General features: G+C 49.7%; 2 protein-coding genes across 2 annotated transcripts; both read right to left on the minus strand.

Annotated features, from left to right (window-relative positions):
• Nucleotides 1–38,048: 38,048 nt before the first annotated feature.
• Nucleotides 38,049–40,111, minus strand: LOC109780963 (chlorophyll a-b binding protein CP26, chloroplastic). Its single transcript, XM_020339540.4, has 6 exons — nt 39,497–40,111; nt 39,301–39,385; nt 39,046–39,096; nt 38,802–38,922; nt 38,575–38,709; nt 38,049–38,486 (listed from the first exon to the last, which is right to left on the minus strand). The coding sequence occupies exons 1-6, from the start codon at nt 39,702–39,704 to the stop codon at nt 38,226–38,228; spliced, it is 861 nt and encodes a 286-aa protein (XP_020195129.1). The 5' UTR covers nt 39,705–40,111; the 3' UTR covers nt 38,049–38,225.
• Nucleotides 40,105–52,712, minus strand: LOC109780964 (uncharacterized). The gene is made up of 3 exons (XM_020339542.2): nt 52,431–52,712; nt 42,303–42,474; nt 40,105–40,490 (listed from the first exon to the last, which is right to left on the minus strand). Exons 1-3 carry the CDS (start codon nt 52,573–52,575, stop codon nt 40,400–40,402), a joined length of 408 nt encoding a protein of 135 aa, XP_020195131.1. The 5' UTR covers nt 52,576–52,712; the 3' UTR covers nt 40,105–40,399.
• Nucleotides 52,713–58,524: the final 5,812 nt, after the last annotated feature.

Genomic DNA, 58,524 nt, shown 5'->3' on the forward strand with positions numbered 1-58,524 from the left:
TAGTTGCTTCGCATCCATTTTCAATACTAGCAGATCCCTTTTGCTTGTAACAAGACCTCATTAGAGCTCACGAACTCATCTGTACTAGTTTTTAGGTCTAGAATATTTTCTTTTCTGAACCACAGTTTGATCCAAAATAGCAGCGGCAACCTGTGAAACCTGTTTGTGCGATACTTAGGCAAAAAACTGTATCCGTTAGCCATGGCGACTCTTATCACCGTCTTAAAGAGGCAATGCTCAATGAATAATCCTGACGCCCATGGTAGATTTAAATAATTTAATTGCTACTGTTTGCCATGGCGGCTTAAACAATTTGACACAATTAGCCATATATCATTAGGCCCCTTCGTAAGCCGCCATCTTGAATATGAATTGAAATATTTTCTCCGTCTTAAATTTGAACCGGAAATTTTTATTTTGTCATAGGCTTCCATCCTTCATAATGCCGCCCAAGGCTCCCAAAGCACCCATCACATGCAACTGGGTTAAATCCACCGTCACTGATAGCATCTTAGACGATTTTGTGAAGAGTGGTCATCTGTTGAAGAAAGAGATCTTGTCTTATCGTGCTCCTGACCCGTCAGAAGAAAAACCTCAACCCAAGGATGGGGAAGTTGTCATTTTTACTGATCACATGAGCCGGGGCTTTGCTCCACCTGGCTCAAAAATTTTCAGAGACGTCTTGCACTTTTTTGACCTGCGGCCTCAAGACATCGGACCCAATTCCGTGTCAACATCTGCAATTTCCAAGTATTCTGTGAGGTGTACCTTGGAGAAGAACCCAACATACTACTCTTTAGAGAGTTATTTTATCTGAACCATCAAAACGAATGTGCCCACGGGCCCAGCTTGGAGCTTGGCGGAATCTCAATCCAGCGACGTAGAGATTGTCTCTTCCCTTATGCCAAGCCGCCGAGTCACCCTAAAGATTGGAACCAGACGTGGTTCTACTGTCAAGACACTTCTCCGGCTAATGAGAACCCTTTGCCCAGCTTTCACGCCCTGCGCCTGGAGTCACCTCATCCCTTACCAGATAAATTATCTCCGGCTGAACGTCAAACACTTGCCCCCACCATAAACAAGATCAAAGCTCTTCTGGGGAATGGCCTAAACGGCATTGAATTTTTCCGGGTTTGGATTGCCTGGCGGGTGATTCCTTTAAGCCGCCGCCCCGGCTTGATGTGCGATTATACAGGCCAGAAAAATGATCCTCTACGGCACAGTCCTGACGACTTACCTGAAGATGTCGTTGATGACATGACCAAGTCTCTTCTGAACGAGAGCCTGGCAGATTGCGGGAAAGCGGGCTTAAGTCCTTTCTGCAAGGCTAACCCGGCTCCAGCCGTAAACCATTAACTTGAGCATCTTACTTTCCACTTCGATAATTTCATCTTTACTCAAAAACTCTTGCTATATTTTATAGGCTGGTGATAAATTCGGGAAGGTCAAGTATGACCATGAGGCTGCAAAGAAGGCCAGAAAAGCCAAGAAAGCCGCCAGGAAAGCCACTGCCCGTAAGAAGGGAAACAAACCTAGCGCCTCAGATATGTTTTATCTGGACGATACCTCCGAGTCAGAGGTAACTCTTGACTCTTTAGGCTCCTTCCTTAACCATCTTATTGACACTGATTATCAGCAGGAGGATACGGGAGCAAGTCATGCAGTAACTGAAGAGGTAACTATAATTTCCTCCGACTCCGAGCCTTTGCCGAGACAGAAAGTCCGAAGGGTAAACCGGAAAGTAAGATTTTCACATCGTTTAGCTTATCAAGATCCTGAATTTCTTTGGAAGCAATAGATTCACGAGAGTCGGAGGCAGACCCGGACCAGTAAAGATGCGGACCTCTCCTCCGGCTTACCCGATGCAACAAGAAAACGCTGGCCCGAGGTTATCTCTGATTTATATTCTTTGTATCCTTTGGCGGGTTTCACTCGTCAACCACTCAATTCCTCTGACTCAAACTATCAGGGAACTTCACCTTCCTCCGGCGAATCAATGCAGTCCAGCATGCCGTCTTTCAAAACCGTTCCAGGGTAATGATAATCTGTTTATCTTGTGCTTATCTTACTCATGTTTTTGTGCTAACCCTTTAATTTTCAGTGTACAAGTAAAGCCCAGCAAGAGGACGAAGAGAAGTAAGCCGGCCGAAGAGCCAATCCTTGCTGAACCGGAGCTCAGAACGACTGCTCCTGATACTTCCGCTCATGAGCCGCCGCCTGAACCAGGCCATGATACTCCAACTTTCACCACTGATCCGTCCGTTGAACAAGCGATGGAAGGTTCTGAGAACCCGGAGAACCCTAGCCCAGCCAAGATGAATGACCCGGACGTTGAAATCATCCGGACTGACTTCGTTGAACCGGGGAGACCCACTGCACTGGCCAGGTGCTCCGCCAAAGAAGAACTTCTGGAACGCCGCAAAACCCGGCTGGATGTCACTGATTATGCTCATCTGAGTATTGGAGAAATCATCTCTGGTTATGTAAACCAAGTGCACAACAGCCGGGATCTGGAAATTGATATGGTGAAATAAATACACCAAAAATCTGAGGTATAACTCTTGTTGCTTGTTCCTTAGTTATCCTTACTATGCCAGCCCCCAAGTCTATTACTTATGATGAAATATGTTGTAGACTTGACACCAGCTTGGTAATCACTGCAAGAAAACCGGCTTATCCGGTAGCACCCAAGGGCCGGCTTAAACAGCATATTTGAACCGGTCTTCACCGTATTTTAACCAAGTACTTGAACAGCAATATGCATTAGCCCCCAAGTGCCAAGTATCTTTGCTTGCTAAATGCTTGGGACTTTATTTCCATGAACCGCCACTGTAATTAGAGCTCTTTAGCATACATTAGCCCCAAGTGCCAAGTATCTTTGCTTGCAAAGTGCTTGGGACTTAATATTGCATTATGATAATCCTAACTGTAACTCGGAATTTATACAGGCCGCCATTAAGCAATTTGAATCAGAGATCTCCGACTTGAAGAATCGCCTGAAAACTCAAGAAAGTGAAACCCAAAAGGCGAATTCCAAGTTTGAATTCAATGTATCCACACAAGAGAAATTGAAAAAGAAGTTTGAGGCAGAGAGAAAGGCCAGGGCGGATGAAAAGACCGCCTTGCTCAACCGGGCTGAACAAGCGGAGGCCACTCTTGCAGAAACAACCGCCGAGCTATCCGACTTAAAACGCCATATATCTCAGATGGTCTCAGCAATCTTTGGTAAGTTACTCTGTAAGTGTTAGCTAGCTTGAATCTTTTTCAATTGTTCGCAGCTCACCTGACCTTGTAATGCAGGCTCCAGGAGTGCCAATCTCAACCAGAACATGCTGACAAAACTGAAGGACGTTTATACCCTGGTGGAACAACTCTACACCGGGTCACAACGTGCCTTAGCCGTCGTGGCTCTGTCAAATGAAGTTCCCACTCATCTGGTGGATGTGCTAAGGCGGCTTGCCGTGCTACCTCAACGATTCCAGGAACTGAGACGAGCTTCTGCAAGAGCCGGAGCCATAGCTGCTTTAAGCCGGGCCAAGGCGTGGCTACCGGAGCTAGACCCGGCCGATATCGCCCTTGGGTATCCCAGTTTGAAGGAGGACGGCACTCCCTTTGACCAGAAGGATTTCGCCGCTTGCGTGAAGGACATACGCCCTGTGGCCACTCTGATCGGTAATGACACGGATCTTACCAAATACCAACCGGGTTATGACGCCGAGAATCAGAGAATTCCAACACCACATTATGAAGCAATCAGCCTGATCCCTCCGACTCGTAAGCATACCTTCGCCCCTGAAGTTGATCCGGCCGGGTTAATTGATGATGAAGCTGAATTTGAAGCCTTGAGTGGCATTGACTGGAAATCATCAACTTTCCAGGACAGGGAAATAGCCGGCGGAGTGGAAAGGGATGAACCGGAAGCGTCGGCCCAACAACACCTTTGATCCCTCAGGCGACTCATATTTATGTCTTGATAAAAAACAATGCTTCACTATTTGGACTCGGGGAGTCATGTAATAGAGTAGGAGAACACTTATTTTTGTCGTGCCATCGCGCACTTGTGTGGCGCTCAACACTGTTTAAGCCGCCCTCTTATATTCCCCCGGGTTATGCTTGATCCTCTGCTTTCCTTACATTTAAAGAGCTGCTTGAAGTTGTCCTGCATATAAAACAAATCACAAGTCCCTTGGCGGCTGTGACCCTTCAATTACACTTCCAGTTTATGTGACCCGAACAATGAGGGTGAGAACCCAACTCTGTAATACGATGTTTATTATATGCGATCATCTTTATTGATCAAGGTTAAGCCGGTGGAATGGGAACCACCCTTGAACACCTTAGACATGATCAAAAAGAACTTCAAATAAAATCCAAAAGATTGTTTTGCAAAAAGAGACTTCAAAAATTTGGAGGCTTCTGATTCGAATACGACCAGAAAACCGTCCCAAAGGGGTTAAGCTAAGATTCGAATACGATCATATAGCCCCAGTGGTTTTGGCATTGCCGATCAAGAGGGTACCGACAGCTATGTTCTCTTTGGTTCGAATACGACCTATGTTTGAACAGGAAGCCCCCAAATTACCTTGAGAATTGTTTAACGATGCTGATTTGAATACGATCCACGTCGGTTCCCAAAGGGGGTTGAGCTATGGTTCAAATATGACCAAGAAACTCCCCAGTGAGCTCGGCAGTGTGCCGATCAAAAGGGTATCGACAGCTATGTTCTCTTTGGTTCGAATACGACCTATGTTTGAACAGGAAGCCCCCTAGTGATCATAATTTTTAACGGCTAGATTCGAATACGATCGTAAGCCGGATCCGCCCCCAAGTGATCATGTGATATCATAATGAAAATAACAATGACACATTTACCTTTGAGGGGAAAAAGGACAGAGGTCCTGCTTTATTATTTATCATAATATATACATTGTCACGGAAGTATGTACATTATGAGAGCCGGTGGCTCAAGTGTAATAAGGCCGAACCTGAGCTATATTCCACGGCCGGCGGGTCTCCTCCTCCGACTTACAGTGAATCTTTGTGTTCTCGAACATCGATGAGGTAGTATGACCCGTTGTGCAAGTTCTTGTTGACCACAAAGGGCCCTTCCCAAGGTGGGGATAACTTGTGTGCATCTGTTTGATCCTGGATGAGCCGGAGCACCAAGTCACCTTCCTGAAAGGTTCTGGACTTAACCCGGCGGCTGTGATAGCGGCGCAGGTCTTGTTGGTAAATCGCCGAGCGAGCTGCTGCTACGTCACGATGTTCGTCCAACAAGTCAAGAGCATCCTGACGCGCTTGTTCATTGTCCGCCTCAACATAAGCCGCCACACGAGGTGAGTCATGACGGATGTCGCTAGGGAGAACCGCCTCGGCTCCATAAACCATGAAGAAAGGCGTATAACCCGTAGACCTATTAGGAGTAGTATTGATGCTCCATATCACAGAGGGTAACTCCTCCACCCAACAACCCGGCGTCCGCTGCAAAGGGACCAAAAGCCGGGGCTTGATGCCTTTCAAGATTTCCTGATCAGCTTGACCATTGGATTGGGGGTGAGCCACTGATGAAACATCAAGTTGAATATGGTCTCGTTGACAAAATTCTTCCATGGCGCCTTTAGACAGATTGGTACCATTGTCAGTTATAATGCTGTGTGGAAAACCAAAGCGAAATATCACCTTTTTCGTGAACTGAACCGCCGTGGCTGCATCACACTTACTAACTGGCTCTGCCTCAACCCACTTTGTGAACTTGTCAACCGCCACGAAGAGGTGGGTCTTCTTATCCTTGGACCTTTTGAAAGGTCCAACCATATCAAGCCCCCAGACTGCAAACGGCCAAGTGATTGGAATCATCCTCAACTCTTGAGCCGGCACGTGAGCACGTCTTGAGAACTTCTGACAACCGTCGCATTTACTGACTAAGTCCTCTGCATCAGCATGAGCCGTCAGCCAATAAAAACCGTGACGAAAAGCTTTGGCCACAAGGGATTTTGAGCCGGCATGATAGCCACAATCCCCCTCGTGAATCTCTCGTAAAATTTCTTGACCTTCCTCAGGGGAAACACAACGCTGAAAAGCCCCGGTGACACTGTGATGATGCAACTCGCCATTGGCAATTATCGTTGACTTAGACCGCCGGGTTATTTGTCTGGCGAAAATTTCATCCTCAGGCAATTCTCCCCGGGTCATGTAAGCCAAGTATGGCACTGTCCAATCTGGGATAACATGAAGAGCCGCCACCAACTGTGCTTCTGGGTCTGGAACAGCCAAGTCTTCCTCTGTGGGTAACTTGACAGAAGGGTTATGCAGAATATCCAAAAGGTATTAGGCAGCACCGGCTTTCGCTGAGAGCCCAGCCGGCTTAAGGCATCAACCGCCTCGTTCTTTCTGCGGTCAATGTGCTCTACTTGGTAACCCTGAAAATGTTCGGCAATGGCATCAACTTCACGGCGATAAGCCGCCATGAGGGGGTCCTTTGAATCCCACTTGCCTGATACTTGTTGAGCCACCAAATCTGAGTCGCCAAAGCACCTTACCCGGCTTAAGCTCATCTCCTTAGCCATCCGAAGACCATGGAGGAAGGCCTCGTACTCAGCTGCATTGTTAGTACAGGGAAACATCAACCGTAGCACATAACGAAATTTGTCACCTCGAGGGGAAGCTAACACGACTCCAGCCCCCGAGCCCTCCAATTGCCTAGACCTGTCGAAGTGAATAGTCCAGTACGTGTTATCTGGTTTCTCTTCAGGCATCTGCAGCTCTGTCCAATCGTTAATGAAATCTACCAATGCTTGTGATTTGATAGCCGTGCGTGGCACATACTTTAGACCATGAGGCCCAAGTTCAATAGCCCACTTAGCGACTCTTCCTGTGGCTTCTTTGTTTTGGATGATATCTCCTAAAGGAGCAGAACTAACCACAGTGATAGGGTGGCCCTGGAAATATTGCTTAAGCTTCCGGCTTGCCATGAATACCCCATAAACAAGCTTCTGCCAATGTGGATACCGTTGCTTGGACTCAATGAGTACTTCGCTGATGTAGTAAACCGACCGCTGAACCGGATGTTCCTTACCCGCCTCCTTGTGCTCCACCACTATGGCCACACTAACGGCTCGTGCGTTAGCGGCTACATACAATAATAAGGGTTCCTTATCAACAGGAGCAGCAAGAATTGGCGGTTCAGCTAACTGTCTTTTCAAATCCTTAAAGGCGGCGTTGGCAGCATCACTCCAGACAAAGTCATCTATTTTCTTCATCATCTGATATAGCGGTATGGCCTTTTCAGCCAACCGGCTTATAAATCGACTTAAAGCAGCGATCCGACCCGCCAGCCGCTGCACGTCATTTATACACGCCGGCTTAGCCAGAGAGGTGATTGCCTTGATCTTCTCCGGGTTAGCTTCAATGCCTCTCTGAGAAACCAGAAAACCCAAGAGCTTGCCTGCAGGAACACCAAAAACACACTTGGCCGGGTTAAGCATCATCTTGTAGACCCGGAGATTACTAAATGTCTCCCTCAGATCGTCTATCAAGGTCTCCTTCTCTCTGGTTTTTACCACAATATCATCCACATAGGCATGAACGTTGCGCCCAATCTGATTATGAAGACAATTCTGTACGCACCGCTGGTAAGTCGCCTGGGCGCTCTTGAGCCCAAAAGGCATAGACACATAACAGAAGGCTCCAAAAGGGGTAATGAATGCCGTCTTCTCTTGGTCCTTAACTGCCATTTTGATCTGATGGTATCCAGAGTAAGCATCCAAAAAACTCAAATGCTCACAACCTGCCGTAGCATCAATAATTTGATCAATACGGGGGAGAGCAAAAGGATCGGCCGGACAAGCCTTGTTTAAATCCATATAATCCACACACCTACGCCAGGTGCCGTTCTTCTTGAGCACGAGCACTGGGTTAGCTAGCCATTCTGGATGAAAGACTTCAACGATGAACCCGGCTGCCAAGAGCCGGGCTACTTCCTCACCAATGGCTTTCCGCCTCTCCTCATTAAACCGCCGGAGAAATTGCTTGATTGGCTTAAATTTTGGATCAATATTAAGAGTGTGCTCAGCGAGTTCTCTCGGTACACCCGGCATGTCAGAAGGTTTCCATGCAAAGATGTCCCGGTTCTCACGGATGAACTCGATGAGCGCGCTTTCCTATTTAGGATCCAGATTGGCACTGATGCTAAACTGCTTAGATGAGTCGCCTGGCACAAAGTCAATAAGCTTAGTCTCATCGGCCGACTTAAATTTCATTACCGGCTCATGCTCCGTGGTCGGCTTTTTCAAAGACGTCATATCTGCCGGGTTAACATTATCCTTGTAAAACTTTAATTCCTCTGTCGCACAAACAGATTCAGCGTAAGCAGCGTCACCTTCCTCGCACTCCAAAGCTATCTTTCGGCTGCCATGAACCGTAATGGTCCCATTGTGACCCGGCATCTTGAGCTGCAAATATACGTAACACGGCCGTGCCATGAACTTGGCGTAAGCCGGCCGCCCAAATAAAGCATGGTACGGGCTTCTGATTTTGACCACCTCAAAAGTCAGTTTTTCCGCCCTGTAGTTGTACTCATCTCCAAAGGCTACTTCCAGCTCGATCTTACCAACTGGATACGCTGAATTACCGGGCACCACACCATGGAAAACAGTATTGGACTGGTTGAGGCTTTTATAAGTTAATCCCATACGACGGAAGGTCTCATAATAGAGGATGTTGATGCTACTACCTCCGTCCATGAGTACCTTAGTGAATTTATACCCACCAACCTGAGGAGCCACCACCAAGGCCAGGTGAGCCGGATTATCAACCCCGGGAGGGTGATCTTCGCTACTCCATACAATCGGCTGCTCAGACCATCGCAAGTAACGTGGAACTGCCGGCTCAACAGCGTTCACAGCCCTCTTATGAAGCTTCTGGTCTCGCTTGCACAAACTGGTAGTGAACACATGATACTGTACACTGTTGAGCTGCTGCTGCTGATTACCCTGGCCAGATTGCTGGTTAAAACCACCTTGATTACCTTGAGAATTCTGAAAATTGGAATTTGAACCGCCGCCCGGGCCATGAAAGCCGCCGCCACCTGAGCCGCCGCCCTGCCCATTGTTACCGTTGAACGTGTTGGAATTCTTGAAAGCTTTCATGATCGCACAGTCTTTCCATAGATGAGTGGCCAGCTTCTCCCTAGAGCCGTGCCTTGGATAGGGCTCATTTAACAATTGCTCAAGCGTCGGGCCTGACCCGCCAGACCGGGGAGGTGGTCTCCCCTTACGTCGGTGATTGTTACCCTGCGCGTTGGTGTTAGCCACAAACTCCATACCATCATCAGCCTTACGTTTATTACCTCCTTGACTCACCGGGTTATGCTGAGGGCCCTTGCCGTTGCCATTCTTCTTTCCCTTCCCTGTCTTTTCATCATCAGACGCGGGATCCTTGGTACTATCAGAGTCGGCGTACTTGACCAGAGCCGCCATCAGCGTACCCATCTCGTTGCAATCGCGCTTGAGCCGCCCAAGTTTCATCTTCAGGGGCGCAAAACGACAATTTTGCTCCAACATTAAGACCTCAGAGCCGACATCCATCTTATCAAACGAGTGTATTATTTCCTTGACCCGGCGTACCCAATGGGTTGTAGACTCGCCTTCTTGCTGCTTGCGGTTAGTCAAATCCACAATTGACATAGATTGCCTACATGTATCTTTGAAGTTTTGGATGAACCGGGCTTTCAGCTCTGCCCATGACCCAATGGAATTAGGTGGCAGTCCCTTCAACCAAGTGCGGGCAGTCCCATCCAACATCATGGTGAAGTATTTGGCCATCGCCGCTTCGCTGACCTCCAGCAACTCCATAGCCATCTCGTAGCTTTTAATCCATGCTCCGGGCTGTAAATCAGCCGTGTAATTAGGTACCTTCCTAGGTCCTTTGAAATCTTTGGGCAGACGTTCGTTACGGAGAGCCGGCACCAGACAAGGGACACCTCCGGTCCTCGTAGCTATTCCTGCCTCGATAGAAACGTCGGATAAACCGGAAAGGGCTGGTAAGCTGTCAGCTGAGCCGCCTGCTCCGCCTCTTGACGTGCTCTGTCTTGGTCTACCGCGTTAAAGGCTCCATTACGCGCCGGGCCATGCCCACCTGGCAAGTCACGGCACCGGACGTTGCTTGAGCCGGCCGCTAAAACCATGTGTCTGCTATAACTTGGGCTCCGGCTTGGACGAGGGGTTGAATGAATCCTGTCCCGGCTATATGAATATGCCTCCTGTTGTGCCAAAGCCGTCTCAAGAAGTGCTCTGACCCTGCGGGTTTCGACCGCCGTTGGAGAATCACCCTCGACTGGGAGAGCCGCCAGTCGCGCCGCTGCAGCGATCATGTTTTCCAATGGATTAGAATAATGTGTCACATCCCTAGCCTTGCTATGCACTTGGACTAGCTTGGTTATTGCATCATGTCTAAATCTATTTGAAAGTTGAAATGGGGATTGCTCAAACCCCTAGCACCAAAACAATGCAATAGGTTCAACTTAAAAATATTTTCAATGAACCCAAAATGCCCTTCAAAAATGTTCATCATTTATGGAACAAGGTGAAAACCTAAACCAAAAATGGTGGACACTTTTCCAGGACATAAATGGGGTTTGAATTAATCCAATATGTATTTGAATTGGAGCTTTAAAATTCTATAAATATTTTTACAGCTCCAAATATTTTGAAACTTTCTGAGGGTCTCTGAAATAATTCAGTTAGTGCCCATAAGAAGTTTCGGAATTTTACAAATGGTTTAGTGTCAAAACTAAATCAAAAACAATTACAGAAATAGAAAACAGAATAAAATAGGAAAAGGGGCAGAGAGAGAGAGAGAGAGTTACCTGGGCCAACCTACCTGGTCTGGCACTGTAGCGGCCCAGCCCACTGGCCAGCGCCAGTCACCCTCAACCTCCCGCCAGGAGGATGAGAGGCGCGTGGCCACCGCACGCAAGCACGCGCCCCGGCCACCTCCTGCTTGCCGCCTCCCTCTGGACCCCCCGGACGACGCCACGCATGCCCCATGCACAACCGTCTCGCTCTCACCCATTCCCCCCCTCTCTCCCGCAAGAACACGAGCTCGGCCGAGCGAGCTCGCCGACGCCGATCGCCGTACCCGTGGCCACCGGCCACCCCTCGCCCTGCCGATGAGACCTTGAGCTCCGCATCGTCGTCTTCTTCATCCACGCCGAGCCAAGCAACCAGGGAAGCACCCCAACGCTGTCCCCGACGTCTTCTTCAACCTCGGTGCCCGGAGATCCTCGGCGTCGATTCGCTGCCCACCGGCCGTCCCCGCGCCTGCCAACCCCTCTGTTAGCCTCGCTGTGAGCCCCCGCACTGAACCCCTCTCTCACCGTTGCCAATTTCTTCCACTAACCGCGGGCTCCGTTGAGCCCGAGAGCTCGTCACCGTCGCGTTCGTCGCCGCCGCAGCTGGCAACCTCGCCTGACCCAACCAAGCACGTAGTTGTGCTCAGCGTGCTCACAGGAAGCCATAGCGCTGCTCACCTCTCTCTCCCGTACACCGTAGCGTCACGCCGGTCGAGCCCGTGCTCCGGCCGCCGCTGACCTTGACGCCGTCGTCGCCTCTGGCCACCCCACGGTCTCCTGCTTGTTCCACTGGACGCGCGAGAGCCTGGGCTTCGCACTGGTGGTGCCCGCCGTCCGTTTGGTCTTCGGAGGGCAAGTTCCGACGCCCTCCACCTCGTCTGGCCGTCGCCGGCGGCCTAACCCCGGCCGGCTGACGTGTCCAATTAGGCTAAGCTAATTAGGCCACTAATTACCCTCCCCTGGGCCACTGACACGTGGGCCCCGCTAACAGTTTTAGTTTAGGTTAATTAACTCTGTTAGTTAGCTGAGTCAATGACAGGTAGGCCCCACAGGTCAGGTTTGACCTGGACCGGGTCAGTTGACCACTGACGTCACCCTGACGCACTGCTGACGCAATAAAGCATTACTGGAATTATTTTTATCCAGGGAATTCCAGAAAATACCACAAACTTCAAAAAAATCATAGAAAATAACCTATAGCTCAGAATGAAAAGATTTATATATGAAAAATGATCAGAAAAATACAATCTATCCATCTGTACCATTTTCATGCATGTTAGAACAACCTATGGCTGTTGTTTAAACCAAATCATATAAAGGCATTTAAACCCTCACATATGAAGTTTGAATTTGAACCTAAGGTTCAAACCAACTCCATTTAATATGTTGCTAGTTGCATTAGCTCAAAACACATTCATATTGCCATGTCATAGCATGCATCATATTGTGCATTGCATTGATCGTGTTTCTTCTCTGTTTGCCGGTGTTGTCCCCTCTCAGTAGACGTTGCTTCGACGCTGCGATCGATGACACCGATGAAGAGCTATACTATCTTCGGAAGTGTCAGGCAAGCAAAACCCCCTTGTTCATTCCGATACAATCCCACTCTCTCGCGCCTGCTCTCTTTTACTGCATTAGGACAACAGCGTTTCAACTGTTACATGCTGCGGTAGTTGAACCCCTTTCCTCTGCATGACCTGTCATTGCCACAGTAAATAGATGAAACCCACTAGCATGAGTAGGAGTTGTCTGAGCCCTGATGTGCCTACTCTACTCGTTCATGCTTGTTTGTCATGCCTGCTATTGCTTAGAGTTGTGTCAGGTCTGATTCATCGGGGATGAATTGAAAGTGGTGAGCATGTCCTACTGTGTGAGAGCTAAGGGTGTGAACACGATTTGGTAAAGGTAGCGGTGAGAGGCCATGTAGGAGTACATGGTGGGTTGTCTCATTGAAACCGTCCTCAGGAACTGATTTCTGTGTTTGTGATCCATGAACAGTTACTACCACACTATCATATACGTGAGCCAAAAGACGCAAACGGTCCCGGGCCACGGTAAGGCGACACCCGTGGGAATACCGTGCGTGAGGCCGCAAAGTGATATGAGGTGTTACCGGCTAGATCGATGTGACTTGGAATCGGGGTCCTGACAGCTTTGGTATCAGAGCCTGACTGCCTGTAGGATTACCAAGCCAAACTGGTCGAAGTTGAGTCTAGAAATGCTTTAGTTATATAAGGGAATTGATTGTGGAAGGGAACGTAAGGCTCTTTTTACTCCTTTACCTTATAGCCTTCTGATCTGAGTCAACCTCTTCTCTTCTACGGGGATTAAGAACTAGGCTTCTCATCTTTCTATCAGGATCACGTGTTACTACTCTGTAGACTTATAGGATTGATCGATTCAAGCCTCAGTTCAGTTTCTACTACTTCCATGTGTTGACAGTTGATCCCGGAACCTTGATATTGTGATTCTGAGTGGTTATGCCACTATTTTGCAGGATGTCTCAAATCCTTTGAGCATTTACAGCCGTTATGTTGTCCGAGTCATCCCAGGCTTCTAAATAATCTGACGCATTTGCAAATCCCTTCTTTCCGTTCTCGATGTTCCTTTGGGCCAGATTAACCACACTAATCGTTGAGTTGAGGTACTCTGTTGCCTTGACATATATGTTGGAGTTATTATTATGACCCTAGGTGTCTTAGAGGACCACTTAGTAATCTAGCAATGCTTTGCATTCCCAGTGTGCGGATTCTGGCCATTATTCTCGAAAGCATCCCGTGATGCCATTTAGTTAGTAGGCATTCTATTTCTGGGTTCTTGAACCCAAGATTCCCTCTACTTAATTCGTGTAGCTAGTGTTTGCTTGTTCCTTTAGGATATTAGTAAGCTTTGTGATAGTCTTCGAGGTCCGTGGTATATCATTCTTCCAAATACCATGAACCATTCTTGGCAGGAGTTCTTTTGATCCAAAAGATCACAACCAGGGCGCTCTTGAGGAGTTCTCCATTCTGCATTGTGAATCTGCCAGTTCTACCTTTCTGCATGGATCATCTGGAAGAAATATGTGGAACTTGTTGACATACTAAATCTATGCATCCGCAACTCAGAAAACCATATGTCTCTTTGAGTTGTCTCTCTTTAGTTGTATTCTGACCTCTGTCTATCAATTGATAGTCAGGACTAGTTGTACATCCGTGTTATCGATGCATACTATCCTTGTGGTCCGTCAAGCCGTTGTATTTCAGAATGACTAGGAGAAACAAACTCCAGAACCTCGTCCATATCTAGGATTGGGTCAAAGCAATTGTATTCCGCAGACCAAAATGCCAATCCAGCTTTTGCTCTGCTCTACCTTGGAGCGTTACCATCTTTATGTCAAGAGTGTCATGAGAATTCCACCACCTCTTATGAATTCTTGACGCAGTGATACTTCTCGCCACCATTATTCATTCCTCGGTCCCGTGTTGTCACAACCGGAATGCCGACAAGTGTACTGTGATGTGTGAAATCAATACTCCTAGCAACTCCGTTGCTTGGTAGTTAATGGACAACACTCTCATTCTTAGTGTGCTGGTTATTAAATCATCATCCTAAGATTGATCGTACTACCTAGTCCTTATTTCTGGTGCACTCTTCGATCAATGAGTTAGGATTTTGTCAAACCCTTACTCTCTTGATCACATCGTCTTGCCCTGAAAAGCAAGATTGATCTCGAGCTTAGTAACGTACTGGTGGTTCGTGATTTTCCGAATATCTTCTCGGAAGTGTTACTAGGTTATCCCCTGACTGTTATGTTGAGCTCGTGATCAAGTTGGTTTTCTTATAAACCACCCCTTCTCCAAGAATTTGTGTTGGATACCCCTGAGCTAGTTGGTTAAGCCAAACAACAACTTGGAGAGTTGGAAGATAGAAGCTTGCCAGGCTTAGTTCATTTTAAGGGATATCTTTTTGTGAGTGTGTTGAAGAAAGATGATATCTTCATTGATTGATCCTTGTGATCAATTGTTGGATCTATTGTCTTGTCCAAACTTTGATTTGGGTATGGGCTATCCTTAAATCAAATCAGAGCCAACGATATTCGTAATGTTGTCTTACTCGTGGTGGTTTCCTCGAGCATACACCATTATATTCTTTGGGTCTGACCAATGCTATAACCTTGTCCACATAGTTGTGGAATTCCATCTCCATTGGAATTTTGATAAATTGTTTTTTGAGCCCATCGGCAACATTCTTATCTTCTCCATGACTCGTGTTGAACATTAAGTTAGTGTTGGAAACTTGTGCTAGCAATTTCTTCGTGCTACCTCATGAAGGATATGTTTGGATGGAAGAAGTGACTTCCTCTGGTCTATGTGCAATCGATGCAAGTTGCCGCCGTGAACTCGAGAAAGCTTGTTTTTGCTTCCTTTGGAATCATCCCAAGTCAGTCATGCATATGTGCGAAGTATTATGTGCTCTGGAGACCTGCAACCTTCATGCTATATGTGTTCCTAGCACACCAAGCCACTGATTGATTTGTTCGAGGAGAAGAAGTTCCTTCTTAAGAAGCATGCCTTATGTAAGGACTTCGATATCCTCGTTGATGGCTCCCAATCAGAACCCGGTATGTTTTGTTGTAAGACTACTACGTGGTCATGCTTGTCTTGGACAGCGTGTTCTCATGTATGTAGCAGAACCAGCTCGTGTTTTAGAGCTTGCTATCGTAGTTCATTCCCGAGAATCTCGCAACATCATCTCGTCGATTTGTGTTGCAAACTTTCTTTTCCAGACGTGCTGTCTGAAATATTCCGTTACCAACCGGATCTGAATCTCAGGCAGATATGATGGTTGGAACTTTCCAAGATCTATGATGTAGGTCCTGACAAGGTTGATGTTGGCCGACACACCTAGCCGGAAGATCTATTATAGTAGCTTCTTGATTAAGCAATTTGACCATTTTCTCCATGAGGTTTTTGTATGATCTATACTAACAGTTGATCCTTATGGATGTTTGCACCCCCGAAGTCAGACCTTTATTTGATGTTCCAGATACCGAACGATATTGAGTTAAGCTGGTACATCAAGGACAACATTAGAAGCGGAGTGCTAAATGTCTCTCGGTCGATCATCCAGATTTTGTTTCCTTGGCCTCGCTAAGGTGAAATCTGAGAAAGCGTTGTCTTCCTTTGCATCTGCATCCTGCATCACCGTTCATCATGGTCGTATGATGTGTTGCCAGGATCCTCGGCACGGATGTTGGTAAAACCTTGATGAATATGGAAATACTCAAGTTCTTGAAAGCACGCTCAGTCACTAGGTTATATCCTTGGTATCAACTGGAATGTGCCTTCCATTTGCCAAGTTGTTCTATAACCATAGTTTCCTTTCCAAATTGAGTGTGCCATTCTTTTGAATTCTTTCAAACGATCATTTGTAAATTGCCTTACGCTGGTATGAAGAGTTTCAATGATCTCTGAATCAAAAGTAATTCTTTTGCCACTTAAGGGATATTCCTACGAGCCACCTTCCCTAAGGTGCCCCGTTATGGAATCGTGGCAACTATCTCCTTGCTACTTTCAAACCATGCACCATCCTACCCAAGCGTGGAGTTGTTGCCTACCAAATTGAACCTTCGTCATTGCTACCTTTCCTCGTTCCAGATGTGTGTTTTGTGTGTCAGCTCAAGAGATGTTTCAATGTCTCACTCCATTAGTTGATCGTGAGTTGCCAACCTTTGTGAAGATCGAATCCTGTAGAGTTTCCCTCTCTTCCGTCGTCATAGTTGGATGAAGATCTCGAAAGCAAAGACGACAAGATCAATTTGAAGCAATGAGTCAACATCTTCGAGAAGAGGAATTAGATCATGAACATTGTGTTAGTTTGTGTCCCCCTTTGTCCTTTTACCTCATGTCTTGAATCTCGGGACGAGATTCTTGTTTAGTGGGGGTGAGTTGTCACATCCCTAGCCTTGCTATGCACTTGGACTAGCTTGGTTATTGCATCATGTCTAAATCTATTTGAAAGTTGAAATGGGGATTGCTCAAACCCCTAGCACCAAAACAATGCAATAGGTTCAACTTAAAAATATTTTCAATGAACCCAAAATGCCCTTAAAAAATGTTCATAATTTATGGAACAAGGTGAAAACCTAAACCAAAAATGGTGGACACTTTTCCAGGACATAAATGGGGTTTGAATTAATCCAATATGTATTTGAATTGGAGCTTTAAAATTCTATAAATATTTTTACAGCTCCAAATATTTTGAAACTTTCTGAGGGTCTCTGAAATAATTCAGTTAGTGCCCATAAGAAGTTTCAGAATTTTACAAATGGTTTAGTGTCAAAACTAAATAGAAAACAGAATAAAATAGGAAAAGGGGCAGAGAGAGAGAGAGAGTTACCTGGGCCAGCCTACCTGATCTGGCACTGTAGCGGCCCAGCCCACTGGCCAGCGCCAGTCACCCTCAACCTCACGCCAGGAGGAAGAGAGGCGCGTGGCCACCGCACGCAAGCACGCGCCCCGGCGACCTCCTGCTTGCCGCCTCCCTCTGGACCCCCGGACGATGCCACGCATGCCCCGTGCACAACCGTCTCGCTCTCACCCATTTCCCCCCCCCCTCTCTCCCGCAAGAACATGAGCTCGACCGAGCGAGCTCGCCAACGCCGATCGCCGTACCCGTGGCCACCGGCCACCCCTCGCCCTGCCGATGAGACCTTGAGCTCCGCATCGTCGTCTTCTTCATCCACGCCGAGCCAAGCAACCGGGGAAGCACCCCAACGCTGTCCCCGACGTCTTCTTCAACCTCGGTGCCCGGAGATCCTCGGCGTCGATTCGCTGCCCACCGGCCGTCCCCGCGCCTGCCAACCCCTCCGTTAGCCTCGCTGTGAGCCCCTGCCCCGAACCCCTCTCTCCCTGTTGCCGATTTCTTCCACTAACCGCGGGCTCCGTTGAGCCCGAGAGCTCGTCACCGTCGCGTTCGTCGCCGCCGCAGCTGGCAACCTCGCCTGACCCAACCAAGCACGTAGTTGTGCTCAGCGTGCTCACAGGAAGCCATAGCGCTGCTCACCTCTCTCTCCCGTACACCGTAGCGTCACGCCGGTCGAGCCCGTGCTCCGGCCGCCGCTGACCTTGACGCCGTCGTCGCCTCCGGCCACCCCACGGTCTCCTTCTTGTTCCACTGGACGCGCGAGAGCCTGGGCTTCGCACTGGTGGTGCCCGCCGTCCGTTTGGTCGTCGGAGGGCAAGTTCCGACGCCCTCCACCTCGTCTGGCCGTCGCCGGCGGCCTAACCCCGGCCGGCTGACGTGTCCAATTAGGCTAAGCTAATTAGGCCACTAATTACCCTCCCCTGGGCCACTGACACGTGGGCCCCGCTAACAGTTTTAGTTTAGGTTAATTAACTCTGTTAGTTAGCTGAGTCAATGACAGGTAGGCCCCACAGGTCAGGTTTGACCTGGACCGGGTCAGTTGACCACTGACGTCACCCTGACGCACTGCTGACGCAATAAAGCATTACTGGAATTATTTTTATCCAGGGAATTCCAGAAAATACCACAAACTTCAAAAAAATCATAGAAAATAACCTATAGCTCAGAATGAAAAGATTTATATATGAAAAATGATCAGAAAAATACAATCTATCCATCTGTACCATTTTCATGCATGTTAGAACAACCTATGGCTGTTGTTTAAACCAAATCATATAAAGGCATTTAAACCCTCACATATGAAGTTTGAATTTGAACCTAAGGTTCAAACCAACTCCATTTAATATGTTGCTAGTTGCATTAGCTCAAAACACATTCATATTGCCATGTCATAGCATGCATCATATTGTGCATTGCATTGATCGTGTTTCTTCTCTGTTTGCCGGTGTTGTCCCCTCTCAGTAGACGTTGCTTCGACGCTGCGATCGATGACACCGATGAAGAGCTATACTATCTTCGGAAGTGTCAGGCAAGCAAAACCCCCTTGTTCATTCCGATACAATCCCACTCTCTCGCTCCTGCTCTTGTTTACTGCATTAGGACAACAGCGTTTCAACTGTTACATGCTGCGGTAGTTGAACCCCTTTCCTCTGCATGACCTGTCATTGCCACAGTAAATAGATGAAACCCACTAGCATGAGTAGGAGTTGTCTGAGCCCTGATGTGCCTACTCTACTCGTTCATGCTTGTTTGTCATGCCTGCTATTGCTTAGAGTTGTGTCAGGTCTGATTCATCAGGGATGAATTGAAAGTGGTGAACATGTCCTACTGTGTGAGAGCTAAGGGTGTGAACACGATTTGGTAAAGGTAGAGGTGAGAGGCCATGTAGGAGTACATGGTGGGTTGTCTCATTGAAACCGTCCTCAGGAACTGAGTTCTGTGTTTGTGATCCATGAACAGTTACTACCACACATTGGGTTCCGGTAACTCGACCCCTCTCGAGTTATTAATCAACTTGATCTCTGTCCAGGAGTTGCAACTAGTTTCTGGTGTTTCTAGGTAGTGTTAGTAGTCTACCAAGTGGCACCCGGTACAGGTGGGCTTGGGACAGACTAGGCACACGTGGCCTGGTGCACCGAGTGGCACCCGGGTGGTGGGCTCGGGAACCCTGCACACATCGTTTGGGGCCGTGAGCGACACCCCGGCCGGATCTCCTTGCGGATGGAACCCGAATAGGCGATAAACCTGGACGAGAGACTTGTGTGGTTAGTCAGGTCGTGGCCGACTCCCTCGCCGGGCTTCCGCTTGAAGGTTGCCGAGGTACACGACGTGTACATGGTGGTAAGTGGCAAGAGCGTGTGTGACGAAGTACACCCCTGCAGGCCCAGCACTACTGCTCCGGAACACTTGACTGGCCGGCATGTGATTCACTTCGTTCCTGTGTCTGTCCCTTCGGGGAAATGTCACGCGGTGACATCCGGAGTCCTGCCTAGCCTGCTACAGCCCGGTTCACCGGAGTCCTGTTAGCCCAGTGCTACAGCCCGGATTCGCACGCTGCTGACCGACATGCTCGATGTTGATTCATGTATTGCCTGTCCCCGTAAGTTAGTGCCACTTTGGGTTCACGACTAGTCATGTCGGCTCGGGTTCTCTGTCATATGGATGCTAGCGACACTATCATATACGTGAGCCAAAAGACGCAAACGGTCCCGGGCCATGGTAAGGCGACACCCGTGGGAATACCGTGCGTGAGGCTGCAAAGTGATATGAGGTGTTACCGGCTAGATCGATGTGACTTGGAATCGGGGTCCTGACATAATGACCTGGTGGTATTGGCACGTATTGAGGTGGGGCAGTATTCACACGGGGAGGCCCCATCACTTGCGGCTGAACCAGCGTTCCAGCCCCGGGTGCCGTGACTTCTGGCGGGTTACTAGGCCCTGCACCGGGCGTGTTGAAGAGGTTTCGAGGATCATAAACCGGAGGGAGCCGAGATTGAGCCTTTTGATGCCTCCTTCTCATGACCTCATTGGATGCGTTCTGATCCATCGTGAGCCGGAAAGACTGCGCCTGAATCAGTTGAGTCTGGGCGTCCAGAGCCGCCCGTTCTGCAGCCATCCTGATTCCTTCCGCTGCCAGATCTTCCTTGGCTCGTGCTATATCCAGCTTTAACTGTGCCACCTCTGCATCATGTTGAGCTTGATCCGCTGGGATGACCGTGGTGGTTAACAGGGCAGTCATCTTATCCGTGAGATCCATCAGCACCTGAGCCGGCAAGTGCACAGGGCCTCCTGCCCCAGCGGCGGAGTTTTGAACAGGTTGCGTGCCGGCCATGAAGATTCCAACCCGGCTTGGCGGCTCAAAAGGGTCCGGAATACTGTCGCCATCGGAACAACCCCCGAGCCTGCCGTCTCGAAGTTGATACAACGAGTCCGTCTCACCTGTGGATGATTCACCATCAGAGCAGATGGCCGTCTCATCGCTAGATCTAGATCCTTTAGAGAGTCCTCCGTGGATGCATCCCACGAAAGCATGCTTCAAGGCAGGCAGAGTCCGGGCGGGTCTCGCATGCTGAGCCGTCTCGATGAGGTCGGTGCAGATGTCCGGCTCAGGGCTCGGCTCGCCGATCTTGCCAATGAAAACGTGGATTCCGCCGAAGGGGACCCGGTACCCGTACTCGATTGAGCCGGCATCGGGGCCCCAGCCTGCGTCGTCAATGTAGAGCTTGCCGCGACGACTCTTGGTCATCCGGCCCTCAGTGTATCCCTTGAGCCCTTCGAAGCTGCCCTTCAAGAACTCAAATCCACCGTGCGCTGGCCCCACGGTGGGCGCCAACTGTCATGGAATAGTCACGGCAGATGTCCTCGTGAAAGGACTTAGTCGTGGAGCCATCGCAACTAGGAAACTTAAAGGGGTTAAAGCGGGACAAAGGACACGAGGGTTATACTGGTTCGGCCCCTTACGGTGAAGGTAAAAGCCTACTCTAGTTGAGGTGGAATTACTAGGGTTTCGATGACCAGGGAGCGAATCCCCTATGCCTGGCTACCGATTTGATGTTACTTGCCTTAAGCCGCCGGCGGGTCATCCCCTTATATACACGGGTTGACGCCCCGCGGCCTACAGAGTCCCGGCCGGCTTATAAACAGTATCCGGCTCGGTGACTAGTTAATCTTGCCTTACAACACAAGTCATGCCATTACGGCGGTTTATCACTACGGGCCTTAAGTCGCCTACGGGCTTTAAGCCCTTTATTGAACCGCCATCTTCAAGCTTGATATTGGGCTTCATATAATGAATTGCTATAGCGTAACCCGGCCCCTCCTGGGCGGGTTACACCAGTAGTTATATCCCCAACAGCGGGCCTCGGCGGCGGGGAAGGCCCGAGGTGCTGACGTGGCACTCCGCGATTGGCTGCGGGCGGCGGCGCGGGTTTGTCCGGCGCGGACCGGACTTGTCCGGCGCGCGGAGGGAGCAGAGCTAGGGTTTTTGGACTGCGGGATTTCGGGGAGGCTCACATATTTATAGCTAGAGGGAGCTAGGAGACTCCAAATGGAGTGCGGTTTTCGCCCACACGATCGTGATCGAACGACCGAAAGCATGGAGGGAGCTTAGATGGGTTAATGGGCTGTTTGGAGGGGTGTTTGGCTGCAACACACAAAAGGCCTTTGCGGTTACCCGGTTAACCGTTGGAGCATCAAACGATCTCCAAATGGAACGAAACTTGACAGGTGTTCTACCGGTGGTGTACCAAGGCCACTTGGCAAGACTCGGTCCATTCCGAGAATGTTTAACACCCGCTCACGAAAAGAGACAAGAGGGGTGCGCCGGTGCATGTGGGAGTGTCGGATTGCAAAACGGACAACGGGGAAAATGCTCGGATGCATGAGACGAACACGTATGCAAATGAGGTGCACATGATGACATGATATGCAAAGCATGACATGAACAAAATGCAAAACGAAAAACGAAAACCCAACCACGGAGGGAATATCATAACACATAGCCGAAAATGGCAAGAGTTGGAGTTACAAATATGGAAAGTTACATCCGGGGTGTCACGACACTCCACCACTACAAGAGGATCTTGTCCCGAGATCTAGGACTGAAAGAACTCCAGATATTCGGAACGGAGGTGGTCCTCGCGCTCCCAGGTGGCTTCTCGGTCGGAATGGTGCGACCACTTCACTTTTAGGAATTTGATAGACTTGTTGCGAGTCTTGCGCTCAGTTTCTTCAAGAATAGCAACGGGGTGCTCATGATAAGACAGATCTTCTTGGAGGTCAATCTCTTCGAAGTTGATGGTGCGCTCAGGAGTCTTGAAGCACTTGCGAAGCTGTGACACGTGGAACACATCGTGCACGTTCGCGAAGTTGAAGGGAAGCTCTAGTTGATAGGCGAGGTCGCCTCTTTTGCCAAAGATCTTGAAAGGACCCACGTATCTAGGGGCAAGCTTCCCTTTGATACCGAAGCGACGAGTGCCTTTCATTGGAGAGACGCGGAGGTAGACATGGTCTCCGATCTCGAAAGCCAAATCACGGTGCTTGCTATCATAGTAACTCTTCTGGCGCGATTGCGCGGCTTTGAGATTCTCACGGATGACTTTACACATTTCTTCAGCCTCTGTGATTAAGTCATTGCCAAGAAGTTGGAGTTCACCAGTCTCTGACCAATTGAGAGGAGTACGGCACTTTCTGCCATAGAGAATCTCGAATGGGGCCTTGCCCGAACTCGCTTGGAAGCTGTTGTTGTACGAGAACTCGGCATATGGAAGACAATCTTCCCACTTCATGCCAAAGGAAATGACACAAGCCCTGAGCACATCTTCAAGGATTTGATTGACTCGCTCGACTTGGCCACTAGTTTGAGGATGGAAAGCTGTGCTGAAGCGAATGTTGGTGCCCATGGCCTTCTGGAAGGAGTCCCAGAACTTAGACGTGAAAATGCTTCCACGATCTGAAGAAATCAATTGTGGAATGCCGTGCAAGGAGACAATCCTGGAGGTGTATAGCTCTGCCAACTGAGCTGCTGTGATAGATTCTTTGATTGGAAGGAAATGATCCACTTTAGTAAGCTTGTCGATGACAACGAAGATAGCATCATTTCCGCGTTTGGACTTGGGAAATCCAGTCACGAAGTCCATTTCGATATGATCAAACTTCCATTCTGGAATAGCAAGAGGTTGGAGGAGACCAGCTGGCCGTTGGTGTTCTGCTTTCACCCTTCGACAGACATCACATTCATTCACGAATTGAGCGATTTCTCGCTTCATTCGAGTCCACCAATACGGCTGCTTGAGGTCATGGTACATCTTCGTACTTCCAGGTTGAATGGAAAGAAGAGAATTGTGCGCCTCATTCATTATGACTTTCCTTAGATCACCTTTAGGAACCACAATCCGGTCCTCGAAGAATAAAGTGTCTCGGTCATCAATGCGATAGCACTTATATTTGGAAATGCCCTTGTCGATACCACGTTTCACCTTCTTCACCATGGTATCCAGGAGTTGTGCCTCACGAATTTGATCTTCCAAAGTAGGAGAGACTAGGAGGTTGGTAAGAAAGCCTTGAGGAACAACTTGGAGATTCAGTTTGCGGAAAGCTTCACAAAGATCCGGTTGGAAGGGCTTGAGAATTAAGCTGTTGCAATAAGCCTTCCTGCTCAAAGCATCTGCAATGACATTGGCCTTGCCTGGAGTATATTCAATACTCGGATTGTACTCTTGAATCATTTCGGCCCATCGAGTTTGTCTGAGGTTGAGGTTGGGCTGAGTGAAGATGTACTTGAGACTCTTGTGATCGGTGAATATGTCCACTTTCCTTCCCAACAAGAGATGTCTCCATGTTATTAATGCATGAACAACTGCCGCCAACTCAAGATCGTGAGTGGGGTAGTTCTTTTCGTTGGGCTTCAACTGACGAGAGGTATAGGCCACAACTTTCTTCTCTTGCATTAACACAGCACCGAGACCTTGAAGAGAAGCATCACAGAAAACTTCGAATGGCTTGGATTCGTCAGGAGGAGTTAAGACAGGAGTTGTGACGAGTTTCTCTTTGAGAGTGTTGAAAGCAACGTCACACTCAAGAGTCCAGACATACTTCACATGCTTCTGGAGGAGGTTGGAAAGAGGCTTTGCAATCTTAGAGAAATTCTGAACGAATCTTCGGCAATAGCTTGCAAGACCAAGGAAACTGCGGAGCTGCTTGACATTCTGAGGAGGTTCCCAATTCACAATTGTAGACACCTTCTCGGGATTAACAGCGATGCCCTTGGCAGAGATGATATGACCAAGGTAAAGAACTTCATCAAGCCAAAACTCACATTTGGAAAAATTCGCATATAATTGATACTCTCTGAGTTTGTCGAGCACCAATCGCAAATGTTTGGCATGATCCTTCTTATTCTTGGAGAAGACCAAGATATCATCGAGATACACCAGGACGAATTCATTGGTATAGGGGTTGAAGATAAAATTCATCATTCGAGAGAATGTTGGAGGAGCATTGACAAGGCCGAAAGACATGACAATATATTCATAAGAACCAAAGCTTGTTCTGAATGTCGTCTTGGGAATATCTTCTTCACGAATGCGAATCTGATGATAACCCATTTGAAGGTCAAGCTTGGAGAATACTTTAGCACCTTTAAGTTGCTCGAATAGCTCATTGATGTTGGGAAGTGGATACTTGTTCTTGATTGTCTTCTTGTTCAATGGACGGTAGTCGACACAAAGTCGGTCCGTGCCATCCTTCTTCTCGACAAAAAGAACACCACAACCCCATGGAGATGAACTCGGTCTGATCAGACCCAGACGCTCTTGTTCATCGAGCTGTTTCTTCAATTCTTTCAGCTCCTTGGGTCCAAGCTTGTAAGGACGCTTGCAAAAGGGTTCGATACCAGGCTCAAGATCGATAACGAATTCGACTGGCCGGTGAGGAGGCATACCCAGAAGCTCTTCTGGAAAGACATCTTGGTACTCACAAATGACTAGAATTTGAGAAATTGCGTCTAGCTCGCCCTTCTCATTGAGAGAGAATAACCAAATGGTCTCATCACGAGCGGCATAGATGATCACATCCTCAGAGGAGTGTGTCAATTGAATTTCGCTGGCAGCACAATCAAGTTGAGCCTTGTGCTTAGAAAGCCAGTCCATCCCGAGAATTAGATCAATATCAGAGTCGCCAAGAACAAAAGGTTTAGACAGAAATTTATAGTTGCCCATCTTGATAGAAACATCCGGAATCATTGTGGTAGCCCTCATGGAAGAGCCCGGAGAAACAACTCCCATGGGTTTTTCCAACATTTCTGAAATGAAATCATGCTTTGCAACAAATGATCTTGACATGAAACAATGCGATGCACGAGTGTCAAAAAGAACTTTTGCAGGAAAGTCATTAACAGGAAGATTACCCATTATCACATCAGTAGATTGCTCCGCTTGAGCTGCATTCATCATGTTCACCTTTGCAGACTTGGGATTATGCTTGACCATTGCATTGCTGGAAGATCTCACGGGAGGAGGAGGCGGAAGGCGCCTTTGGTTGAAGCACTTATTAGCATAGTGACCTTTCTGCTGACACTTGTTGCAAGTCACCTCTGAGAGTGGACGATGATAAGGAGCATTCGACTTTGGAGCTTGATTCTGAGACTTGTTCTGATAGCCAGGGTTGGGTGGGTGGGAAGATCCATGGCCACCTTTGTTCTTCTGCTGGAAAGGCTGACGAAACGGAGGAGGAGGAGGCAACCAGAACTTCTGTTGCTTAGCAGCCACTAGTGAGGAAGAAGAAGACTGAACTGCGTCCCTGACTCTCTTCTTAGAAGCCTCACACTTGAGCTGAGCAACCTCTTGCTGCAGTGCCATATTGTAGAAATCATCATACTTGGTCGGCTCAAAAAGCATAAGAGGTAATTGCAGATCTTCTCTGAGGCCACCTCTGAATTGATAGATCATGCTCTTTTCATCAGGAACGTCTTGCTTAGCGAAGCGACTGAGTTTCTGAAACTGGGTATTGTATTGATACACGGACATGCTGCCTTGCTTGAGATTGCGGAACTCCTCACGCTTGCTCTCAACAACACTTTGTGGAATGTGGTGAGCTTTGAAGTCTCGGCGGAAATCATCCCAGGTAATCACACGACCTCCTCTCGAATCTTTGTATTGTCGATACCACTCGGCAGCTTGATCCTTGAGTTGAAAAGAAGCGAACTTGACAAAGTCCTCAGGCCTGACATTGCTACATTCAAAATGCTTGTTGATGTCCACGAGCCAATCATCGGCGTGTGTGGCCTCGGCACAGTAGCTGAAAGACTTTGGCTGATTTGCGAGGAACTGGTTGAGGGTAGCGAAGTGAGGCTGATTGTTGCCTTGGCCTTGATTTCCTTGGTTTCCTTGCCCTTGGGTGCGTTCTTGCAAGAGTTGCAAAATCATCTGAGCATTGGCGTTGGTGGCTGCCATGATAGCTTGCCATGCCTCCGGAGGCGGAGGTGGTGGCGGAGGGTTCGCCTGACTCCCATCATTGCGTTCCGGATTCTGACGCGTTGGCGGAGCCATCCTGAAGAGGGTGACATCCATTAGCATCTTGATAGACAGATAGACAAGTTGAATCAACGGATAGAAATTGCAACATATAGTCTTCACAATAAACATTCGAACGAGGATGAACGAATGAATTCCATAGTAAATCATCACACTTCCATTAAGGTGAGAAGCCACTTGATAAAGGGTTGATGAATAAAATAACAAGGTATGAGTGGAACAAATAAGTGGTAAGGATTACCCAATCACAAACCAAATATCTGCGGGAAGAAATGCTAAGAGCTACTTGAATCCCACCTATAAACTCCCGAAACTTTCTGGTTATGCAATCTGGTGTTGGGGATACAGGGGACACAAAATATATCACCCAAACTAGCAATCCCTAGATCCAGTTGTATCCATCCGTCAACACATAACCGAGAAACCTTCGGAAATCGTGTACCTCGACCTTCGAAAAGCATCCGTTATATGAGTTATGGCAATACTCCCGAACTCCCGCCCCAGTACTGGGTGGCATCGAGGTGATCTCACCAACAACTGCATAAAAGAGATTTTCGATGTCGGCGAAACTCAGGTATTCCAGAACTACAACGATAAAATTGTGACGACAACACCTCGGAGCTCAACTCCCCGGGACACTGCCACAACCCCTAAATGTCAGGAGGCACCAAGAACAATGTTCTCGTCACAAAACCATCGGAACGATTCCAAGATACCCGCGTGATCCTAAAAAACAATTTATTGAAATTTGAGGAGAGAAGAGTCAAAACTTCTACGTCAGGAGGCCTCACCAGAGCGACGAAGGGACTGAGGAGTAAAAAGAATGCTACTCTCCGATATATATAATCCTAAGACTCAAAACATTTTTGTTCTAGACTCAACAACGCCAGCGATTCGATCAAGCAGGGGGCTCCTAAGTCGGGGATGGCTCTGATTACCAACTTGTAACGCCCACGATGCGGCTATATCTCCCGCGTGTCGAGGCACGACTTAGAGGCATAACCGCATTGTAGGTATTGTCGCAAGAAGGGTCATCTTCACACAATCCCATGTAATGAACAAGAATGGGATAACGAGAGTTGGCTTACAATCGCCACTTCACACAATACATAAATTAATTCATACATCATCCAAAATCCACACATAGACCGACTACGGTCAAAACCAAATGAAAATAAGATAACCCCAAATGCTAGATCCCCGATCGTCCCAACTGGGCTCCACTACTGATCATCAGGAAACGAAACATAGTAACGACCACGTTCCTCGTCGAACTCCCACTTGAGCTCGGTTGCGTCATCTGCACTGGTATCGTCGGCACCTGCAACTGTTGTGGTAGAATCTGTGAGTCACGAGGACTCAGCAATCTCACACCCGCGAGATTAAGACTATTTAAGCTTATAGGAAAAGGATGGGGTAATGAGGTGGAGCTGCGGCAAGCACTAAGCATATGGTGGCTAACATACGCAAATGAGCGAGAAGAGAAGCAACGCAACGGTCGCGAAGCTAGAGATGATCAAGAAGTGATCCTGAAACTACTTACGTGCATATATAACCCAGACCGTGTTCACTTCCCGGACTCCGCCGAAAAGAGACCATCATGGCTACACACACAGTTGATGTATTTTAAATTAAGTCAAGTGTCAAGTTCTCTACAACCGGACATTAACAAATTCCCATCTGCCTCATAACCGCGGGCACGGCTTTCGAAAGATAATACCCTACAGGGGTGTCCCAACTTAGCCCATTATAAGCTCTCACGGTCAACGAAGGCTAAACCTTCTCCCAGGAAGACCCGATCAGTCTCGGAATCCCGGTTTACAAGACATTTCGACAATGGTAAAACAAGACCAGCAAGACCACCCGTTGTGCCGACAAATCCCGATAGGAGCTGCACATATCTCGTTCTCAGGGCACACCGGATAAGCTAAGCGTACAGGTACCAACGTAACCCAAGTTGCCAAGGGACGGTCCCGCACGGTGCTCTAGTTTGGACCAACACTCGGAGGAGCACTGGCCCGGGGCGTTAAAATAAAGATGACCCTCGGGCTCGCGAAAACCCAAGGAAAAAAGGCTTAGGTAGGCAAATGTAAAACCAAGGTTGGGCCTTGCTGGAGGAGTTTTATTCAAGGCGAACTGTCAAGGGGGTCCCATAAATCACCCAACCGCGTAAGGAACGCAAAATCAAGGAACATAACACCGGTATGACGGAAACTAGGGCGGCAAGAGTGGAACAAAACACCAGGCATAAGGCCGAGCCTTCCACCCTTTACCAAAATATATAGATGCATTAATTAAATAAGAGATATTGTGATATGCCAAAATATCCATGTTCCAACATGGAACCAACTTCAACTTCACCTGCAACTAGCAACGCTATAAGAAGGGCTGAGCAAAAGCGGTAACTTAGCCAAACAACGGTTTGCTAGAAAAGGATGGTTATAGGCTTGACATGGCGATATGGGAGGCATGATATAGCAAGTGGTAGGTAGCGCAGCATAGCAATAGAGCGAACAACTAGCAAAGCAAAGATAGAAGTGATTTCGAGGGTATGGTCATCTTGCCTGCAAGGTTCTCAGAGTTGTCGAAAGCTTGATCCTCGTAAGCGTACTCAACAGGTTCCTTGTTTACGAACTCGTCTCCCGGCTCTACCCACAGCAAGAACACAAGCAATGGAACCACAATCAATCACGAGAAATGCACAAGCAACATGATGCAATACATGCATGATATGTAAGATGTGATATGCGATGCATATACGTGCTCCGGAAGAAAAAAGGATGAACAAGGCATCAAATTGGCAAACCAAGTATGTCACTAGAAATATGAGATGATTTCGGTCGAAAACGATATAAATATCACCGGAAACGGATGCACGGTTTGCAAATGGCAAGCAAAACAAGAATGACACAAATCTGCGGTTAACAGCATGATAGCACTTAGCATACATCAAGTAACTATGCTACAGCACCCCAACATAGCAACAAAGAATATGGCAGTGATCTACAAGAGATGCTTGACAAAAGATGAACACTGAACTACGGCTAGATCACAAAATAACAGGCTCAAACAAGCATGGCAAAAGTGCAAAAGATATCAGCTTCACAGACTTGGTGAAAATACTGAACATGGCTGAAACAGCATCAGGTAGCAATGTTTAGAGCAAGCACAACACATGCTACAGGAACTTACCATAGAAAAACAAGGCATGGAATGAATGTACTAAATGCATAGAACAAAAGTCCCTTAATGACCATGAGCCAAAAAGGCACAGAAGATATGATGGCACCCATGTAAACATAGCAAGTTTCGTTAACAGGTTTCAAACTTGGCAGAAAACAGAGCATGGCATTAACAGAATTATGAAGGCATATTTGTGAGCTCGATTCACTCATCACAAAGCAATGCATGACAAAACAAGCATACCTACAGCAAGATGGCATGTTCATGAAGCTAACCATAGCAAGAGCAAGTTCATAGCATGTATGGATCAACTACAACAACCTTGGCAAAATTGAATATCATGTAAACATTCTGCCAGGAACATTTTATAGCAAAAGTAGAGCAAGATTGAGACATGCTATGGCACTCCATAATTGCAAACAGGGGCATGGATGGATAGAGCACAACTATATCTACAAAACATCCTTACTGAACATACCCAAAAGAAGCATGGATCTCACTGTAGACACATGGATACATGGCATCAAAATAACAGCAGGTAAAAGACTTGGCAAAATCCTAAGTCCCTGAAAACAGAAACATGGGGGGGCTACTTTGCATGCTTGTGCTAGTCACCACACAGATCAAAAAAATACATGGAGAGCACCTCTGTAAGGATGGCATGGCATAGATCAAAACACATGTAGAGCTCGTGCCCAAAAGATGCACACATCAAATGTAGCAAAAATAACAAAACATCAATTTCTGATAAGTAACAGCAGTAAACATCATATAGCACTCTTGCAACGAAGATTCAGGCATCAAGATGAGCTCAAACAGACATGGCACAATGGAACAAAATGAAGAGCATAACCTGATGAACATTTCAATATATCATGCGCATGAAACAGAGTAGTATGCAAGGAGATATGATGTGATGAACATGGCATGAAAATAACACAGAAAAAGACTTAGAGAAGACAACGAGGTCAACCGTGGATCTAGATCTAGATCGGGCGCGCAGTTCGAGGATCGCCGGAGTTGGAGGACGGGGCGGCCGGAGCTCGGGGCCGGCGAGGTCGGGGGAGGCGGGGTCCGGTGCGGAGGGAACGGCGGCTCGGGCGGCGCGCGGAGGCGGCGCACCCGCGCGGCGGCGAGCTCGGACGACGCCGGCGTGGAGGCGCCAGCGGCGAGGACGACGGTGGTCGGCGACGGCCGGAGCGAGGTGGCGAGGCGCCGGCGCGGGCGGCGGGGCGCGGGAGCCCGCAGGAGGCGCGCTCGGGCGCGAGCGGCGGCGTACGGGCCCGCGGGCCGGCGATGGGCTCGGCGGGCCTCGGCGGCGGGGAAGGCCGGAGGTGCTGACGTGGCACGCCGCGATTGGCTGCGGGCGGCGGCGCGGGTTTGTCCGGCGCGGACCGGATGTGTCCGGCGCGCGGAGGGAGCGGAGCTAGGGTTTTTGGACTGCGGGATTTCGGGGAGGCTCACATATTTATAGCTAGAGGGAGCTAGGAGACTCCAAATGGAGTGCGGTTTTCGCCCACACGATCGTGATCGAATGACCGAGATCATGGAGGGAGCTTAGATGGGTTAATGGGCTGTTTGGAGGGGTGTTTGGCTGCAACACACAAAAGGCCTTTGCGGTTACCCGGTTAACCGTTGGAGCATCAAACGATCTCCAAATGAAACGAAACTTGACAGGTGGTCTACCGGTGGTGTACCAAGGCCACTTGGCAAGACTCGGTCCATTCCGAGAACGTTTAACACCCGCTCACGAAAAGAGACAAGAGGGGTGCGCCGGTGCATGTGGGAGTGTCGGATTGCAAAACGGACAACGGGGAAAATGCTCGGATGCATGAGACGAACACGTATGCAAATGAGATGCACATGATGACATGATATGCAAAGCATGACATGAACAAAATGCAAAATGAAAAACAAAAACCCAACCACGGAGGGAATATCATAACACATAGCCGAAAATGGCAAGAGTTGGAGTTACAAATATGAAAAGTTACATCCGGGGTGTTACAGGTTGTCAAACTATGTGGACAAGTTTGCTATTTGCTATTTGCTACTTATGAATGTATGTGTAAACTGTTTGATATTTGCTATGTGGAACCTTTATTAATATGTGAGCTCATATTTTGCTATTTGTGAAACTATGTGAAACTTGTGACAAAACAAACAATCAATAAAACTTGTAAAAACCTAAACCACAGGACCCTACCGCCAAGACCTGCGATGATAGGGTAAGTCAGCCTACCGCCAAGAGCTTCGGCGGTAGGGTAGTGCGCTGGCCGTTAGCTAACAGCAGTGGGCCGTCATGCCACCGCCAGAAGCCCTGGCGGTAGCCTGCGTGATCGTACCGCCGACCCCTTTGGCGGTAGCAAAAGGGTCAGATGTCAAAAAAAAATTAAAATGGGGTCAAATCCCGATTTTATTTGACAAAAGGGTCAAAACACGAAATTTGGCCTCGAGTAGATGGTACTCAACTACTCATTCTTGGTGCTGATAGCTCATCCGAGGGAAGAGCATGTGCACTTGTTTCTGCAGAAAAACACCTATCTGTACTTCCTAATGCTAGCCCTCAATGCGGTTTATCTTGGCCCCAGTGTCTGGGAGAAATAATACAAGAAAACACACAGTACTATCACGCATGCCAATGCTGTGTGCGCGCGCTGAGAGGGAGAGAAACGAGGGATGTGCATTGAATTTCATCTAGTACTACGTAGCAAGTAGATATGGATAGATAGTAGGAGAGAACTGAGAGGCCGGTTTAGGGTTACCATGTCCATGGATGAGTGTAGCACTCTCATCTGCAAGCACTGCTGACTGTGCTGGCATAGCTGTCAACCTCAAAAAATTGAATGGTCTGCGCAGTAAAACCGTCGTACTACTGCATCTCGTTTAAAAGAAACAGTACTACACTACCATGCAGAAAACCCCAAAATTATGACAGGTACTAAATCAGCGCGAAATATTCACATACGCTTGTGGCTGTGGCCGGTTTAGGGTCACCATCGTTTCGTACTGAACCTGATTATTTTTGCGGCCACCGGCCAAGAGAGCCTGAGCACTGCGTACTGAGCTGTGAGCTCCATTATTACCGCAACGTGACGAGGTGAGCAGCAGCAGAAAACAAGAGGCCGGGAAAGGCAAACCCGGCGCCCAACTTTCGGACAAATTAAAGGCCCTCTGCATCAAACATTCTATCCATCACACACGCGCGCAAACCCCCACAGCGAAAAGCTCTGAAACCCCAGCTGCGGCAGCGGCAGCGCGAGGGTTTAATGAGGCACTGACCACGCATGCACGGACGGGTCCGTGCACTGCGTTGCAAAGTTTTCGCCGGCGGCGCCGAGAGAACAGAGATAGACAGCGTCGGCCGCCGCGCCGGAAAAAACAAAGGGAGCGGAGGAAGAAGGGATGGGATCCCTCCCGGACCGGGCCGGGCCGGGCGGCCGTGTTATCAAATCAAATCAGACGCCCGGCTTGCGTGTGCGCGTGATCTTGCGCAAGGTACACCACGATGGGATTCCGCCGGCCTATCCATCCACGCTTATCGGCTGCTGCACTACGTAGGGAACAGGATACGCCACCGCGCGCGCGCGCACGCACACGCATCACGGGGCATCAGACGACGGGCGGCCACCCGCACGCTGCAGCGTGGTGTCATTTCTCTGCTGCAGCTCAGTGGGAGCGCACGTGGCAGTACTATGTTTTCAGAAGATATCTTCCATCCATCCACCCATCCATGCAAAAATGAAAAGAAAAGACGGGCCGAGTGACGTAATGAGAGGCCGTCGGAGCTAAAGCCAGGGGAGTTTTTTTTTTTTGAGGGATGCTCAAATAAATACCACCCTCCTTCTGGCATGACAGCTTCTTGCTTTCGAGGCCTCTTTTCACTTTTTTCACTGCTACAGTACTCTGCCAATTAATGTAGCAGCCGAAGGAAGCGGGGTGGTACATTTTGGCTTATTGCTGTAGTGGCACGCTCTAGAAAAAATATAAAATTCTGGACTGAGCAGGCCATGCTACTGTTGTGTAGCAGAGGGATGATGATACTCTACTACTCCCTCCTTTTCAAATTACTGTTGAACAGACCACCGCGAGTAATTTGAAACCGAGGGAGTAGATGTTGATGTTGATCGACATGGAGGGGAGGCGAGCATGACCGCATCAGGTCATCGCCCACGTCAAGAGAAAGAATAGGGCAAGAAAAGCTGGAGGGGTTGCTGCCTTGTTCCCATCTCATCTATCTTCACTAGTAGAAAACAGGGTTTTGGTTCAGCCAGAAAAAAGCATTAATCCCGGTTGCATTACGAACCGGGACTAATGCTCACATTAGTCCCAGTTCAAGCGGCTAGGGCACTGTACAGGCATTAGTCCCGGTTCAAATGAGACCTTTAGTCCCGGTTGGTGCCACGAACCGGGACTAAAGGGTGCGATGCCCATTAGTACTGGTTCGTGGCACCAACCGGTACTAAAGGTTAGACCTTTAGTCCCGGTTCGAGCCACGAACCGGTACTAATGGGGTTTGAGGCATCAGTACCGGTTCATGGCACGAACCGGTACTAAATGTCCTATTTTCAAACTCTACCCCCCCCCCCCCCCCCCCCGCGCGATCGCTTTTTCAGTTTTGTAAAAAGCAAAAGAAAATGATAAAAACTTCAAAAATTAAAATCCTTCTAGTTATGTTACTACATGTACTAGTTAGGAAAATTTAAAAATTTAAATTTGGACATGTTTTGCAAAAAGTGTAGGGAAAATGTAAAACGGCTATAACTTTTGCATACGATGTCAGAAAAAAAACATATAATATATCAAAATATTCAGCACGAAAATCCGCATCCGATTTTGACTGCCTACGGCCTGTTTGCAAATTTTTAGAATCCTCAAATTCTAAAAGGAAAAAAAAGTTATGCTCAATTTTTTTTTGAATTTTTGTTAAATCTGGTCAAACTATGGTCAAACTACTTATTCAAGAAGTATTAGTGTTACTAAATAATTATTCAAGAATATTAGTGTTACTAAATAATTATTTCAGTTTTTTTGAATTTTGGTCAAATCTGGTCAAACCGTGGTCAAACAATGGTCAAACTAATTATTCAAGAAATATTAATGTTACTAAATAATTATTTTAGTTTTCTTGAATTTTGGTCAAATCTGGTCAAACTGTGGTCAAACTATGGTCAAACTACTTATTCAAGAAATATTAGTGTTACTAAATAATTATTGTTTTTTAGAACAATAGTTTCAAACTCAAACAGTGAAATGTGTGACTTCATGCTCAAGCTAAATTCCTGAGGGTTAATAGGATTGACATCTTACTATTGTCAGGAAAACAACAAATGCAGACTTGGAAACGAGGGAGAATAGAACCCAGAAGTTAAGCGTGCTCAGGCTGGAGTAGTGAGACAATGGGTGACCGTCCGGGAAGTTAGATGATTTGGAATGATGAGGGGTGATTAGAGATTAGAGGTTAAATTGAGCAGTGATGAGGGGTGATTAGAGATTAGAGGTTAAAATAATTCAAAATTTTGAAAATTAAAAAATTAAAAAAATCATAAAATTTCCAACCGGGAATTTTGGTGGACCTCCAGGCAGCGGCCACGTGGAGGGCCTTTAGTCCCAGTTCGTGTAAGAAACGGGACTAAAGGGGGAGACTTTAGTAACGACCCTTTAGTCCCGGTTGCAGAACCGAAACTAAAGGCCTAGCTCTACAATAGTCATGAGGAATGATATAAAAGAAAAGCTATGGACTATGGTTCCCCTGTCACAAGACACAAAGACAAGTCTTTCTTGAGAGGAAAGCACGAGAAGCAGGCCCTAGAAGAATAATCGAAGGACGAGCGGCTTTAGCTTGATGTTGCATGCCTCCTACTAGTTGACCCGTAGGTTAGGGTTAGGACTTAGGAGAGTGAGTGACAAGTGCTCCGAGGAGGGACACGATGATGCAGCACTAATGCTCGTCCTATCTTTGTGTGCAAGAGAAGAGCTCACGCATGCATGCATGTGAACTCTGCCGCGCCACAGGACAAGGGCAGTTGTTCTTGAGTTGGCACCAGCCCAGCCAACCAATCAGGGAAAAGAGGGCCATCCACCTTCTCATCGCAGCCAGCTTAGTGTAATCAAATTTTCAAACACGAGCAAAAACCATTAAATCACATGTCGAAAGAGCAGAACGAGTTGTCAAGAGTTTGCGGTAGAGTTGGTCCTGCCTCCTGCCTGTGGGAAGATCAGAACGATCCTGTGATCCACTGCATTGCGTATGAGGTGGTCCTTCACTCGGGGCAGTAGTATCGCAGTGCACAAAGCAGGAGCAGCAGGAATTCACTCACGCCACTGGGGTGAGGGTGAAGCAACGAGTGCCTGCGATCCTGCTGCTGCTGGTGGTGTAAAGCCGCGCACGCAAGAGCGGGGAAATGGGCGCTAATCACGGCGGATCGGGCAGAGCAGGACCACACGAGGAAGAGGAGCAGCAGGCAGGCGTTGCTGCTGAATTGATGGTGCTCCGATCGATCCTGCCTTCGGCCTCCGTCCCGGCTCCAGAGAGAGTCCAGGAGGATGTTTTGCTCCTCAAGTTATTGCGCACTGGGCGCTGGCTTAGTGTGGCGAGGAGATGAGATGAGGTGATCAGCTGCTGCTGCCTGCTGCATGTAGTGGGCAAGGCAAGTGCAGAGAACGTGTGTTGCAGGCGTTGCAGTTGCAGGAGAGGATGGCGCTACGTGCTGGTTGCCTGGCTCCTCGGCTGTTGGTTGGGGCCTTCTTAATCAAACTGCCCTATCCCTAAGAAAAAAAAACTGTTCCTTTTTTTTTAACATGGTACATACGTAAGCACTCATATACATGAGCATGCACTCACCCCTATGAATGCACACACATCCTACCCCTATGAGCACCTCCGAGAGACTGAGTCGGCACATCATCTTGAGATTTTACGAAGTCACCGTAAGCGCCTCGTAGTCGACGGGAACGTTTCCTCGCACTGAACGTGCATCACCGGAAATCCTGAAATAAATCCAGGGTAAATGCGAGCATCAAGATTTGAACCCTAGTGGGCAGGGGATACCACTATCCTCCTAACCATCTAACCACAGGATGGTTCGCAAACTGCCCTAAATATACACATAGATGCAGCATAGGGATGAGTGTATGTACGTTCGTAGGGGTGAGCGTATGTACGTACGTATGTATGATCGTCTGCGTCTGTACTATGTTAAAAAAATGAAAAGAAGAAGAGAATATGTAACCTTAGTAAAAAAAATGGAATGAAAGAAAGAAGACAGAAGAGACAAGGCAATGAATAATTTGGGCCTTCTGATGGGCCAACTCAGCTTGGCCCATTGCATTGTAAACATGGTCAATGTGCACCATGGACCAAACTCACCGTTAGACATTATTTGCATGGGCTTTTACCATTGGTGGTAGAGGGACACCCACAAGTGTAAGTGTGTACACCTAAGAAAAAGTGTCAAGTGTGTTAGACTCGCTAAAAAAACACGAGTGTCTTGTCCCATCTAATTTTTTGAACAAACTTTAATCCAAACGTAGAGAAATAAAAAAAAATACACATATGTGATCTCAATGGCAGCAAATTTGATTTTTTTTATTGTGAACAATATTTTAGAAAATACTATTCATATAGAGTAAGTATTTTTGAGTGTTTTTTCGTTGTCAACTATTTTGATTGAATTTGAATTTGCAACTTTGGTCTATATGATGCATACATATTATATTCATATTCTCGGGATATATCAAAAGAGTTTTAATTACTATTGGAGATAGAAATTTTGCTGTCTGTGAAGAATATAGCCTAGAATCTGTAAGATTTAGGTATAATTCCAGCACTTCAAATTCGGTAATAATATATTCATAATCTTAATCTCTGCATATAATGTAATCAATAACAAGTTTGCCATCTATATGCAAGGACTTAACTAATCAAGTTTCAAAGAGTCAATCTGGTTCTTAACGATGATAAAAACCATTTCAGAAATTACTCAAGTAGCAGTGTCGCACCAGTTATCAAGCACAAGTTTCCAGCAAGAAAATAAAAAATCAAGCACAAGCTGAAGCAGTGGTCCGATACTCCCATCAGAAATCAGAACGATCATGTTTCTTCTGCCCTTGATAATTTACACGTACGGCACATTCGTACTCTCATACTTTTCCCCGGTAAAATTCACACAGCACATGATGCTGCATCGCGCGCATCGCACGCAGCTGATCCATCAACAGCCGACGGCGGCGGACGGGCAATCAACGGCCAGCTCACAGGCTGGGCACCCTCTCGGCGGCGCCGGAGATGACGGTGAGCAGGTTGTTGCCGAAGGGGTCGCTGAGGTGCGCGCACAGGTTCTCAAAGGGGCCCTCGCCGGTGACGTAGGCCTGGATGAAGAAGCCCAGCATGGAGAACATGGCCAGCCGTCCGTTCTTGATCTCCTTCACCTTGAGCAGCGCCGCCTGGTCGGGGTCGGTGGCGAGGCCGAGCGGGTCGAATGGGCCACCGGGGTGGAGCTTGTCATCAAATTCCTGCCGGAGAGGTTGACGAAACCGTTGGTCAGTACAAGGACGCCTGGCTGAGCTGCGGCAACGAATATCTATGTTTCAGGATACTGACCAGTCCGTTGGTGATCCTGTAGTACTCGGCGCCTCCGACGAGGACGACCTCGGCGACGACGGCGAGGATCAGGTTGATGGGGATGCTGTTGCCGAAGTAGTTGAGGGTGTTGCCGTCAAGGAGAAGGGCGCCAGTCTGCAGGATGTTGTTTATGGCACCGTGAGTTCAAACTTGCAGAGTTCTGAATCTGAAGCCGTGAAAACTGACGATCAGCATTCAGCAATTACCTTGAACCAAACGGCCTCGGGACCGCAGTTTGCGCCGAACTTGTTGAGCGCCTCGGGGATGATGAATCCGGCGGCGCCGAGCATGGCCCACCTGGCATGGATGAGCTCAAAGGCCTGGTACCTGCAGAATTGAAATAATACCAGGACAGGATTGCTTAGTCGAGAGAACATATTCTGAAATTTGACAGAACACTTCACAGATTTTAGTCTATACTTGCAAAATGCAGATTAGTACTGTACTTACTTGGCGAAGTCCTCTGGCTTCTTGCCCAGACCAAAAGGATCATAGCCGTAGCTGCAAGTCCAAAGGGAAAGCAAGCAATTAGTTCAGATGCATATCACTTATGTTTACATACATGAGCATTTCAGTCATGGGAGAGCTTGTGATGTACTACATGCTGCTAAAGGAAACAGTACTGTGCTTTGCTCTTGCAGAGCTATGACAAAGCATGACTAACGTATGGTGTGTAGAGTAAATGGAGGGAGGCCTATGACTTACTCTCCGGGAACCTCTCCGTTGAGGTACTCCGGCACCTCCGACCGGTCAAGGAGTCCGTTGGGCAAGTAGATCCTCCTGTCAGGGCCTGAAACAAATAGAAAACAGATTTAGACACATACGAATATTCAGAACTGAACAAGTTACCTGAAAAGAGTGCAATCTCAGCTGCGAGCCCGTCAGATTTCTCTGTACTCACCGTACCACTTGGCGAGCTCGTCGTCGATGCCTACGCTCGAGGTGGCCACGGGGGCGGGCTTCGGCTTCGGGGCAGGCTTCTTCTTGAAGCGATCAAAGAGGGAGACGATCTTCTGTGCGCCAGCAGTTGGTGCCGCTGTGGCGTACCTGGAGGAGCCGGCGAAGTTGAGCCGGGTGCCGAGCATCTTCGTCGGAGCGAGCGCCGCCATTGCCTCGAGCCCAAAGTTGAGAGAGAAGGGGCGTGCTCAGCTCAGCAAGAAGGGAGGATGTGATGGGTTGATTGTGGAGGGAAATGTGGGGTAGTTTAAATGGTTGGAAATGAGGATTGGAGGATGTTGTGGGCCAATGAAGGATAGGCCAAGGGGGCTGTGATTGGCTCAGTATTCAGGAGGGCTATCTGTTGCTTGGGCCTGATTGGGCGGGCTGTGCTGACTTGGCAGATGAGGGTGCTGATGTGGCACCATTAGGGCCGCTTGTTATCTCGTTTATCAGGAGCCATGAGATACCAATTGGTCCAAACATAACAGATAGGGACAGATATCCAATGAGAGATGGAGAGAACCAAGACAAGAGTTCCAGACCACACACACACCCAGAGATCCATCACAATTTGACAGCACCAAATCAGACTCAAGTTTTAATATATGAGATGAGCAACACTAGTAACAGAACATAAGCCGACATGTGCAACAATCATAAAAAGCATCCATCGGTTCGAATTTTCTTTCTTAACTACCACATTTCCAGAATTTCAAACAAGCCCTATAGCATAATGTCAGAACCCTACTTGAATACAAACCTACTTACAAATGTTCAAAATGGGATATTAATGTGACACAGTAGTTTCTATCCAACTAATCACCATCTAAGATAGCAAATAGCAGCAGCCATCTGGTGGTGCAGCTCAGTGCCATTTTTCAATCTGTTTTGAAGTTGCGGTGGCAAGCTTTTTGGTGTTTACAACCAACTCGTCAAACAAACCAGCAATGGTATCCCTGGAATAGAGAAGAGGAAAGGGTGAGCAACCATGGAACAATACACATTCTTTTCCATGAAAATTGAAGTTATCTTCTGGGTGTGGCAAATGCCATAAGGTAGCAACTTGACGAATTTCAACCATGAGAAACAAAGATTAAGCTATGCGAGGGTGAGATAATACTTAGTTTCCTTCTCATCACAAACAGAGAACTTGCACAGATCTTCAAGGTTTCAAAGTAGACATCAAATCAAATTATGTTATATTTTATACTACAATTTTCAGAAAAAAAAAATATTGGCATATTACTGCAGTAAAACACATTTGCATTAACTGAGAGAGGAATAAGTAGTGTTGGGGCCTCAACTTGATTTTTAACCATGACAAAACAAAACTGATTAAGTTATGTCTAATACGAGAAAAAAATGCAGTTTTTGTTGCACATAAAACAAAATCTCAAACAATCTGTGCTGAAGTAGCTCAAATTCTGAAATTAATACTAACAAATCAGTTTTCTGTAACATTCTACCAGGTCTATTTATTCGAAACCCTCATGCTGTCGAGAGATAGAGTAATAGCAGAGTGCGATATTGTAGTTTATGTCAGGAGTCAGGAATGAGATGCTATTTTGTTTGTTTTTGTGGGCATAGTTACATTATGCGTACACGAGATACTTGGATGTCACTTCAAATATCCCACTATTGCACCTGTTACCATCCTGATAGAGAATGAGATTGTGAAGACTCTTCACTGGTCCTCTAAAAGCTCGTGGGTTCAGGCTTCAGGGATTAGGTTGTGTGATTAGATTCCTCCAGGCAATTTACACCGTTTCGGCCTTTCAGGGTCATTTTCAACAAGACACGACACAATCATTAAGTTAGCATTAGTTCACATAGAAATGCCATTTTACAATGTTCAGTAAGGAACACAAAAAAATTGTTGTGGTTTTCCATGGTTTGCACTTGTCGCTAAATATTTCCACTTCATTTTAGGCGTTCAAGTCATCAAGTGTTGCACGCCTATAATATGTGTATAGTATATGAGTCTGGACGAAACAAGTAGTGCTAATAGGGGTGTTCAAAAATGGTCTCAGTTCAACCAGTCATTAGTGAACCATCACATATAAATTTTCAAAATGGCATCACTGCTCACATCACATGGAAAGAAGGAAAATGAACTATGGCTTAACAGCCGGTTTTGGACGGGTTGGGATCAACCCGTACTTGAACACTCCTAGGTGCTAATATGTTACGGTACCATAATATAACTTATAAGGTCATATTGTAATGCCAAATGTGGGCAAGGATTGGAGCTCAAGTTAAAATAGATTTGGCTCTGGCATGGAATTGACCACTCTGTTCATTTTCTTCCTTTTGCCTTTCACACTGCAATACTGAATAAAGCTCTTGTTCAGGGTTATTCCAGTCAAACTGCCAATCACCCCAGTTTGGATAACTATTATGCGTGGGACTGCTTGAAGATATCTTTTCATTTCAAAGCATAAGCAAGCTTGTTTAAGGTTCTTTCTCCAATCTCATTTGGTAAGCTACGTATTTTAAGTTCAAACAATATCAATAAAAAAAGATACACAAGTCAATTTTCTCTTGCTCTTTATCAACTACTGGGAGTGTTTGTTTCAAGCCAGTTGATAATAATTCCACTTTACCCTCCAGATTGCTCTTCTTCCAAATTCACTTACATGACCAACTGTAACTAGAGTAAACACTTCAAAGATAATAGAGATTACAAGGTTAGGCAACAAGGCATAGCACGTATAATAATGTCTGTTGCACAAATCCCTCTAAATATTTCATGCCCACACAGTACTTACTTAGGCAGATTTGGAGTTTCCTGGAACATTTTACCAACGTTTGAATGTCTTCTCTTTTCATCATGAGCAATTCCTTTGCCCAAGCCATAACCAAAACCAAATCCTATACCGCAGCCAGCTCCAACTCCGAAGCCTAAAGTGAGTCCAGGAAATCCATAACCTAATCCTGCACCTACATTATTCATGAAAAAGATAAAATTATACAGAGTTCATTAAAAAATTAGACAAACAGTAGGGGAGGGAGAGATTCCAATGAATCAATGAACTGTATATAAAAGATGGATTAGATTTGGAAAAAAAGAGCTCAACATTTTTACGACATTACAAAACTTGTCAGTATGCCATCTTAAGCTTATTTCAATGCAAGGAAATAAATATGCAAGCATTCTTCTACCTTATATTTCTGATAGCAAACTACAAGGGAGCAAAAGAATAGATCTCACCATGTGATATACCATTCAATGATCACACTTTTAACAACTACATAACTTTCAGAATTTACAAATTTCATACAAGAAATATACCCAATTGAGTATGACATATCTAGCAGAGGGGAGGACCTGGGAGACAAGATTGCAGCGCACTATAGTTGCAACTATAATATGGAGAGAAGAAACGTTGTCTCAATTTGTATAGGGGCACACTATAGAATTACTGAAGTGTTACTCAGTACTCCCTCCGTAAACTAATATAAGAGCGTTTAGATCACTACTTTAGTAATCTAAACACTCTTATATTAGTTTACAGAGGGAGTAATAGCTAACCACTTGAATAGATCAATATTCTTGCTTGCATCTTCATGTTTACTTCTTTACACACTACATCTACGATTATCAAAAGTAACAAAGTAAGAAAAGTTAAAAAATTTGATTGCTCAAAATTTTAAAATGGGCCCCAAGTGTTTGATAACACATTTTGAACAGCACTTATAATACATGCCTTACCATTTACTAAAAACAAATTCATACCATCGATACTGCCTTAATGATATTTTAGCTATGTAAGCATTGGTGTCTCTTGTGATGATGTGAATGTCTTGGATGACACATCTTAAATTCTCAGAGCTCAAGTGGCCAGTATGCTATTCAGTCTACATTGTATTTGTTGTCGGCGTCCTGGGAACGGGGGTACCCAGACTTGCCTGCCTGCGGCCCACGGCGTGGCTCCATCAGCGGCCTGGTACGGCCCAACATCGACAGCAACAGCTCAAGACCCTCGCGAGGGGCCAAGCCTCGCGAGGCGGACGACACCAAGGCCTCCCCAGGGGCAGCCTCACTAGGCTGGCTCCTGAGGAGCGGAGATATCTATGCAAGGGGCACCTCGCGAGGTTCACGTGACGTGAGCCATGACGACCAAGGCCAGGCGGGCGCAGGGTACCAGTTTCCCCTTTGGTGCCAAGGGGGCAAGCGCAGGCGCGGAGTCCCGAGGCATCAGGCAAAAGTCTCCATATCTGCGCAACAAGACCAAGACCAGCAGGACGGCAGGACGAAGGTCACCGTGGAGCCCAAGGCGGCGTCACCACCAGAGCCTTTGGCAGGAGAAGACTACTTTTGTCAGGATAGCTTGTACTAGCTGCCCCCCTTCAAATTGGCCGTTGTGGAATCCCTTCCCGCCTCATATTTGGGAAGAGGACCGGGGCCTCTATAAATAGGACTAGCCACCACCATAAAAGAGGACGGATCATTCGGATCACTCTCACCCTCACCAGCTCTCTGAGCCCAAGAACACCTCTCCTCCTGAGGCTGTTCAACCCTTGTACTAGTTCATCCTCGGCCTAAAGGGCAATCCACCACCACACACTAGAGTAGGGTATTACACCACAACGATGGCCCGAACCAGTATAAACCCTCGTGTCCCTTGTCCCTTGAGTTCGTCGAGCTAGGCCGTGGATCGTTGAGCGAGCGAGTTAGAGAGAGAGAGAGTTCTTCGTGCGCACCCCAGTGTTCGAACCTCGAGGGTTTGTCGGAACCCAAAATCCGACATTTGGCGCGCCAGGTAGGGGTGCGCCGAAGCTCCACCTCTCCGCCCGCTTCGCCTCCCCGACCAGCTCCCATGGACGGCGCCGCTTCTCCAACTGGATCGACGGATGCACGCAGCGTCACCTCGGGCCTCCGGGCCCTCGCCCCTGCCTTGCGGCAAGTACGGTGGCCGCGCAAGTTCAAGCCGGAGATGCCGCCTCGCTATGAAGGCGCGGCGGATCCAGCGGCCTTCCTGCTGGCGTATGAGGAGGCCGTTCTGGAGACCGGGGGCGACGACAAGGTCATGGCCAATTGGTTCCCCCTGGCCCTCGCTGGCCTGCCGCGCGCCTGGCTTCTCAACCTGTCGGGATCCTCTGTGGCCTCCTGGGAGGAGCTGCGCGACCTCTTCGTCGCGCGCTTCGCGGGACCAGCGCCCCTCGCCGTCGCAGCCCTCCTCGGTGGCTCACAGGCACCGCCCTCAGATCGCCACGTCAAGCAGTTCTTTCGCCAAATGGGCGCCGCCCGTGTGCAGCAGGGGGCTCCTCCGGGATGGGCGGCACCCAAGGCCGACCTCACCTTCGACTCGAGGGACCATCCAGCAACCACCGCGGGCTCGGGCGCTCTCCCGATGCTTTGCACGCCCACCATCTGCAACGTGGCGGTCACCAAGACCCTCATCGACGATGGAGCTGGCCTCAACGTGCTCTCGATGGAAGCTTTTAGCTTGCTCCACGTGCCGCACGAACGGCTACGCCCCACCAAGCCCTTCTCTGGAGTCGGCGGCGGTTCCACCAGCCCCCTAGGGCAGATCCGCCTCCCAGTCACCTTCGGTACCCGCGACAACTACCGAACCGAGCTCATCGACTTCGACATCGCTCGCATCAGCCTCCCGTACAACGCCATCCTCGGGTACCCTGCCTTGGCTCAGTTCATGGCAGCGACCCATCCAGCCTACAACCTCATGAAGATGCCGGGAAGCAGAGCCGTACTCACCGTAGCCGGGAACACCAAAGAAGCCCTGACGGCCCTCAGGCTCACCTTCAGGGCCACCGCGGCGGCACGCCAGGCCGATGGAGCCGCCCCGGGGGCAAAAGGGGCTGCACCAGCGAAGAAGCAGTTGTTCACTCAAGATCGGGCCAAGACGAGGAGGACGGGGCCTCGGGCACCACCTTCACCATAGGCGCCGGCCTCGACCCGGACCAAGAAGAAGCATTGGTGAAATTCCTGCGCGCGAACAAGGAAGTATTCGCCTGGGAGCCCAAGCAGCTGGTGGGGGTCCCAAGGGGGGTAATTGAACATCACTTAAGAGTGTGCCCCAATGTGCGCCCTGTGAAGCAGAAGGCGCGACGACAGTCCACGGAGAAGCAGTCCTTCATCGTTCAAGAAACCCGCAAGCTAGAAGCAGCGGGTGTCATCCGCGAAGTCCGGTACCCGGAGTGGCTGGCGAACCCCGTCGTCGTGCCCAAGAAAGGCGGAAAGGAGCGTATGTGCGTCGACTTCACCAACCTCAACAAGGCCTGCCCTCAAGACCCGTTCCCGCTCCCGCGTATAGACCAGATCGTCGACTCCACCGCTGATTGCGACCTGCTGTGCTTCCTAGATGCTTTCTCGGGTTACCACCAGATCAAGATGGCGGTGGAGGACGTGGAAAAGACGGCCTTCTTGACCCCATGTGGGGTGTACTGCTACACCTGCATGCCGTTCGGACTGCGCAACGCCGGAGCAACCTTCCAACGACTGATGCACATCGCCCTGGGACAGCAGCTCAGGAGGAACGCTGAAGCCTACGTCGACGACATCGTGGTAAAGTCTCGGGAGGCGAAGACCCTCATTCAGGACCTAGAGGAGACTTTTGCCAGCCTGCGCCAAGTGGATCTGCGGCTCAACCCGGAGAAGTGCGTGTTCGGCGTCCCCTCCGGCAAGCTGCTAGGCTTCCTCGTGTCGCACAGGGGGATCGAGGCTAATCCGGAGAAAGTCAAGGCAATAGAAGACATGAGCCCGCCGCAAACTCTCAAGGAAATGCAAAAGCTCGCAGGCTGCGTGACCTCGCTGGGGCGCTTTATCTCCAAGCTGGGGGAGCGCGCCCTGCCGTTCTTCAAGTTGATGAAGAAAGGCCCGTTCGAGTGGACCCCGGAGGCCGACCTGGCGTTTCAAGACCTCAAGAGGTACCTGACCAGCCCACCGGTGATGGTAGCGCCTCGTCCCCTCGAGCCCCTGGTGCTCTACCTTGCCGCCACGCCTCATTCCGCCAGCGCGGCGCTGGTGGCTGTCCGGGAGGAGCGCCAGACCAAGGACCTGCTACGCGGCGCCGCATCTTCGGTGGAGCTGACGCGGGCACCAAGACGGCGCCCCTAAGGCTGCAGCGGCATCAGCAGACGGTCAAGTTCCACAAGACGGCGCTCCTGGGACAACGGAGGCCCTGATGGGCAACCAAGCTCCAGAGGTGCCCCGGCCTCGGGAGGCGCCCCAACCTCCGGAGGCCTCGGACTCCATCGACGCCCCCGCCCTCGTCGAGCACCCAGTGTGTACTTCGTCAGCACGGTGCTGCGAGACGCAAGAGCACGTTATCCCCTGCCACAGAAACTTCTACTCGCACTCCTGGTGGCCTCGCGCAAGCTGCGTCACTACTTCCAAGGCCACCCCATTAAGGTCGTATTAGCTTACCCATTGGAGAGGGTGCTTCGAAGTCCCAACGCAACGGGAAGAGTCGCCAAGTGGAACATCGAACTGCAGGCGTTGCAGCTGGAGTTCAGCACAACTAGGGTCATCAAAGGAGCCGCCCTCGCCGACTTCGTGGCGGAATGGACCGACGCTCCGGAACCCAAAGCGGGCGAGGACCGATCCCTCTCGCCAGGAAGTGAAGCGCCAGATGACTGGGTCATGTACTTCGATGGCGCGTTCGCGCGTCAGGGCGCGGGGGCTGGAGTCGTGCTCATCTCGCCCACCCAAGACAAGCTCTACTACGCCGTGCAGCTCTGCTTCCAGCAGGGCGAGAAGGTCTCCAACAACATCGCGGAGTACGAGGGCCTCATCGCTGGCCTCAAGGCTGTGGTGGCCTTGGGAGTGAAACGCCTCACCATCAGGGGCGATTCGCAGCTCCTCGTCAACTTTTCCAACAAGGCATACGAGCTGAAGGACGAACACATGGGGCATACCTCGCGGAGGTACGCAAGATGGAGAAGCGGTTCTTGGGCCTGGAGCTGCACCACGTGCCCCGTGGCACAAACAAGGAAGCTGACGAAATTGCCAAAAGGGCGTCAAGGCGCCAGTCCCAGGAGCCAGGTGTCTTCGAGGAACGGCTCTTCAAGCCCTCAGCGGCCCCTCCCGCTGCGGAGCCTGCACCACCTCAGGAGGGGCTCCCCCCCCCCCCCCCCCCACCACCAGCCTCGAGAGCCCCCGCCTGCGGTCCGACCTTAGGAGCATGCTTGCTCCTGGCGCTTGAGCCCCAGGAGGGGTGCTGGACCGAGGAGTTCAGGGCATACCTGACGCAAGGAACACTGCCGGAGAAGAAGGACGCTGAGCGCGTGGCCCGGCAAGTTACAGCGTACTGCATTCAGGATGGTGAGCTGTATCGAAAACGGCCGAATGATGTTTCTTTTCGATGTGTCTCCAGGGAGCAAGGGTGCGAGCTGTTAGCTGACATACACGGTGGGGACTGCGGGCATCACTCGTCGTCGCGCACCCTGGTGGGCAAGGCATTCCGCAGCGGTTTCTACTGGCCCACGGCACTCAACGACGCAACTGAGCTGGTAAGATCCTGCGAGGCCTGCCAGTTCCATGCCAAGCAAATCCACCAGCCTGCTCAGGGCCTCCAGACTATCCCACTCTCGTGGCCCTTCGCGGTCTGGGGGCTGGATATCCTGGGCCCGTTCCCTCGAGCACCCGGGGGCTACCGCTACCTCTACGTCGCCATCGACAAGTTCACCAAGTGGGCGGAGGTGGAAGCAGTCCGCACCATCCCAGTCGGCTCCGCAGTCAAGTTCAGCAAGGGCCTAGTGAGCCGTTTTGGAGTCCCTAATCGCATCATCACCGGCAACGGCTCGCAGTTCACTAGCAATCTCTTCAGAACATACTGTGCTAACCTTGGAACGCAGATATGCTACGCCTCAGTGGCACACCCCAGGAGCAACGACCAAGCTGAACGCACCAACGCGGAGGTCCTGAGAGGCCTCAAGACGAGAACCTCCAAGAAGAAGCTCGAGGCCTGCGGCAGGGGCTGGTACGACGAGCTCCAGTCCGTGTTGTGGTCCATCCGCACCACCGCCACCAAGCCAAGGGGCGAGACTCCATTCTTCCTCGTCTATGGAGCCGAAGCGGTTCTCCCTCACGAGGTCAAACATCGCTCCGCACGGGTCTTGGCGTTTGACGAGGCACGCCAGGACGCCACGCGGGGGATGGACCTCGTGCTGGGGGAGGAACGCCGCCGCCAAGCCTCGCTCCGAGCGGCAAGGTGCCAGCAGGCGCTGCGGTGGTACCACTGCCGCAGCGTCCGCTCCAGGACACTCGAAGTGGGCGATCTCGTCCTAAGGCGGGTGCTCTCCAAGGAAGGGCTGCATAAGCTCTCACCCATGTGGGAGGGCCCGTTTAGGATTGCCCGCGTCTCTAGGCCTGGCGCCGCGCGCCTGGAGACGCAGGACGGGGTCCCCATCTAGAACGCCTGGAACATCCAGCACCTCTGGAAGTTCTACCCATAAAGCAAGGCCCAATGCATGTGAAGGTCTCCGCTCGTGACACTCACGTAATAATGAGTGAGGCTGTACACGCCCCGGAGTCTCCGGAGTGCCACCCTCGGACCTCAGGGGCTCCCTCCCACGTCCTAGTGGCAGCACTTAGCTCCGCGCTGGTGAGAAGACTAGACTAGGTGCCGAACGCGGCTGTTCATTTGCTTTCTGTAGTTGGTTTGCAGCCCCTTTTAATGGAATTTGGAGTTCTGGTGTTCTCTGTCGATTGCTTGACTGGGTTTTCCCTTCTCTGCTTCTTCGCTCGTTCCTTGTTTTACGCCTGGGAGGGCGGCAGTTGCCCGATGCTCTCCCTCGCGCACCTCGCGCGGGGGCTGGGCAGGTGTGTGCGTGCACTGGGCTAGCCTAAACCGCGGACACACCTCGCCAAAGCTCTGTCGCTCCAGAGCTTCGGCTCTCCTAATCTTCGCAAGGCGTCCTCGATTGAGCTCGTACTTGGCGCACCCTCCTAAGTCCGTGCCCCACGGGTACCGCGACGTGGTGCACCAGGCCATGACTAGCCCATCACTGAGGCCTCGCGCAGGGAAGGATAAAGCACCCGACGGACGACCTAACAAATTCTACAGCTCTGTGACGACTCCTGAGGTCAAAGGCTCCTGAGCCAGCAGCAAGGAGGCGTCACCAGGTCCCAGAAGGCGCACCCGAGACATGAAACTACCCCGGGCGCATCAAGCTAAGTTATCCTCCTACGTCTATGTGAAACACGAGTGCTACAACACAACACAGGAACAATAAACATAACATAGCGACTTAAAAATCACGGTTCATTACACGCCCCCGCAGGGCCCCATGCTTGTTTCTTGAAGTGCAGGAAGAAAGGAAAGGGCGAACAAAAGCGGCGCGCGCACCCGCATCGACTCGCGAGGGTCGGCCCTCAGCGCCCCCCCCCCCCGGGCTCAGTCGGAGTCCTCGCGCTTCACCGGGGCGGGGCGACGGTGTGACTCGCCACGGTCCTCGAAGCGAGCCCGACGACGTGGCGGCTGGTCGTAGCCGCCGTTGCTGGAGCTGTCACCAGAGGAGGAGCCACCGCTGCTGGACGAGCCGCGGCCGTCACCGAGGGCGAGCTCGCCCTCGGCGTCGACGCGGCCGTCGTCAAGGCCAAGCTCATCGTCGCCGCCGCTGTCCACGGGGCCGCACCCAGCGCGGCGACCATCTTCCCCGAATACCCTCACGAGGAGGCTCGCAACGTCGTCGTACTTGAAGTGGAGAGTGCACCTCCTGCTCAGACCGCGCGCGCATGTCTGCCAGCCGCGGGCCAGGAACGCATTGCCAGCGGCGGAAACCTCCACCGCGACCCACGAGGACTTGCTGCAGCAGCCGTCGGCTTGTAACCAAAGGCCGTCGAGACCCGCGGCCGGCAGCTCGCCGGCAAAGGAGCGCGGGAGCTGGAGCCAAGCGCCGGCCGGCTGCTCTGACCACACAACGAACTCCGGGAGCACCTTCGCCAAATGAAAGCGCGACCGAGGAGGCCGGGCGACCACGGCGCCCTCCCCCCCCCTCGGCGCAAGGGCTGCCCCCGCTGCGGGAGGAGGCGCCAATGCGGCCACCAAGGATGACGCCGGGCCCCGAAGGGGTACGTCCACGCCCCCGAGGGGCCACAGCAAGAGTCGCAGCATGCTTGCGGGGGCGGTCGCGCCCCCTCTTGGGCGGTGGCGAGCCTTCCCTTTCTCTGCGGCCGAGAACCTCTTCGTTGGAGCCATGGGTGCTGTGGCAGGACGGCGAGGAAGAAGAAGAAGCGCACAGCAAGGAGGAGATGAGCAACGGGGGCTCCCCCTCTCCTCATTTAAAGCCAGAAGTCTCGTCAAGTCGAACGGTTGCCGAGGCAGCGTGGGGAAGCGGAGACGCCCACGTCCAATCAGTCGCCACGCGTCGACCAAAGCCGCAGGTGGTTGGGGCCCGCGGCGCTCCGCACTTGCCCTTTGGCTTCGCCTCGAAGCCAGGTCCAAGCGCGCCTTGGGCCCGGGGGCTACTGTCGGCATCCTGGGAACGGGGTACCCAGCCTTGCCTGCCTGCGGCCCACGGCGTGGCTCCAACAGCGGCCTGGTACGGCCCAACATCGACAGCAACAACTCAAGACCCTCGCGAGGCGGACGACACCAAGGCCTCCCCAGGGGCAGCCTCACTAGGCTGGCTCCTGAGGAGCGGAGATATCTATGCAAGGGGCACCTCGCGAGGTTCACGTGACGTGAGCCATGCCGACCAAGGCCAGGCAGGCGCCAGCGCGCGCAGTGTACCAGTTTCCCCTTTGGTGCCAAGGGGGCAAGCGCAGGCGCGGAGTCCCGAGGCATCAGGCAAACGTTTTCATATCTGCGCAACAAGACCAAGACTAGTAGGACGGCAGGACGGAGGTCACCGTGGAGCCCAGGGCGGCGTCACCACCAGAGCCTTTGGCAGGAGAAGACTACTTTTGTCAGGATAACTTGTACTAGTTGTCCCCCTTCAAATTGGCCGTTGTGGAATCCCTTCCCGCCTGATATTTGGGAAGAGGACCAGGGCCTCTATAAATAGGACTAGCCACCACCATAGAAGAGGACGGATCATTCGGATCACTCTCACCCTCACCAGCTCTCTGAGCCCAATAACACCTCTCCTCCTGAGGCTGTTCAACCATTGTACTAGTTCATCCTCAGCCTAAAGGGCAATCCACCACCACACACTGGAGTAGGGTATTACACCACAACGGTGGCCCGAACCAGTATAAACCCTCGTGTCCCTTGTCCCTTGAGTTCGTCGAGCTAGGCCGTGGATCGTTGAGCGAGCAAGTTAGAGAGAGAGAGTTCTTCGTGCGCACCACAGTGTTCGAACCTTAAGGGTTTGCCGGAAACCGAAATCCGACATTTGTCAAAAAGCTTAATGATACAGGCAACTGGACTATCTGGGCGCAGTAATTAGGATAAACCTTGGCTAAACCGTCGGAAGCCAAATTGTCATACATCCAAGGCCAATGTTGTTACGCCACTTGCCAAGCCATAAGTATCTAAAATTACTGCCGATGCATTAAAACAAGATTATCCCAATCTGTGAAAACATCCCCATTAAGAAATTTGTGTCATATGCCTATATATATGTATCCCTCCCTAATGAGGCTGCTCTAACCAGATGAGTCCGAGAGCAAACCCTAGACCTGCTCTATTAAACCCCATCCTGACTAACTTCAAAACGAATCACAATCTGAACAGGAACTACTAGCAATTAGGAATATTTTGAACCGTGGAGGACAGGAGCATCTGAACCTGGCAATAACCATCCAATCAACCAACGAGACAGAAAGCAGGGCACGGAAGCATATGGCGCTCAAGTAGCACAATCCGCCGAATCAAGCAGCCCGTCAAGAGCGCAGGGTAACGCGGAAACAAGGAGCAGGCAAGAAAGGAGCACAAAACGAAGGTTGAACTGTACAGGAAAGGGGAGGAGGAGGAGGAGGGTTTTACCGCCGAAGAAGCCGACTCCGGCGCCAGCGCCGCAGCCGATGCCGAGCCCGAAGGCGGGGCCGATCTTGCCGAGCTCCCTTGAGGTGACCTCCGGCAGCCTCCAGAGGAGCCCCTTCTCAGCCCCGCTTCTCTTCGCCGCCCCCATCGCCTTCCCCTCTCTGCCCTCCTCTCTCGCTCTCCCTGACCCGGTCGTATAAGATTTTTTTTCCCCTCCCTGTCGCGTTTGTTCGTGTTGAACTGAAAGGGGTCGGGCAGCCGGGGTCTGATCCCAGATGACCCGTTGGGTAGTCTTGTGCGACCTTTTTTTAAAACACTTCCAATCAATTTCTTTTTCGCCCCTTCCCTTCTGCCGAGTTGTTTAGAAGGCGCTTTCCGTTCTACGGTCCCTCGGAGCGAAGGGTTAGGCAGGTAGTACGGGCCCTCTGACTTCCAGCTATGTGCTGTGTGCGACTCCCGCGAAGCGAATGAAGGGAAGCTCTTCGAGCTTTCTCCGCCAGCGGCTTAATCAAAAGAAGGGGTTCCTCCGATTTCATTAACAAAACCATCAAAAGGACATCATATATCACAAATCCAGGCTAGAACCTACTTAATGTACCAGAAGCTAGAATATATTCCACACACGACGGGACGCAACCCACGGACTGAAAGCAATAAACAAAGTCTAGACGAAAGAAACAGACACATAGACATAAATCACTGAAGAAGTCAAGATACACAGCTAGCTCACATTCATCGTCGCCACGATAGACGAAGGAAAGATCACCCACTGCCTTTTTTCAGTTTTCCAGCCTTTGCACCCCTGGTCTCCAGCCCTGTGACGCGCGATAGATTTCATTTGCCACCCGCTCGATTATTTTTGCCCCTAGCATCAGTAGCTTTTGCTCTGGGTTCTTTATCTACAAAATAGATCAGTAAACTATCCAGTTGCACATTAGCCTCAAAAGAATTATGGGATCATGAATTCGTTTTGTTCTAAAGACAATAGCATTCCTACACTTCCAAATGGACCAGAACATAGCAGAAATTCCAACTAACATTAGTTTTTTTTCTTTAGATTTCTGAAAGGTTTTCAGCCATACATTCAAACAATCATCCAATAGAAGATTCGTATTTTTGCATGGAGGGTTGCTTCCAATAGCTTGGCCGTACAGGTTAATAGAGTGGCGCATCATCAAGCCTCTGTTAGTACGTGTTCTATTTGTGGCATGGAGGATGAAAATACCTTCCATGCGCTTGTCTTGTGCCCGAAGGCGCGTGCGCTTTGCATGGCCATGAGGAACATTTGGGCTCTACCTGATGAGGAGGTTTTCAGATATACGGGGTATGATTGGTTTATTGTTCTCCTGAGTCAATTAAACCCCGTAATGCGAGACCAGATTATATTTTTATTCTGGAGGACCTGGCATTTGAGAAATGATTTGATCTTTGCTAAAGGAAAGGAATCAATTTCAGCTTCTGCTTGCTTTGTGGAGAGTTATTGGGCGTCCTTTGGTGCATATCATTCTCCGAGGCCGGTGGATGTTCAAAATAAAGGAAAAGGGCCGTTGGTCCGGATTAGCGGAGTTCCAAATTCTCTAGATGCGAGTAGTGGCTGGTCCCCGCCTCCTGCAGGTTGGTTCAAGATTAATGTCGATGCTAGCTTCGTGGAGTCCATTAGAGAAGCCAGTGTGGGGGTGGTGGTCAGGGACGAGGAAGGGGAAGTTATTGTTTCGTCGTGGGATTTCATTGGGGCCTGTCAAAGCGTGGAGGAAGCGGAGCTTAGAGCTTGTGAAAGGATCGATATAGTTGACTAGAGGGGGGGTGAATAGGCAACTAACAATTTTTTAACTTTTCTTTACCAAATTAAACTTTGCATCAAAATAGGTTGTCTAGATATGCAACTAAGTGAGCAACCTATATGATGCAACGACAACAAGCACGCAAGTAAGAAAGAGAAACAACACAAGTAAACTAGCGAAAGTAAAGGAACAAGATAACCAAGAGTGGAGCCGGTGGAGACGAGGATGTGTTACCGAAGTTCCTTCATTTTGACGGGAAGTACGTCTCCGTTGGAGCGGTGTGGAGGCACAATGCTCCCCAAGAAGCCACTAGGGCCACCGTATTCTCCTCACGCCCTCACACAATGCGAGATGCCGTGATTCCACTATTGGTGCCCTTGAAGGCGGCGACCGAACCTTTACAAACAAGGTTGGGGCAATCTCCACAACTTAATTGGAGGCTCCCAACGACACCACAAAGCTTCACCACAATGGACTATGGCTTCGCGGTGACCTCAATCGTCTAGGGTGCTCAAACACCCAAGAGTAACAAGATCCGCTAGGGATAAGTGGGGGAATCAAATTTCTCTTGGTGGAAGTGTAGATCGTGGCCTTCTCAACCAATCCCGAGCAAATCAACAAGTTTGATTGGCTAGGGAGAGAGATCGGGCGAAAATGGAGCTTGGAGCAACAATGGAGCTTTTGGGGGAAGAGGTAAGTCAACTTTGGGGAAGAAGACCCCTTTATATAGTGGGGGAACAAACCAACCGTTACCCCCCCCCCCTCTGCCCCGAAGAGAGCGGTAGTACCGCTGTGCCAGCGGTACTACCGCTTGCAACACTAAGCGGTACTACCGCCCAAAAGCGCGGTACTACCGCTTGGTCCACAGCAGTACTACCGCGGAGGGAGGGCGGTACTACCGCACAGGAGCGGTACTACGGCCCCCCACAGCCGCGGCCAGTACCGTAAAACCCGACACGAAAAAGAGCCCTCGAATCGAGGCGGTACTACGGCTTGGGGCCACCAGCGGTACTACTGCTCTAGAGCGGTACTACCGCGCCCAGAGCGGTACTACCGCTTGTGGCACCCAAGCGGTACTACCGCTCCGTCCCGCGGTACTACCGCTGGGACCAGAGATAGCACACACACGGAGCTACTAGCGGTACTACTGCTCTGGGCGGTACTACCGCTCCAGAGCGGTACTACCGCTTGTACCACCCAAGCGGTACTACCGCTCTGGCCCGCGGTACTACCGCTGGGACCAGAGAGGGCACAAAGAAAGGAGAATCCAAGCCCATCAACGAAACGGAAAGGCTCGGAGGGAGGGGCAAAGGAAGTGTACGTGATGATTCCGCCCTAGCCTTTCCAAAGCGGACCCCCTCTTGATAGTACGGTGATCCCTATGAAACTAGTCCACCAAACTAATCCGAAAGGACTACACCGTCTTCGCTTTAAGTTCCGAGGGGAGGATATCGTCTCGTGCCCAAAAGAATGAATCTCTGAAAAACACTCAACGCACACGATTAGTCCGCAAAAGCATTGTCATCAATCACCAAAACACCTTAGGGATAAATATGCCCTTACAATCTCCCCCTTTTTGGTGGATTGATGACAATACGGGATTTGCACAACTGGGAAAAATCAAATGACATAAGCAAACCCCAAGTCTCTAAAACATAGACGGGCTCCCCCTAGATGTGTGCCATCAAGATAGGTGCTTTGAGCTGCACGACACACATACTAGGATCAACACTCCCCCTGTATTTTAGAGACCAACAACCTAAGCGAGAAACAAGATAGCAGGATATATAACATAATTAAGCATATAACTCAAGAGATATCAAATGACTAGAGACAAAGATAAAGATATAATAATGATAGGGTAGCATATGTCTCACACCATATGACGCGAACTAAAGTCTTACGGAACACAAAACCAAGCAAACGCAAGTTCCAAGCAAAGCACAAGGTATCACATAACGAAAGCACAAAGGCAAAGACACACTCGCAGACGCAAATCCCTAAACTCTCTCCCCCTTTGGCATCGAGACACCAAAAGGGGCAAAGAGCTAACCTACGGCTCCAGGTGAGAGCATCAGGACTCTGCGTGATCATCTGCACTGCCGTCCGCGCCCGGAAACTGCTCGGCATCGGAGTCGGTCCACGGACAGTGCTGCTGGATCCACTCCTCCTCCTCAGTAATCTGACCCTCTGAGCCGCTAGTGACTGTCGCACCCATCTGACGCATCAGTTCCTTGTGTCGTCCTCTTGCCTTCTTCTCAGCCACATGAGTCATGTACTGACCATGAGACTCCATGCAGAACAGCTTCTTCATCTTGTGTTTCAGCTTCTTTGCCCAAGAGGGCTCTGCTGCAGAAGGCTCTGTCCCAGGTGGCACATACTCCTCATCATCATCCCCGGTACCAGCCTCGTCATCGGTCTCCATGGCAGAAGCAGAAGATGGAGCTTCAGATCTACCCCAGTTATCCTTCTTCCTCAGACGCTTGATCTCATGAGAGACCAACTCTCCAGTCTCCAGCTGCTCATCAGGATAGGTACGTCTCCAGGCCCTCTCAATAAGCAACATGATGAACGGACCATAAATTGGGCACTTGCGCTCAGAGACAGCCGCCAAAAGCTCAGACCACATGACATGAGAGATGTCCAGAGACTCGCCGGTGTTTACGTCCTTCTCACGCTGGCAGAAGAGAAGCATGTCCACAAGGTAAGAGTGCACCATGTCCAGATTCCCAATGCGAGGGAAGAGAGTCTCGCGGAAGATGCGGTGAAGGATATCCAAATAGGTAGACAACTCATAGGTTTCCTTCCTGGTCTCAGGGTGGACCTTCCGAGTACAGTAGGGCCAGAGGGCTTGCTTGTGAGTGGAGGTGGTATTCTGGTGAGGACGAAAACCAACTGGAGTCTCAAGCCCTTGATCTTCCACCTCAAGCAGCCCCATGAAGGCCTGCCACTTGACAGCTAGCACCTTTCCATTTGTCATCCAGGTCAGAGTCCTGTCTGCGTCAGTCCCTAGGTGAACAGTGGCAAAGAACTGTGCCAGCAAATCTGTATCAAAGTCTTTGTTGAACTGCATGATCCTGAGAATGTTCAACTGAGAGCACATCTGTAGAGCATCACCAAAGTACTCAGGGTCCTTCTCCATGGCATCCGTGTTGATGGAATGAACATTGACATAGAGATTCTTCTTGGCTTTGATCACATCAAAGTATGTGGAATACTGAAACCGGTTCCAGAACGGGTGGTTGACAAGATTGGGTTCTTGTTCTTCCTCATAGGGGTTGCGCCTTCGCTTGTCCCAGAATTCCCTGCTAGACATCTCAGTCACTTTCCTGCCACTTGGCTTTGGTCGGCTGGCAATCTTCTTCGTGCGAGGAGGATTAGCACTTGAGGAAGCACCCCCTGCCGGCTGTGGAGCACTGGAAGAACCACCTGCAGGCTCAGATGAGCGGTACCGCTTCGATGTTGAACGCCCAGGGTTGACACGACGGACTTGCTGCTCAGGATGTTCATCACCTGGAACCAAACACATGGACACAAGAAACAACCAGTAGAAACGATCAAAACCAAATAAACACAACAAAGATGGATCAACATGTGGTAGGAAACAATGGAACTGGGCATCCAGCGGTAGTACCGTGCCTGCTCAGCGGTAGTACCGCTCCAGCGGTAGTACCGCGCCATATGGGCGGTAGTACCGCTCGAGACGGGGCACGGCGGATCCCTACTGCCGTGGTCAGATCCGGCACTACCGGGGATGCCAAATTCAAAAATAAACCTACCAAACATCAATCCAAAGAGTCTAGTTGCCTTCTCCAACCTACTCAAGCCTAGATTTGGCCAAAAATCTAGAGATGCAACTACTATTGCCCCTAAAACGCAAGATCTGAAAACTAGACACGAAGAGAAGAGGAACGGGGGCAATACCGGCATCCATGGCAAGAGAACGAGGTGGGGATCGACTCCACCGAAGGAAATGGAGAGGAGTGGTCCGGAGACGGAGGGCCGCCGGAGCCTTCCCGCGGCGAGATGGCGCTGGAGAGAGGAAGAGGAACCAGGGGACGAAGCAAATGGGTATGGGGTGGAGGAAACCACCCCTGCCCACGACTTAACCCCCTGGCCCCGCCCCTCAGCGGTAGTACCGTGTGAGGGGCGGTAGTACCGCTTAGCCGAATAGGCGGTAGTACCGCTCTGTTGAGCGGTAGTACCGCTCCAGCGGTAGTACCGCTCCTTCACAACGGTAGTACCGCCCAGCGCAACACAAACTAGACTCTACACACATGGTGCAAAACGAAAGACGGGAAACAATGGCAAGAAGA

The sequence above is a fragment of the Aegilops tauschii genome, chromosome 4 (genome assembly GCF_002575655.3).
Source record: "Aegilops tauschii subsp. strangulata cultivar AL8/78 chromosome 4, Aet v6.0, whole genome shotgun sequence".
NCBI lineage: Eukaryota > Viridiplantae > Streptophyta > Magnoliopsida > Poales > Poaceae > Aegilops > Aegilops tauschii.

Excerpts from the sequence above, each read along its gene's own strand:
- LOC109780963 (XM_020339540.4), bottom strand. The coding sequence starts at position 39,704 with ATGGCGGCGCTCGCTCCGACGAAGATGCTCGGCACCCGGCTCAACTTC. Across the intron at positions 39,386-39,496 it reads CGAGCTCGCCAAGTGGTACG|GCCCTGACAGGAGGATCTAC; the intron begins GTGAGTACAGAG and ends TATTTGTTTCAG. Across the intron at positions 38,923-39,045 it reads AAGCCAGAGGACTTCGCCAA|GTACCAGGCCTTTGAGCTCA; the intron begins GTAAGTACAGTA and ends TCAATTCTGCAG.
- LOC109780964 (XM_020339542.2), bottom strand. The coding sequence starts at position 52,575 with ATGGGGGCGGCGAAGAGAAGCGGGGCTGAGAAGGGGCTCCTCTGGAGG. Across the intron at positions 42,475-52,430 it reads CGGAGTCGGCTTCTTCGGCG|GTGCAGGATTAGGTTATGGA; the intron begins GTAAAACCCTCC and ends TGAATAATGTAG. Across the intron at positions 40,491-42,302 it reads GAAACTCCAAATCTGCCTAA|GGATACCATTGCTGGTTTGT; the intron begins GTAAGTACTGTG and ends TCTCTATTCCAG.